At 43.2% G+C, this 72,089-nt stretch overlaps 1 protein-coding gene across 4 annotated transcripts; it reads left to right on the top strand.

Moving 5' to 3' along the window:
* Window positions 1–19,482: 19,482 nt before the first annotated feature.
* LOC147439226 (histone acetyltransferase TAP1-like) lies at window positions 19,483–65,705 on the top strand. Of its 4 annotated transcripts, none has more exons than XR_015184560.1 (9): window positions 19,483–19,643; window positions 20,750–20,853; window positions 20,964–21,041; window positions 51,704–51,761; window positions 52,059–52,245; window positions 52,491–52,590; window positions 54,220–54,307; window positions 54,450–54,543; window positions 65,414–65,705. XR_015184560.1 is itself a non-coding variant. In XM_086485093.1 (9 exons), exons 1-8 carry the CDS (start codon window positions 19,597–19,599, stop codon window positions 54,533–54,535), a joined length of 774 nt encoding a protein of 257 aa, XP_086341219.1. In that variant the 5' UTR covers window positions 19,484–19,596; the 3' UTR covers window positions 54,536–54,543; window positions 65,414–65,705. The 4 variants fall into 4 exon arrangements, 3 of the variants coding, with proteins under 3 accessions (XP_086341219.1, XP_086341218.1, XP_086341217.1); XM_086485093.1 differs by having other exon boundaries at window positions 19,484–19,643; window positions 54,220–54,333; XM_086485092.1 differs by having other exon boundaries at window positions 19,487–19,643; window positions 20,768–20,853; window positions 54,220–54,329.
* The last annotated feature ends 6,384 nt before the right edge of the window (window positions 65,706–72,089 follow it).

Genomic DNA, 72,089 nt, shown 5'->3' with positions numbered 1-72,089 from the left:
GATCGTTGATCTACTTCTGTAACATAAGTCTTTAGTAGATCGAGTATTGTAAGATTGGCTATCTCACTTTGGCCATCCGTTTGTGGGTGATAGGCCGAAGAGAAATTCAATCTTGTACCTAGATTTTCAAAGAGACCTTTCCAAAAATTACTGGTCATTCTAGGATCTCTATTTGACACAATGGATGTTGGTAATCCATGGTGTTTGAAAATCTAAGATATGAAGATGGTTGCCATTTGGTGTGCCTTAAATCGTCTTTTTGACAGGAATAAAGTGTGCTTGCTTGCTAAACCTGTTGACTATTGTCCATATTCCCGTATTCCCATGGATAGACATGGGTAATCCAAAGATAAAATCCATGGATATACTCTCCCACAGTGAATTCGGGATTGGCAATGGGGTTGGAGTAATCCAAGTTTCTTCCCTCTATCATACTTAGTCTTTTGGCATACCACACATTTTGAAACATACTCTTGTATGTCCACTTTCATGGTAGGCCAATAGAAGTACGTTTCTACTCCTTGAAGAGTAGGTTGAATGCCTCCATGCCCCACATAGGAAGAGCATGGGATCCATACATGACTTTCTCACGAAGGGAGTGGGTAACACATAGCCTATTGCCATGGAGAAGATAACCATCCTGCAAGGTGAATGGTTCCTCTTTCTTCCCCAAAGCAAGGGCCGACATTACATCTTTAAAGTCAGTGTCAGTAGCATACTCATCTATCATAGAAGATAGATCATTGTGAGTTGCTATAGACACCGCATTGAAATTTGGCATCGTGAAAGTGTATCAACCACTTGATTGTGCTTACCAACAATGTGAGCAATATGAATATAAAATTGCGAAAGAAAATTTGCCCACCTCATTTGTTTGTCGGAAAGCTTGGTTTGCGTCATGAAGTACTTGAGACTTTGGTGGTCTGTTTGTAAAATGAATGGAGTCCCCACCAATAAATAGTGCTTCCATGTGTCTAGGACATGTAGAATAGCTAAAAGCTCTTTCTCATAAATGCCAAAGACCCGTTCATCCGTATTGAGCCTTCGGCTCTCATATGCTATGGCATGCCCTTCTTGAAACAAGACTGCTCCAAGGCAATCACCACAAGCATCACATTGGACCTCAAATGGCTTTGAGAGATCCGGAAGGATGAGGATTGGTTGTGAGGTATGTTGGGGTATAAAGCTCAATGTGGTCGCCCAGGTAAGTGGGCGGGCCGCCAGGTATGTACACATATTCTTTTGTAAAAACCTAATAAGAACTCACTATGCTCTACACATTACAGTAGAGCGAGTTCACCATATCGTCGTGCTTTTCTTCTCGCACTCTCTCTCACGTCGCACTTCCGCTCATACTCCTTCAACTGGTATTAGAGCTCAGATCGAGGCTTGGGGCAGCATTTGCAGGTAGCCAGAGTCACCTGCTCAGATTGGAGTGAGATTCGACAGGCGAAGACACAGCCCCAAATCCTGTGGGAAAGGTCGAAGGGCCTGGTGTTCTCAGAATTTCATTCTGAGGTCATCTCGGCCACCGTTCGGCTTCGACAAAGTTCTGTGCAGGCCATTTTGACTACGTGGTCTTGGCGGGTGCAGATCCGACTCTGCAAATTTGGGGTTTTGGCTTACGATTGCAGGTGCTGAGGAAATCGGCACTCCCAGAGTGCTGATTTGTGGGTGTCTACAAATCGAAGAACGGCTCACAGTTCTTGGAGGTGTGTCACATACGACACGGGCGCATCTACACACAGACTGTAGGCGACATCCACTAGTTCATCAGGTAGCTTGTGTTTGCTGCTCGATATTCCAGATTTCATCCTGACATTGCAGGTACTTCCACATGGGATGTATTGTCAGAGATGATGTATGTCTGTTGAGGGTTTGCTGGCTGTGAGTCACGTAGCAAACAACCACCGCAGCAGTTACAACATATAGTGGGAAATTTGTGGATGTATTGTCAGATTTACTACAGCCTTTTTTGAGGGTCGAGTGAGGTTTTATTGAGCTGGGGGATTCTCGAATGTTGAGATCCTTTCGGTGATACAGGTCTTGGAGCGATCCCTCGAGCACCCTTAGATAGGCAGCTAGGATGTATTGACTGTGAGTTAGACAGTTGGGATTGCATCTTTGCTTTACTGCCGTTGAGGCATTGTCGCAGTCTATGCTTTCAGGACAGTGAGAGACAGTACAGGTGGAGGACAGGTTTACCCACAGCTTACAGTGTTAGAGAGACAGTGGTTTTTTGAGCTGTTTTTGGTCTGTTTTTTAGTACACCAGAGCCATTTTACAAAGGAGACTCTGCCGAAATTTATGCAGAATCTAAAGCTTTCTTGGTTCATTTGACAGGTTGATATTGGTTCAGAGGTCAGTTTACAGGGGAAACTCTGCTAAATTTTTCCCAGGAAAGTAAACTACTGTGAAGCGTAGCTATGGCTGGATCACAGGACACTGCTCTTTACAATATCAAGAAGCTGGATGGAACCAATTTCCCATTGTGGAAGAAGCAGATTTGGCACGTGTTGGTACAAAAGAAGCAGATAAAACCTATAAAGCTCAAGGGGATAAAACCAGAAGATATGGACGAAGATGAATGGAGCGAAATGGATGAATTGGCACTTTCTACCATTATGTTGACTTTGGCAGAAAGCGTTCACTTCAATGTAGCAGACGAGATGTCGGCTTATGAAGCATGGACAAAGCTGAGTGATCTTTATGAGAAGCAGAGTGCAGCTTCACAGGTATATTGGCTTAAGAAGCTTGTTGACTTGAAGATGAAAGAAGGGACACCTATGTCCAATCATCTGAATGAATTCAACACCATCTACAGTCAATTGTCAGCTCAAGGTGTCAAGTTTGATGAACCTGTTAGAGCTATGTTCCTGTTGATCACATTGCCGGAAAGTTGGGACACTTTTCGCACAGCTTTGAGTAATTTTGCACCTCCATATGGTTTGACCATAGCAGGTGTAGAGGCAATCTGCTTACTGAAGAAACCAACAGAAAGACAATGGACAAAGGCAAAGGAACATCCTTAGTTGTCAGGGGAAGGACCAAAGAAAAGTACAAAGGTGGAAAGAGGAATCAGTCTCGTAGCAAGTCCCGCAGTGCTAAAGGCAAGAGTGACATAGAATGCTACCATTGTGGCAAGAAGGGTCACATGAAAAGAGACTGCAGAGAATGGAAAGCAGAAAAAGGCAAAGAGAAAACTGATGACCATGGTGAGAAGAACAAGTCCTCAGTGAAGATTCAAGAAATAAATGTGACAAACACTGTTGCAGAGGATGACAGTCTAGTGTCAGGAGACATCTACTTCTTGAAGAATACAATGGACTCAGCTCTTCTTACATCATATGATGGAAATGCACTGAGTGACTGGATTATAGACTCAAGGGCATCACTTCATGTGTCTCCAAACAAGGAGTGGTTTACCTCTTATGTGACCACTAAAGATCATGTTCGGCTAGGCAATGGGCAGACATGTGAGATCTTAGGTGTTGGAGATGTTCAATTGAAGTTTCAGAATGGCTCTTCTTTCACACTGAAAAATGTGAGATATGTTCCCGCTATTACAAAGATCTTGATCAGCACAGGTTTACTTGATGATGCTGGCTACGTCACCACTTTTGGACAGAACATGTGGAAGATATCCAAGGGTTCTATGACAGTAGCACATGGAGTAAAGTCTGGAGGACTTTATATGATTTATGTATCAAATGTCTCTAAAAATGTAATCAATGTAACCGAGCAGCCAAACGTTTCTTTGTGGCATAGCCAGTTAGGACATATGTCCAAGAAGGGAATGGAAATCTTGTCTCGTTCTGGTTATTTTCCTGGCTTGTCATTTAATGATTTTGAATTCTGTGAACATTGTCTGTATGGTAAGCAAACACAACAGCCACATAAGCATAGAAGAAGTAGAAGAGATACACATTTGGCACTTGTTCATAGTGATTTGTGTGGACCTATGCCTAACCTATCTCTAGGGGGAGCTTCTTACTTTATGACATTTATAGATGATTACTCGAGGAAAGTATGGGTTTACTTTCTCAAGCATAAGGATGAAGCGTTTAGTGTTTTCAAAACGTTTGTGACACTTGTGGAGAATCAGAGTGGCAAGAAGCTTAAATGCTTTCGCACTGACAATGGTGGAGAGTATGTTTCAAAGGCCTTTTAGGACTTTTGTGAGTCAAAAGGTATAAAACGTGAACTTACTGCTCCTTACAATCCTCCTCAAAATGGTGTTGCTGAGAGGATGAATAGGACCATACAAGAGAAGGTCAGAAGTATGTTGTCTAATGCACAGCTGCCAAATGGGTTTTGGGTTGAAGCTGTATCAACAGATGGTCATCTTATAAATAGATCTCCTAGCAAGGTTTTGCAGAAGGATTCAGTGGCAGAGATGGTATGGTCAGGCAAAATGCCCTCATACAAGCATCTCAGAGTCTTTGGTTGTGAGGCATATACTCATGTTCCAAAGGAATCTGGGAACAAACTTGAGCCAAAGAGTAGAAAGTGCATCTTTCTAGGCTATGGCAATTCTGGTGAGATGGAGTACAGACTTTGGGATCCCGAATCCAGAAAGGTTATCCGCAGTAATGATGTTCACTTTAATGAAGCCAAATATCATTCTAAACTAGAGAGGGTTGAGGAGATTAGAAGAGTTGTCTTCCAAGAAGATGGACCTGCATGTGCAAGACAAAATGTCAGGGCTCAAGAGGAGCAAGGACAAGATAGAGTGGAACCACAGGTTGTGGTTGAGCCTGAGCCACCTATTTTGCGTAGATCTGGACGTATCGCGTGACCTCCTAATAGGTTTGTTCCATCTATGAACTATGTCATGTTGACTGATTGCAATGAGCCTTCATGTTACAAGGAAGTAATGAAAATGAAGGACTCCGGGAATTGGCAATTGGCCATGCAGTCAGAGATGACAGCTCTGCATAAAAACCAGACATGGAAGCTAGTTAAATTACCGCAGGGCAAAAAGGCTCTACCTTGTAAATGGGTTTACAGGTATAAGATCACTGCTCATGATAGTCAGCCAAAGTACAAAGCAAGGCTTGTTGCCAAGGGCTTTAAGCAAGAACAAGGCATTGACTTTGATGAAGTCTTCTCTCCGGTGGTCAAAATGACTACATTGAGATGCTTTCTTGCATTGGTTGCCATATTAGATTTGGTGTTGCACCAAATGGATGTCAAGACAGCGTTCTTGCATGGTGATTTAGATGTGGAAATTTACATGCAGCAGCCAGAAGGGTTTGTTGAAAAAGGCAAGGAAGATTTGGTATGCAAGTTGTTAAAGAGTCTTTATGGATTAAAACAATCACCGAGGGCATGGTACCATAAATTCCACAAGTTTATGCTTTCTCAAGGCTACAAACGTAGTGAGTTTGATCACTGTCTATATACAAAGAAGGCTAAGGATGGCAGTTGGCTGATCATTATTTTGTATGTGGATGACATGTTGATTGCTGGCAAGCACCTGGAAGAAATTTCAACTTTGAAGTCAAAGATGGCAAAATCGTTTGACATGAAAGACATGGGTGAGGCAAGTCATATACTTGGTATGCGCATTGAGAGAGACAGATCAAAGAAGTTGATTTGGTTATCTCAAATAGAGTATATTGACAAGGTTTTGCAACGTTTCAATATGGAGAAGGGAAAGGCATTGAGTGTTCCATTGCCACCATATGTGAAACTTAGCAAACAAGATTGTCCTATGTCTGAGGAAGAACGGGCTGAAATGGATAAGATTCCATATGCGTCTGCAGTGGGTAGTGTGATGTATGCAATGATTGCTACTCGCCCAGACATTGCATTTGCAGTGGGAGTAGTAAGTCGATACATGTCAAACCCAGGCAAGAAACATTGGGAGGCAGTGCTATGGGAGTCAAGAGCTAAGTGTAAAGGGTTTTACAGACTCAGATTATGCAGGTGAGTTAGACAACCGAAGGTCTACGTCAGGGTATGTCTTTACATTGGTTGGTGGAACAGTATCATGGTGTTCTAGATTACAAGATTGTGTTACTCAGTCTACTACAGAGGCTGAATATGTTGCAACATCAGAGGCATACAAAGGATCAATTTGGCTTAATCGACTAGTAACAGATTTGGGAATCAAAGAAGAGATGCCTGTGTTATATTGTGATAGTCAAAGTGCTATACAATTGACTCGCAATCCAGTTTATCACTCAAAGACAAAGCATGTGGATGTGAAGTATCATTTCATCAGGGAAATGCTCGAGGATAAGCAACTTCAACTTGTCAAAGTTCACACCACAGAAAATCCTACTGATCTACTCACAAAAGGACTTCCCTCAGAGAGCTTTGCGCATTTTCGCAAGCAGTTAGGCGTAGGATAGTACATCACTTCTCTACATCTCTTGTATTTTAGATTGTATAGTAGCTTCTCTCACACTCAAAGTACCACATTGGACTTTAAGTGGGAGGTTGTTGGGGTATAAAGCCCAATGTGGTCACCCAGGTAAGTGGGCGGGCCGCCAGGTATGTACACATATTCTTTTGTAAAAACCTAATAAGAACTCACTATGCTCTACACATTATAGTAGAGCGAGTTCACCATATCGTCGTGCTCTTCTTCTCGCACTCTCTCTCGCGTCGCACTTCCGCTCGTACTCCTTCAAGGTAAGCTTATCTTTGAGCTTTTCAAAAACATTTTGCTCCTTAGCAGTCCATGAATACTTAACGTTCTTCTTTGTTAAGTCATGTAATGGTCCTGCTATTTGAGAAAATTTTGCTATGAAGCGTCTATAGTATGCACACATACCAATAAATCTTCTTAGCTCATGTAGATTCCTTGGATTAGGCCATGCTTTTATTACCTCTAACTTCGATGGATCCATATGGATACCATCTTGAGAGATAATATGACCAAAGTATTGAATCTCTTGAAGGAAAAGTTCGCTTTTCTTTTGGTTGAGAAAAAGCTTGCTCTCCCTCAATGCTTGAAAAATCACTTGGAGTAGATAATGATATCATCAAAGAACACTCCAATGAACTTGCAGTAGAGTCTAAATATTCTCTCCATCAAACAATTGAATGTGGCTGGTGCATTGTTCAAGCCAAAATGCATGACTAGTTATTCATAAAGACCAAACGTTGTACAAACGCGGTCTTTAGGATATCTTCATCCACTATCCTTATTTGATGATAGCCACTTTTAAGGTCAATCTTACTGTAAGTAAGTAGAGCCTTGTAGCTTATCAAACAGATCTTCTACCCGAGGCACGAGAAATCTATTTTTGATAGTGATATGGTTTAGTGCTCGATAATCCACACACATACGGTATGTACCATCTTTCTTTTGCACTAAAAGGGCTAGAGAACAAAAGGGAGAGGAGCTAAGCCTCACCATCCCTTTGTCTACCAATTCTTGTACTTGCCTCATGATCTCCTCTTGTTGAGCTTGGGAAACTCGATAAGGAGGCTTGTTAGGCGGTGAGCTTCCTGGTAGGAGCTCAATTTGATGGTCATCATCCCCTCATTTTGGAGGTAAGTCCATAGGGATATCATCAATGAAAACATCTTGGAATCCATTTAGACAAGTAGACAAGTCTAGCTCTTCTTGATTCCTACCATTTTCATTTGATAAATCATTAGCGTCATTAATGGATTCTTTGACAAAAATCATGTATGCAAAAATCGAGTTTTTCATCGACTTACCAAAAGCTGGTGAATTTACAAGTGGTATAGTACGACCAGACTCATTAGCATCTATATACATGTTCTTTCCCTTGTAAGGTGAAGTAGATTCATCGTTCAAGGAACTTCATGTTGGCAGCCATGCGATCAAACCATGGCACCTCTAGGATAGCATCCTCATGTTGGAGAGGAGAGATGAAAAAGTCTTCTTTGTCGACATAGCTTTGGACATGAAGCCTCAACTTCCCAATCAAGGGAGTAACGGAGGCTTGTTGTCCCTAGAAAGTTGTGTCGGCTGTTACAATATCTCCCATCTCAAAAGCTTGAATGCCCAACTTGGTGGCCAACTCCGTTGATATGAAGTTGTGAGTAGAGCCATGGTCAAACAAGATGAAGGCACCATTCTCCCTTACCTTTCCCCAAGCATAGGAGAGAGATGATCCTTTGCAATGAGCATCCTCTTTTGGAGCTTCAATGACGGAAGCCCTAGGAGTCTCACTGCGATCATTTTTCTTGGGGCAAGAACAATAGCCATGTCTTTGCTCCCCACACTTAAAACACTTATGGTCCTTGCGAAAAGCTTCAAGCGCTTCATGAGAGAGTTTGTTTTTACCTTTGTAAACTTCCTTCTCCTTGGACCTATTCTTGTTGTCGTAGGAAGTGCCTTGGGAAGAATTTTGGGCATTGGTTTTCCCCTTTGCATCATTCTTGTCTTTGTTTTCTATGGGTTTGACATTCCCTCTAGCCCCTTTGTTGAAAATTGATGCGGAAAGCAACCATGGTGTGGTGGATACTTCGATGATAGAACCAAGCCATTGGGAGTTGACATACTCGGCCATTTCTTCAGGTAATCTCGCACAAATTTTTTGCTTTTTCTCGGCAAAGTCTATCTTTTCGAAGATAGTAACCTTGAGGTGTAAATCCTAAAACTTGTCCACATATTTGTGAATAGACTCATGTGAGAGAAGCTTCAAACTGCGTCATTCGGTAAGTACTTTGTCCTTTGCATCGCTTGCAAGGAATTGCTTCATGATGGAAACTCATAGAGTTTTCCACTGTTGCCACGAAGGCTAGCCCACGATTGACAAGCCGATTTTTGGAAGTGCATAGCTACATGGCGTAGCTTGGAGGACTTCGTGAAGCCCTCGTCTCCAAAGGCCGCATCAAATTACTGGATGAAGGCCAATACTTTGTCGGTGGCACCAAAGGTGCCATCATAGGTGAGAAAAGAGATACTCTTTCCTCCCTATTTGAACTTCTTGAGATTTTGTGATCTTCGCCATGCCTTGCAGGGTATGATTTGTGATGTCCTCCCCTCTTGTATTCTCTAGGAGAATAGCCAAAGCTTTTGTTGGGAGAGGAGGAAGGTAAAGAAGAAGGAGAAGAGGGTGACCTCTTTCTTGACCTTTTCTTCCTTTGTTTCCTCACTTCCCTTTCGGAGTGATGAGGAGAAGGACTGTGTGTTGACCGTTTCCTCATGGGAGGAGTTGGCGATCGTCTAGAACGCCGTCTTCGTGGAGCCACATCTTCAGAGGAACATAGGGACTCATTACTTTCTTGTTGTTTGGATTCCTCTTCTTGTATGGGAGAGAGTCTTATTTTGGGGGTCTCCTCAAGAGGCCTCCAAAGCTCTCTCTCCTCTTGTAGAAGAAGGAAAATCCCATAAGCACGAAGTTGTTGAGTAACTTTGGCTTGCAAAGTAGGGTTGTCCATAGCTTGATGCAACCTAGTAACAAGATAATTGATAAACATGGGGCATCATCATTAGCACCTTCATGTGCAAAATCAAAGCTATCAATGTTCATTCTACTCTCTTGGTTATTGTCAACCATGCTAATTATACTTATGTTTACTTAGTGTATTCTTTGGCAATTCAAAACCTTAGTTGCTACTCCTCTTAGCCTTTGAAAATAAGCACTTAAGTATCTACACCCACGGCTCAAATTGGTTAAATATAGAGAGCAATAGGGTGGGTCTAACATAGCAGAATTGCCGAGGGATAGCTCCTTTCGGACTTCTTATGGCTCAATAATGGTAAAGCCGTAGGAAAGTCTAAAAAGACCCCATTATTAAGACCAAAGCTCCCGAGGTGTGCACCATATTCCACATAGTGGACTCAACAAAACCGTTAATAGATCTTTGTCCCACTTACCCTAAAATAATTAACAAAATCAACCATTGATAGGCTACTTAAGGACCTCTCTTCTTAAGCAAGAAAAGAGAAACCAAATGCTCTGATACCAATGTAATGTAAATGGCCTATGAACTTTTAGAATAGCGGAATTAAGAGAATTAGAGTGAGCATTTTTGTGGGATTACTTTGCGAACATAGAGCGTGAAGTTAATTGATGGTAGCAACAGAAAAATATTACTTAATTAACTTGGCATGAACAATACTTTTGCAAGAGAGAGAGAGTATTAGAGAACATGACAATAGTTGAGGACCGGATTTACTTAGTGTGGTCCCCCTCCAATAGGCTTTGTATTATAGATTCTCCCATCAAGAGAGACTTGCTAACATACAATCTTTGTGTTCCTTGTGAACTTGGTGATGCTATGAAGATGGAAAGATTCATGCATCACGATCATAACGTAAACTTTGTAAAAAGCGTGAACTATTCTAAGCTTCGGTCCCAAGGCCTCAAACACCTTCGAAGGCGGAGAGAAGTGGGGAATAATGGTAGGGAAGAGGAAGAAGAATCATCCCTAGGAGAAAGAAATAATTTATCACTTATCATCACTCTTCTTGCTTAGTATAGCATATTAGAATAGTAATGAAGATGAAGAAGATGGCAAGCTTAAGCGTTGATGCATGGATCTCGGTTGGATTTGCATTACATAGCCAAGAGTGTTGGTGTAGGCTCTCCACTTCTCAACAAGCTTGAGAAGGAGATGAAGCTCTTGCACTTTGCACTCGACACAATGAGAGAATGTGTGTGTGTGTGTGGGGGGGGAGAGTATACGACCCCTCTCATGCTTGGTCCGCACCTCTCTCTCTCTCTATCTCTCTCTCTCTCCTAGTAATATTTAATTATATCATTTGGGACATGTATCCTCTTTTTCCTCTTAGAGAGAAAGAACCTAATTATTTATTTTTATGCATCTAAATTCTCATTGGACCCCTTTAAAGCCTATCCAGTAGAATTCAAGCACATCATGAGGGCCACATGTGGAGAAATTTTCCATGTGTATTTTATGCTTCTTAAGTCATTTGGTTTGAAGTGAACACTTCAAGCACTTAATCAATCAAGCATGGAAACAATTTATGCCTCTTGAGAGTTTATCTTTGAATTGAATACTTCAAGAACCTTAGTCATTTTAAGCATAAAAATCACCTCAAGATTTGGGCAAGGTTCCCACAAACACTTTAAGCACTTTAGTTAGCAAGCCGACAAGCACCTCATGCTTGGGTAAGGTTCCCACCTCAAGGTCAGCCCTAGCTTGCCTAAGGTCAAAGGACTTTTTAACACTAACTTTTGGAGGTCTTTAATGAAGCTAATCCGAAGATCTTTAAGCTCCATTAGGTAGCATTGTTCTTTAAGAGACCATCTCTCATTTGGACCCATTTAACCTTGGCCCCGTGTTGAGACGGATCCATAAGTACATGTCTATATTTTAAACCTTGTTCCTGTTTATTCTCCCATATTAAATGGTCGGTTTAATATGAGAAAATCATTTGGGTTGGTTAGATATTAAATTTTATGACATTAACAAGGTTTGGACACTATGAGTTTTTGGTTATTTCCTTGGGTTGACCAATGCGCTCGCAACTTTCATGATACTTATGGAGAGTGTCTTGAAACCGTATTTGGGAAAGTTTGTTCTTAGGGGTAAAAATCACATGAGTTCAAATGAATTGGTTTTTAATTGCCAAAACCTTAAACTTTTAACAAAAGGGATTTTTAAATTGATTTTAGAGTAAAACCTGTAAGTTTTCGAAGAAAAAGGGATCATTTATTACCTTATCATGTAAGTAAAGGGGTGGGTTTTTTAAATACCCTTTGAATGCACGTTATATGAATAGTTTCTTAAAGGTGCACCCCCCGAGAGTTTGTTAGTCTTTTTCTTGATAATATTCTAGTATATGGTGCCTCTAAGAAAGAGCATTTACAATATCTAAAGCAGGTGTTTAAATTGTTACAAGAAAATAAGTTATCTGCCAAAGAATCCATGTATGATTTTCTCAAGGAGGAAATTCACTACTTAGGACATGCTATTTCAGATGATGGACTACATATGAATAAATCCGAAGTGGACTCCATTAGGAGGTGGCCTTCTCCAAGAAATTTGGAAGAGTTACAGATATTCTTGGGATTTGCAGGTTTTTATCGAAGGTTTGTTAAAAACTATGCTCATATTTCTATTCCAATGACGAACCAACTGAAATCCAAGGGGGAAAACCTTTCAGTGGGGAGAAGCTCAACATCAAAGTTTTGATGCTCTCAAGGATGCATTATCCATAACTCCTATTTTGACTATTGTGGATCCTTTGAAAACCGTTTGTTTTAGAAACGGATGCTAGTAACCATGCTATTGGGGTAGTCCTTCTTTAGGAGGGAAGGCCAATTGCATTTGAAAGCAAGAAGCTTGATTAATCACAATAGAAGTAATCTGCTTACAAAAGAGAACCATATGAAATAGTGTTTGCTTTGAAAACGTTGCGACATTATTTGTATAGAGCTCAATTTGAGATTGTGTTTGACCATGAAAGTATTAAATGGTTTACACTGCAACTAAATTTAAAGGGTCAAAAGGCTAGGTGGGCTGAAATTCTTTAGGAGTATGATGCAAAGCTCCAATATCATAAAGGACGATACAATATTATAGCTGATGCTCTTACTCGTATGCCTAGGATAGACTCTCTTCTTTTCATTGAACTGCGAAGTGAGTTTTTGGAATCTCTTAATGGCAAAATATGCATACTTGAAAGTGTGGAGCGATAAGTTTTCTTTATGCATGGGCACCCTGCACTAGGATTGTTATGACGTTCATAAAGAATTTAGCACCGAATGTCTGCGTCTGTTGGTACACAAACTCTCCCCTTATAGAGTAGGTACCCATAATCTATGGAAAAATTCTTCCATCTTTGCAGCTCGTCACTCAAAAGAGGAAAACTTGGTGTGGAGGTTAGAGACACACTACCAGCATTGGGGTGAGAAGGATCCCTCATTTTCACATGTTCGTACGACAACAATTTTATTGGCCAAGTTTACACGACTATGTTCAAAATTATTTATTGCTGCATTGCCAAAAATGTCAAGTAAGTAAAGCAAAGCACCTGAAAGCAGGAGGTCTCTTGCATCCATTGGAGATTCCTAATGGTAAATGGAAAAGTATCTCTATGGGCGGTCATAGACCAATTGAGTTTGCAAGTTTATTCCAACCAAGTCCACAGTCTAGAGTTACCTAAGTTATTTTTTTACAATCTGTACAGGTTGTATGGGTTGCCAACTAACATTGTGAGTGATTGAGATCCCAAGTTTAACAATCAATTTTGGAAGGGTTGTGTTTAAACGATTGGGTACACAACTCAATATCAATACTGCAAATCATCTTGAAACAGATGGTCAAGACTAAACTTGTCAACCAAGTGCTAAACAATATGCTATGAGCATACGTTATCAAGAAGCAGTCGGATTGGGAAGATTATCTTCCCATTCTTGAGTTTTCTTACAATAGTGCTAAGGATGTGACGATTGGTTTTAGTCCTTTCATGCTTATGTATGGTTTTCAACCTAGGTCACCAGTCATGGTGGGGTTGGCAACTGAAAAGCTTCAATAGGTCAAGGCTTTTCTCCAAGACCGCATACAAATGTTGAGACTGGCTCATCAAAATGTTCGATAAGCACAAAACCAGTATAAAAAATATGCTGATGAGAAACGTCGGCAAGTTACTTCATGAAAGGAAAAGAGGTATTTTTGTGTGTGCTAGACCATTCATAAAGTCTAAAGAATGGGCTGACTGTCAAAGTCGACGATGCGGAAGTGCAGAGACCAAGGAGAGAGAGAGAGAGAGAGAGAGAGAGAGAGAGAGAGAGAGAGAGAGAGAGAGAGAGAGAGAGAGAGTCTCTTGAACCAATCAACCTTGGCAATGAATAACTAAATGTGTGTAATACAATGGAAGCAAGGGGTTGCATGTATACCAACCTCAATAAATTGCCCTACGAGACTTTGACAAATAAGTAAAGTAAATACCTAGAAGTCAAAATAAATAATGGGATCACTTTGGGTAGTTCACTTGAGATGCCAAAACTCTAACACTCTCTGTGCAGCTTATAGTGGACATAAATAGTGAGACCAAGTCGATGAAGAAGCTGCCATGGACACTCCAGCAACAACTCCTTGCTAGATACACCTCAGATTTGCTACTGTCAACTTTGTACCTTAGAAGAATGCCATCTTGAGCATCGATTGCCTTTTAGAAAATGGACATGTAGACAACACTATGTCTAAGAATCTTCATTCATGAATTGTGAACACATCACGTCCAAAATACTTCCAAGAAAATGAATTGTGGAACACATCCTATCCGTTATCCGACCAACAATAGATTAGTGCACTCATCCATAGTGTTTTAGATACGTCTAGTCGGTTCCCTGCCAGATGCATGTGTCTTGAACTCCAACCCACGGGTTCAAACACCGATAACTTGAACTTCAACACAAGGGTCCAAATTAGTTATACAGAGCACTTCTTGCCCGTCTCTGCCACTCACAAGCCTCTCTCTAGGTGAAGCTGGTGGCGGCACTGGTCTCCATGTGACTAGAGGAAGTGTCCTTGCCAGTGTAGACTCCACTACACCAACAACCGCTTTGCTATCCTTCCGTGAGTCACTATCATTGCTTTCCTCTTAATGCTTGCTTTTACCTTTGTCCTTTGTAGAATCTCTGTCTTTGCCTTTGGATATGCAATCTTTAGCCAAATGACCACGCTTTCCACAATTGTAACAACGGTTCTTGGTCCTCTTTCAAGAATCCAAAGCAGCAAGTGCTTCCCCACCTTTCTCAAAAATTTGAATTTTTCCTTGAGTTATCAACTCGGCTTCCTCCTCAATGAGAAAGAGTTGAGATTATCAAATTCTAGATTTTCCTTCGTGATCAGTAGCCAAAATGTCCTAGACACTGTTTCGTACGCCTCATAAAACTTCATGAGAACCAAAGTAGCTAACTGAGTACTCGACAATGCACTTTTCATGGCCGATAGTTGATCATGAATAACTTTAGCCTTCATAAGAAATGATTGCATGGAACTTCCTCCTGGAAATTGATTGGCAAATAATTGTCCAAGAAGGGTGACTCCTCGCATTGTAGAATCCCCATCAAACATTTCAATGAGCTTGAACCACATATCGTTGGCATTCTTCAAAGTGTGAATGGCTAGAGAAATGTCCTTTGTAAGAGATTCCGCAATGGCCGACATTGCCTTTGCATTAGCAGCATCCCAATTGACACATGATTTGAAATACTCGTCATCTTGAAGGCGGGTGTACCTGTTGTTGAGATCCCTTGTAGGACGGGGCTTTAAGTCATTGACAATGTCCCATAAGCTTTTCTGTGAGAACCAAAGTTGCATAATTAAATTCCAATTGGTGTAGTTATTGCCGTTCAATTTGTCGTCGGCGCTTGAGCAAGGGAGGGCCATGTTGTAGTTGCAAGATCTGGAAGTTAATGCCTTTTCGCACTCCAAAAGCTGCAAAATAATCCTACAAGCCATTCCTCAAAATCTGGAAGGGGGGTGATAGCATCGAAACTTGACACTCCAAAAAGGCCTCATACGGTTTCAAGCTTTTCACCAAAGCGTTCCAAATGCTGCTTACCACGAGCCTCAAGAACCGCTCTTCCCAAGTCACTCCTTAAAGCACTACACGACTTTAAAAACTTTGGCTTGCAATTAATTTATCTCCAAGTCTCCAAGGTGGCCAACTTTAACCCTCTCAACAGACAAAAGCCACCCAACACTTGCTGGCTATCAGCGTTTTAAAACTCTAGGTCAATGTGTGTGGTGGGGCGGGTTTGTTGTTGCCAAAGAACACCATTGGTTGGGCGTTTTAGAATGCAGGCGGGGAGAGGTTTGCAAACGCTTAGTCATTGCCTTGGTGGCGTTTTGAAACGTAGACAGCGGGAGGTTTTTTTATCTTTGTCAAAGGGTAGCCAAAGGGCAACTCTTTAAGACACTACCGACAGAGAGAGGGGGGACACTTGGGCGCGCCGACACCTGGCGTTTCAAAACGCACTACACAAAGGTCAAATGCCGCCGGCAACATAGATGGAGGGCTTTGACGAGAATGCCAAGGGCACCAAACTAGAGTGTTTCAGAACGCCGATTGTAGAGGGTGGGGGATTATGCATCAACGATGAGGGATTCAAGTGTCTTCATGGGTCTTCTCGGTTTTGGCTCCTCCTCCAAATCTCTTCAAGCACAAAGCTCCACCAAGGGCTCTTATACCATGTCAAGTCGACGATGCAAAAGTGTAGCGACCAAGGAGACTGAGCACGAGAGAGAGAGAGAGAGAGAGAGAGAGAGAGAGAGAGAGAGAGAGAGAGAGAGAGAGAGAGAGAGAGAGAGAGAGAGAGAGAGAGAGAGAGAGTCTCGTGAACCAATCAACCTTGGAAATGAATAACTAAATGTGTGTAAAACAATGGAGGCAAGGGTATACCAACCTCAGTAAATTTCCCTACCCATACTTTGACAAATAAGTACAATAAATACCTAAAAGACAAAATAAATAATGGGATCACTTTGGATAGCTCACTTGATATGCCAAAACTCCAACACCAACACCAACACCAACACCAACACCAACACCAACACCTAAATTATCTCCGAGGTATTGTGGGACTTTTTAGATACTCAAGTGAGTTGGTGATATGGCCTACAAACTCTCCTTACTTGCGCACTCTTGCATTCATCCGATATTCCATGTAAGTCATTTATGCAAACACTTACATAAGGACGACAATGTTATTGACCAACGTATTTTGATTGATTTCATTGAGCCTCCAACTTAGCCACATGAGCCTGAGCGTATTCTCAACTATCATGATCTACATACGCGTCATCATGTACGTCGACAATCATTAGCCAACTAGAAAGACATACCTGAGGAAGGTGCCACTTGGGAAAACATTAGTGTTCTTAAGAAGAAATTTCCCACTTTTGTTTTCAAGGACAAAAATGCTTCTCCAAGGGGGGAGTAAGGTCAATCCAAGGGCCAGAGGCCACGGGCCGGTCTGAATGCAGCTTAGGGGTGCCTATATAGGGCAACAGCTAGGTGGAGAGTGAACATTCAGACTCCTAGTGGGCTCAGACTAAGGATGTAGGTGCCATGGGACTGGAGGTGCTAGAGGCCTTAAATGTTCTTTCGTAGCCATGGGATAGTCAAAAGACAACAAAAAACGTGTGAACCTCATATTTGACTTCCCCTCAAACTTGCCAGTTGTGAAGGGTGTTATTCCAAATAGGTGCCCTTCTGCAAAACAAGCTTGGGGATAACTTGCATGATGGCACATTTGAGTTTGTAGACCTCTCATAAACCTATGCTTAAGTGATAGGGGATTCTGTGTATGCTTGTACCAGACAATGGAGGAGGATATCCTAACTAAAGATCATCACCAAGATTCAAATCTAGTAGTTGATCATAATGTATTCAAAAAGAGTTGTGGGACATTGAGCATACAAAATTAGACTTCATCAACCATGCCGCCTATTCAAGATAAAACCGCCTCTTCAATACTTGTGTTTCCCAATTCTGAAACGAGACAGCAAGCGTATCATACCTTTGTCACAAATTATTTAAGCCATTTATTATTTAAGTATGGAGAGTTTTGTTGGAGTCACTCGATGACCCCCTTCCAATGTATCATGTTATTACATTCTTAAGCTTTGTGCATCATCTTTGTGCGTCCTGTGCTTTTTTCAATGCAGATGGACTAAGAGCAAAGGGCTATCAAAAGTGTTTTAAGTGTGAAGGACTTCATAGTTGGATTAAGCACCCTTATATGTTTCGGGGTATGCTACTTAACACAATGCCTTGCTGATATGGATCTCCATGAAAATTTTAGAAGAGACATACTTACGTCATAGACAAGTTGAGGTAGCAATGAATAATGTCCTCACTGTTCAAAGACCCATTATCAAGGTTTCTCCTCTTCTCCCTCTCCTATTTGTTGGTTAACATGCCTTATGCAAGATTGAATTGATAAAGGATTTGATGGAGGCATCCACTTACATATAAGTGGTTAGTAGCTTTGCCTATAGACTTTTTCACACGATTGCATTGATCTTCTACAAATTGACAATACCTCAATTAATCAATAATGGGAATGGCTACAAATCTTTTACCTATAAGCACAAACTATACTATGACAAGAGTATTACCAAATCCCTTCCCAATTCTTGATTGGACGGAGACACAAGGTAGCCCAAAAGTAGGCTCGAGTTAGGCACTTTGGCTGGTGGAGATCTCGTGGGCTATGATGTTACTCTCCCATTGTTAACATTTTAAGAAACATTCTTACGATCTACAAATAATTTTGAAGAAGTCTTCCTTTTTCACAAACTGTTGTAAAGTTGGGAATGAGAAGTATGTCTTGGACCCAAAGAGAAAAGAGGGGGGCTAGGTGTAATGTTAGGGAAGACAAACAAAGGCCTTAAAATGGATTCTATTATCTATTGCTAAGCCTGATTTGAATTCTGCTTCCTTGCTTCACACATATCTACCCCCTTTTTGCCTTGGAGATGGTTTCATATTGAATTCAACTTCCTCTTCCTATCATTTTTTCAAAGTTAACATAATTAACAAGCCAAATACCCACATCTAGTTTACAACACATGGCACCACTTAGGACTCGATCGATTTTGACTCTAGGTATATGGTGGTCAATCCTAGACATTGCTTCTATTGCTAACAACAATGGTACGCTGACCTTGACACTTCACAAAAGAAATGTCAAATCATTTAAGACGGCCTGCCTTTGAGAAACAAACAAAAGGAGGAAACAAAAATACTTAATTATATGTCCGAGTGTGTGTGTGTGTGTGTGTGTGTGTGTGTGTGTGTGTGTGAGAGAGAGAGAGAGAGAGAGAGAGAGAGAGAGAGAGAGATCAATGAGGAGCTTTGGTCCGAGTGTGTATGTGTGTGTGTGTGTGTGTGAGAGAGAGAGAGAGAGAGAGAGAGAGAGAGAGAGAGAGAGAGAGATCTTAATTATATTTAAGACATACTTAATTATATGTCCGAGTGTGTATGTGTGTGTGTGTGTGTGAGAGAGAGAGAGAGAGAGAGAGAGAAGAGAGAGAGAGATCAATGAGGAGCTTTGGTTTACTCAAGTTCAAATCTTCAAAAGTTTGACAACAAAGAAAAGAAAATCATCAAAAAGTTCACCATTTAAAAAGCCACCATTGTGCTATCTCCAAAGCTAAATAAACACAACCAAACACCAAGGCCTTTGCCATAGGCAAACAAAACAAGCGATAAAATCAAGAGGCCTACCTTTATTTGTAATAGTGCAAAGAAAAGGAATGGACAAATTAATCTAAGATAGCATGTAATTCGTCCATGCGAACCCTCCCACTAAGAAAACATTATTATAGTGATAAATGTAAATGTTTCTTTCAACGCCCAGGTTAATGCAATCGTGCCATTTCTTGATCTCCATTCATTTATATTTCAAGGCACACTTATGCATTGTAATCATCACTTGTACACTTTGTTCATGCAACCAATCACAAATTTTTAATATAGAATTAAAATAGAATCGAATTTTTTAATTTTGGCTAAGGCAAAAACCACAGGCAATGGGCATCAGTGAGGCCTAGTCCTTTGGGCAGGCCTAAAAATAAAAAGGAAAAATGTGCCAGGCTCAAGTATCTTCGTACCTGATCAATGCAGTGGTTGTCATTGGTGTATAAGCGAGTGCTCTGTGTTGCAAGTCGCGAGAGATGGCCACTGCTCTAACGTCTGGCGCCCACCTTCCGCAAACTTCTCTGTAAGTAGAAAATGCGTGCATTGGTTGGATGGAGAGAGAGAGAGAGAGAGAGAGAGAGAGAGAGAGAGCCGACCTTTGTACCACAGAATGAGAATTCTTTTTAGTATCTAATGATAAATAGCTTCGTAAAATATGCTGGATAGTGTAGCATATTACAATCATGAGATAGAGGTAATGGGACCAGCATATTCCATCCAGTTTTCCTTGGTCTATTGGACTTATATGGGAGTGAGCTCTTGTGTGGGAGTGAGCTCAGGGTGAAGCTATGTGTTTATATGGGAGCGTCTACGGAGTCTCTACTAGCACATAGAAGGGCAATTGAAAAGAAGTGAAGCCCTTGGTTTTATAAGAAAAACTCTTGGTTTTATAAGAAAAACTGCAGAGATTTCCATTGTTTTTCATCACTTTTTTTCTTTGATTTTCTTGATCCCTTGTCAAGTGAGACATGAGTTAGGTGTGTTATGTGCTATAGAACTCATGCCTTGCTTGAAACTGGATAGGAAGAAGGTGAAAAAGGGAGAGATAGACACCACCACCCAAAACCTACATAACTGAGATATCTGGCTGAGCTTCCTCATAACATACGATTTTTTTATACACAAGTAGCACCTCAACTATGGGCACATAGAGTAAGCACTAGCTGGCTCTACACAATCGCCTTACTATAGGATTGCGCAGTATCTAACTTTTGTTTTGGTTCCGGTTTGATTTGTTCTCTTAGCAATTTAGTTTTGCATCTAGTAAAACCATTTCTTATCATTGTATTGTCAGCGTCTACCAAACATTGCCTGCGAACTTTCCCTTCGTGAGGACATTCTATGTTCGATAGCCTTTCATGTAAGCCTTGCCATCCTTTATTTGTGGTTTGGATGGAGTTGAGACTATAGTATATCTTTGCTCTGTGGATACAGTCCTGATGATTATTTTGATGCAATCGTGCAATTGTTTGGCTAGTTTAGCCATCCCTGAGTCTTAGAATTGTGAAGAGAACATGCTAGAAAAAGTACAATGAAGCTGTGTTTGAGGAGCTCTTTAATGTAATTATTGATCTCACCAACTGATTCTGATTTATGATATTTCTCAACGTATTCTAATGATGGCCACAGAATTATTTGTACTTGCAGGTTGCAGTCTGGTTTACATCTTTATCAAAGTGCTATCTTGGTCCATTCTTCGAATCTTTGGGCTGACCGCTTGTCTCAAGTGTCAGGTTCTTGTTGTGCATTTATTGATGCGCATTGAGATTGGATATCACAATATAAAGTTGAAGAGCAGTTCAAGTGGTCCCAAATGTTTAAATTGTTACATGGCTCATGGCAGAGATTCATCTAACTGTAGATATGAGAAAGCCTGGAGATCACGCTATTTTGAAAGCTACTTTTGGTTCGGAAAAGAATGGTAAGCTTTGTAACTGGTTTTGCAACAAAGTGCTGATTGGATTTCATTGTTGGAAAGGTTCAAATGTCTACAAAGGAGATGCTCTTGCTTGTAATACCTAACTAAAAGACTTAAGTTTTCAAGACTTTCTGTGTTGATGTAATCTGTTGTGGTGATATTGTCTCTTGCTTGCAATATCCAACTAAGCGGCTTAAGTCCACAAGACTTTCTGTTCGTGAGGTAATCTGAATGCAAAAAATCCATTGTGGTGATATTGTTTTTGGAGTTGGTCTTTGTGGTTGGCAAAGTGGGGATTGATTGCATCTGTGATAGTCCAACACATAAAATGTGGCTTTGAAAGGATTGCATTAGAAACCTTATTTCCACTCTTGTGTGAGAATGACGATTGCATCTGTGATTGTGTAACACAGGGAAACATTGCATTAGAAACCTTTTCTTCGCTCGTGTGGGAAGAATGAAATAGTGATCAAAAAATACTGTCAGTTCTATGCAACACTTGAATCTTCTTTTAATTCTGCATCATTAGGATTGAGGTGTTCACCTATTATGTCAAAATAGGTTAACCTTGAGCTATACTAAGGAATTTTTAATGAGTGATTGCATGGCTTTAGGCAGTTTTTCAGAGGTTTAGAGAGAGATCCCTGTTGTGTCAATTTAAGATTTTCTGGAAGCCAAGTACCTTTCAACCTGGAGGCTGCAATGACAGCAAAACTTTGTATGCAAAGGAGGTTAAGAGACAAACGAGCATGTTTTTGTTGGGGAAAACACACTACATACACCTAGGAACAGAGCAATGGGACAAGTTTGTGTTCAGGAAGGGTTACACCACCTCGGAGCATATACTCACTTTGAGAGCTTTGACTGAGGAGGATCGTGCATGACTCATGAGGAAGGAGAATATATTATTGCTTTGCTGACTTAAGCAAAGCATTTGACACGGTGCCCCGAATGAGACTCATGAAGAGATTGAAGGACATTTGGTGTGCTTGAGGAGATGCATGGAGTAGGGATATACTCTCTTTGAGTCAGTGTAGCAAGAGTATGGCTTCAAGGGGTCTTTTAGATGTAGTGAGGAGTTCTCTTAGCCTTTAGGATATAGCCTTGGTGCCCGCCTAGGCGGAGTGATGATACCATTCCTATTACATGCAGATTTGATACGTATAGCCCAGCTGGAATGCTGATACCAATCCTATTATATGCAGATTGGTATCAGCACTCCGGCTAGGCTCGCCCCTGTCCACATATTGGAGATCCCATTGCCGCCTTTTGACTACAGCATTGATTGCCCTTTCCTTCATCTTCGTCGCACAGATCTGAATTTGGTAATTCGGATGGATATTATGAAATAAGTCAAGGGAGGAGATCACAACCAGTGGGCACAAAAATGGGGCATTATCATTTACTTTCTCTACACCCCTCTCCGGATGGGTGTATTATACACCCTACATGGACTCACACCTCTCATGTGGTATCAGAGGTGTCATTTGACAGTTTTCCACCTCCTTAAAAACTTTAAGATTGGGAACAAGTAGATATGATGGTGTCATGGATACGAGTTCTAGAAAGCTCTAGAAACTTGAAGAAGAATCTAGAAGGTTCTAAAACATTCTAGAAACATCTAGAATCTAGAAGGTTCTAGAAACATCTAGACGAGTCTAGAGGGATCCCGAAGGTTTTAGAAGCACCTAGAAGGATCTGGTTCTAGAAGATTCTAGGAGTGTGAAGAAGAATTTAGAAGGTCCCAAAAGTATCTTGAAGAGTCTGGAGGGTTCTACAAGAACCAGAAGACTCTAAAAGAACTAGAAGGCTTTATAAGGAAGAACCTCAAGTCCTTAACCTCCTTAGAATCTTAGTATAAATAGAGCTCTTGGGCTACAAGCCCCTCCAACACGAGTTGTGAGGCTCCTGCGAGGTAAGTCTTCTAGTTTTTGTCTTGTGTTCAAGTCTTGTTCTTGTAATCAAGTCTTGCCTTGTACTTGTAACCCAAGTCTTGTATCAAGTTCTCTTAATCATTTACTAAGTCTATAATCGAGATTAAGTGTCGTAATCAAATTCCAAGCTCTTGTATATTGTGAGGGTCTTTTGTCGCTCTTCTCCAGCTCAAGACGCGCTCATAACAATTTTTCAAGACTCCACTTCTTAATCTTGCCTAGACATGGAGTTTGTATGGGAAGGTGTAATTTTCACCTTGCAAAACTTGCAATAGCAAATTCAAGAGCTACATGAGAGCAATGCATGAGTACAACCGGAGCAACCGCACTTCTTAAGTCTGGTGATGCAAGAACTTCAACGCCAAATTCCAAGAGTTACGCGAAGCTAACCATGGCCATAATCAAACCATACCTTTGGCCAATCTACTACAAAATAGAAATGAGCCTAAGGTCAACCTATTTAAAAAGTCTAATGGGGCGAGATCAAAGCTTAGAGCTTCCTCCAATGAGCGAAGTTATTCATACGCATGTAGCTTGAGCGCTACCCTGATGGGGCTCCTCAAACTGGTCTCATTGGCACACACCTCTCAAGTACATCATAGCCGCGAAACGTTTCAAGGCCGAAACGTTTCACCTTGAAATGTTTCGGTCTAAAATTAGAGCACAGTGAAACGTGAGACCGAAACGTGCGTTTAGCGACTTTGAAACTAAAACTACGGTAGCTTGTTGTGAAACGTTTCACCTGTCCTGACCTGTCGAAACGCGTTTCATGGTGATGCTGCTCAAGTACAACCCTCTCTTGGTTTGCACCCCTACATGATAGGGACTCTCCTCTACTCTATGACTTCGAGGCCTTTGTAAGAGAGTTTTCAGCAACCTTTGGGGAAGTAGATAGGGCAAGAGTTACCAAAACCAAGCTTCGCAAGCTACGATAGGGCCCTTGCCTTGCATCAATATGTGCATCAGCTCACATGTGATATCTTATCAGTCAATTCTGGTGGGATTTAAGAGATAATGTAAAAGATCTCTTGCTTACTATGCCAAAGTTTTATACCCTAAGTGAATTCATGTCTCAAGCCATAGTGTGATAATAGACTCTTTGAAAGATGGCAAGAGAAGGTAGGAGACATGTCACATGCACATCTAACCCTATGTGCATGTGGACAAGCTGCTTCAGATTGAGGGTTCAGGTCAGCTTATGAAGTGTTCTGGCACCTTTGTGAGCCTGTGCGCAGGCCGTGCATGTCCAGGCACTTAGAGTAGTTGCATATCCTCTGGTTGCACACAACATGATGATCAAAATTACAGTCAGTAGCCATGATGAGCATTTTACAGTGCAAAGAACCCATTTTTCCTATTTTAGCCATTTTTCATTTATTATTAATAAGTGACTTTTTTGGGAAAATGAGTAGGGCAAATTTGCTAGTCTCTTTAAAAGAAACCTAGTGCTAGCACTTTTTGGCAGAAGAGGCAATAGAAGTCCACCAACCCATAGTGCACCTTCTCAGCAAGACCGGCAGGCGGCCTAGCGTTTCCAGCCAACAACAGAACAAGACCAGCGTTTTGGCTCAGTTTCAGCCTGGCGTTTTGTAGATTGCAGATCAGCCCTGGCGTTAGTACTTCACAGCAGCAAGCGTAGCATTTTTGCAAGGACAAGGTCAGCCTTGTGTTTTTGCAAGTTGCAGATCTCTCTAGCGTTTTGCAGATTCTCGGCGACAAAATCAGCCCTAGCATGAGCGTTTTTGATTTTCAGCAGTAGACACCGCAAATCAAGTCCCAAACCTCACAGATCTCACCTTCCCACAACAGATCCTTGCCGCGTGGTCAGATCAGCCAGTGTTTTCAGTTTCAGCCCGCTATTCGCAGATTTCAGCATGTGCGTTTTCAGCGCATCATCGTTGGTCGTCATCATCGCCGTCCTCGTCGACAAAGTGTTAGAATTCAGCAGATACGAGATTTGCAGATTTCAGCCCCTAGCGTTTTCAGATTTCAGCCCGTCTCGTGGTCGTCATCATTGTTGTCGACATCGTTGGCAAGTCCATTGCATCTAGACCATTGTACCAGATTTGTGCAATCAATAGCATAGACCTCTCTCGCCATAGAGAGTGGGGCCCTTGGAGGAGGGTTTGACAACATTCTAGTGTCGTATTCTCTCCCCTCTCTCTCTCTCTCTCTCTCTCTCTCTCTCTCTCTCTCTCTCTCTCTCAGTCTCAGCACCTTCATTCACATTGTCATTCACTTTGTTTGTGATCATTTGCACTCTCATTAAAAGAACGGAAGGCTCTCCCTTCCGTAAGTAAAAGGAACCCTTGAGCGCAATTCGGAGCACTCATCTCGAGCAAAGTTCAACATTCACTTCCGTTGCGCCTTACATTGGTATCAGAGCTTTGGCAGTGTTCTGTATCACTTAAGGAAAGAACCACAAGATTTTTTTTTTGCTTGTTGCGGTCGCACGTAACCCAAGTTCACTTGGGCGTGTCGATTTCTAATAGTGTTTTTGAAGTGGCAGGTAACCCAAGAAAGAAGGGCTTGTCCGGCCTCCCCTTGTTCCTCTTTTCACACATTGAGAGCGGACCGTGCACTTAGCGGCTGACCAATCTAAGTGAGGTGGGAAAAAGCAACCTTGGTGTGAGCGCAAGGCCGCCAAGGGGTGCGCCTGCAAGGAAGAATAGAGCTCGGGTAAGAGAAAAGCCTTCTCTAACACAGATTGCAAGCTAAAGAAAGACCTCAAGAACTCAAGAACCCAAGAACCCAACAACCTTAAGAACCCAAGTTCCTCGTGGACTTAAGTACCAAGAACTTAGTGTATGGTCATCACCCGAAGCGGAATGGATACTTTGCGTGAAGGTGATGAGCATTGAGTTTGTGAAGAAGAATTTTCCCCACTAGGGGGTTTTTTTGACCCTCCCCCTTCCCCATCTACGCCACGGTTTGCACCAAATCCTATGGAGGCTTTGGTCAAGACGATGATGGACATGATGCTACGACAAGAAGTGCAACCATTGCCTTGGATCGCGAGCGCGAAGAAAAATGGTTAGCCTTGGAGCATGAGCGTACTTGGCGGCCGAAGACAAAAGGGTAGCCTTGGAGCATGAGCGTGACCAAGCGCGCTTGGCGACCGAAGACAGACGATCGGCCTTGGAGCTAGAGCGTGAGGCGCAGAGAGATCAATACATGCAAGAGTTGGTTTTACATGTACTTACCTCGAAGCCTGAGCCGGTCAAAGATGTTGGTAGTTCATCAAGTAGCTCAAGCACAGATTCGGACTCCAACAACCCCGTCACAAAGAAGATCACATTCAATAACTATGACGGTAAGATGGATGGTAGTGTTATTCATTCTTGTTTGCATCAATTTAATGCTTATTTTGTGACAACTAAGAAGACAGGAAATAGCAAGGTTTTGATGGTAGCCATGTATCTTATCGGTGATGCCATTAATTGTTACCACGCATGGTAAGAGGCACAGCTGACCGCGCACCTAGAGGAAGCCGAAGAAGGCGTGCCCCTTTCTTTCAATTGGGCCGACTTCCAACTTCCAAGACAAGCTCAAGGCACGGTTTATGCCACCCCAGTACCTAGCACGGTTAAAGGACGATTTGCGCAGTCTCAAGGAAAATGGTATGCCAGTTATGTCTTTCTCTACTCGTGTTTTGCAGCTCGGCACCCTATTATGCAAATCGGATGATGAGCGCAAGGAGGCATTCCTTTACGGATTGGACGAGTATATCAAGTATGATGTCGAGGTACGCGATCCAATCGATCTCAACAAGGCGGTAGCGATTGCTCTCTCATAGGAGATGAAGCACAGTAAGGGAAAGCCTAAGGAGAACAAGTCTTCTCAAAGTATCTCTCAGACTTCTTAGAACCCTAAGAACGGTAAGAAAGGTAACTCTTCTAACCAATCTTCCTCTAGTCTTTCGGAAAAGAACACTCAAAATAAATCTAAGGGTAAAGCTAACACACTTGCTAAACCTAAGCTCACCCCATATGAAAAAGTTGCACAAGGAATTATAGGAGGATATATCACGGCAGAAGAACAAGTCATTTATTCTAAGGAAGGTCGATTTTTATCACTGTCACGTCAAGGGTCATATAAAGAAAACATGTCCTAAGATTGAATCTAAAGAATCCACAGAACCTATATCCTCTGTTAATGCCATAACTGAGAACATTCATGTGTCCTAAGTTTCTCATGATTCTATCATTGATAAGTCTCTTATGAAGAGTTACGGTCATGTGAATGGTCAACACATGGTGGTCTTGTTTGATTCTGGTAGTATGCACGATCTGATTGGTGACACTTGTCGAAAGAGTCCGCTTGGAGGTTAGCAAGACATCTCTGCTCGACGGTATGGACTCTCTCATTACAGGAGAGTGCCTTGATGTGCTATTCACAGTTCAATAAGCGTCCTTCAGCAGAAAATTTGTAGTTTCTCCTCTTTCAGGATGTGGTATGATTCTAAGGATTCGATGGTTCCGTGAGCATAACCCTCTCATTGATTGGGCGGACAATACTTTCACTTTCAATGCCAAAACTGACTCTCCCATTGTCATTCATGGGGAGAAAGTTATTCATTTTTCACTCTCATTTCTAATGTTCAGGCGAAGCTAGAAAAAGGAGGAGACTCTCTCAGTCTTTTCTTCTCCAAAGCACGATATACATGTTTTGCATGATACAGATGTGATTATTCACAAGGATGATGATTTGCATGATAAAGATGTGATTGTTCACAAGGATGATGGTTTGGTTGATGATTTTTCTCGTGAAGCTAACACTACAAGAGGTTATGTGCACTTGTGACGCTTTTAGCGATGGAAATACATTGGGTTTTTTTACTCTCCGGCTTCGCTACCACCGTCGCTAAAAGCGTCGGACGATTGTAGTCCTTTTGTAGCGAAGCTTATAGCGATGTTGCAGAACCTTATATAGAGATGTTTATAGCGACGCTCGATAATAAATTTTTTTGGTTGAATGCCCTGCCACTCATCAATCATATTGAATGTTTCCAGAATAAAGTATACCTAAATGAATCCAAGATAAGCACAGATTCACCTAGAAAGTGCAAGGTATAGACCCAAAGTAGTCATCCACAAGACAATATAACCATTAACTCCATCATGCATAATATTGTTTGCAGAATAAAGATACAAAACTGACAAAAGTAATTGGACGAAAGTGAATTGACGAAAGTAAATGAATGACAAAATTATACATATCATAGGCAAAATCACTTGATTGTTAAGCTTTGTAAATGTAATAGTTTCAACACAATTGTCATTATTGAAAAAATATATCGTTTTTCAATAGTTATAAAAAGACGTATACATGTCATCTCATTATATAAGCTATGACAAAAGAAAACTAGTGCTATTTGGCTACGGCTAGACTGACGTCGCTTAATCAGACGTCTCATCGCGTCCAAGCGGCGTATCTGTCGGATTCTGCAGAAAAAAACAATAAGACTTTTTGTAAGTAAAAACATATAATTACAAAACAATCTATTTTCTTAGCTTATCATTAAAATACAACAAATGTAAAAGAGTAAAGTGAAATACTAACCATGCTGCTGATGGATCAAAAGACGCCGTGCGCACGCTCACACACCCAGATAACTCGACACCACACAAGGAATTCACTTGAATTCCAACCCACACTCACCATCACTCAAGAGCTCAATAAAAATACTACCCACAAGTTCGATTCAAACTCCAAATGCCTCGACCTACAAGCCCTTGCCGGTCCGTAGACACTACAAGGTGAGTCAGTTGATCAACACTTGAAATCACGTGTGATGGTAACCAAAATATACAAGAAAAACCATCAAAAACTCAAAAACTCAAAAAATCAAGCCACAAAAGGCCTCTCTCAGACCATTGCAAAAGCTTCACCAAACTCAACTCTGTTGGACTCTTTGGAGTAGCGCCAACCCTAATGGCACCGATACAGGGTCACACAGTCTTGCAGAAAGCCGCATCTTCTTCCCTCAATTCCTCGCACACACCCATTCATGGAAACCTCAGAGCTCTCATTCACTCCTCCACACACTCGAAAACAGGACGCGAACGTGATGGGACTGCACTAGACCACCTGTAGGAACCCTGCTTCCTCCCACACATAGAGGGGTGAAAGTGCCAAAACTTGGCTTCAAAAATACTCCCTCAGCTGGTACACTCACGGAACCGTGACTGATGTGGAAAATTGAAGCCTTTTCACAGCATTTTTTGGTCATTTTTTGACCTTTTTTGACCTAGTTTTGGCCAATTTTGACCCTCGACGGGCATTTTTCGCGGGAAAAACCCCAAACGGACTTCAAAATTGACCAAATTTTGTACGCTTGATCCTCGATACCCAAAGCACTTTGCCACAGCCCCACATTCCATTTTTGACCACTTCTAGGGCGGTGCACGCATCACCGCAGATCAGGCATCGTAAATAGACAGTTACTGCATGTCCCAAACTTCTCGAGTGGGATGAGAGTGCCCACACTTCCCACTTGCACTATTTACATTCTAGAAAGCTCAAAAACATTCTCTAGAGCCAAGAGATGCCCCCAAGAACCATATCCAAGGCCGCGATACCCTATCCAGGCATGTACATGTGCCCAACTGGCATGCGAACCCGACTATTCACAATGTGCACACACTGCATCATTTCTAAAACATGAAACCACTTTTCAAAGCTCCCAAATGCATGTATTTACATCCTTTTGTACATATGACCATGTATATACGCACTAGTTTGTACATACCAAAAGTGGTTTATCATCATTGCCCAACCCCAAGTTGAGCATTTTATGCTCATCAAAGAGTGACATAAAACTGCAAAAGTGACCCCAAAATTCCTCCAAGGTCATATTTAGAAGCTCTGAACGTGCTCAATGGTGACGAGATTCTGTCCACAAAGGATGGCAGTATGTGTGGGGATATGGCGCAAGTAGGGAATTCTTTTGATGATAGAGATGATGATATGGCTTTTTTTGACAGTCTCTCATCAGAAGAGGGTGATTATGAGCCTACATCTTCTCCCTTTGACGCTGATATGTTTGAAGACATTACTTGTGAGTATCTAGATAGTTTGCTTGATGAAGACGTGCCCCTTGAAGTGGTCACAGGTGTTCCGAGGGAGTTTTCGCCTTGTGCTGATGCCTCTAATGTCTTCAAGGGCTTAGTATACCTCTTTGCAGGAAAGTATGCTTTTCAATGTCTCTGGAAGGTTGCTGCTTTTGATCATGATGGTGTGACGAGTGTTTCCCACGCTTTGGAGATTGATGCAGATGATGATTGGGGTTTTGACGACCTGGATGTTCCGATAGACTCCTCCCAGGCTGTGTACGTCAACAAGGCTCTATACAGGATCAAAGCTGTGAGAGCCCTACACAGTGTTCAAGAGTTCGAAGAGCTAGAGATGTAGCCACTAGTGCTCGAAAACATAGCCCAGGGCACTCATGAGGTCTAAGTCAAAGAAATCATTCAAGGAGATGCCTTTCTCACACAGGGCATCTGCTCTTATGTCGGTGGCAATTTTGAATGGTCTTATGGTGGTGTGGCAGCTACAAGTCCCAAGCTTCAGGTAGATAGTATGGCCTGTATGCACAGCTTGTGTTCTTGTGCTGAGGCTGTGTGTGCAAGATTCAAGCCTCAAGAGGATGTGCAGTTTCATTGGGATCCAGGTGGAAGCCAATTCTCAAGTAGGGAGGCTGAGAGCTTCTCCTTTGATCCGGGAGGATGTTGCTCTTCAGGTTGGAGGGCACGAAGCTTTCCCTTTGATCGAGGGAGAGTTTCTTTTTCAAGTATCTAGCAGGTGGAAGCAGCAGAGGGAGTGATATCAGAGCTGCTAACAATGTAAATATGGTTTTTTCAAGTTTTTGGAGTTTTCAGCATGCTATACAGGGTTTCTTGCCGATAGGTGTACATAGTTTTCTAGAAAAGCTTGGGTTGAGCATGAATGCTCAACGAAGGGGTTGGGCAAAGATGATGGATTCCAAACTTTTCTTAGTTAGTGCATCTGAAAGCTGGTCAACCCAATAATCGGCCATTTTCGTAATGCCTATACAGGTGCTTAAGCGTATTCGAGGGCAATCTTCCACCAGTCTTAGAGAGGGCCTCCCATTTGATGTGTCAGGGTGGGTTCATTGTCTTATCTATGCAGTCAATGCCTTGGAATATGCACGGCTTATCATGATGATTGATTTCTTATGAAAGCTCTCAATGGGGAACATCGATGTCAAGGTACCTGTCTATTGTCTATATATGTGCTCCTTGTAGAGATGATTGAGAGTGTGGGGTTCCTTGAGGTTATGATGAGCGGAAACTACATTGATGTGCTCGATGGGCATTGGCATTGCATGACATGGAGCCAATAAACTACGCTTGATGAGTTTGTCAGAGTTAAGTGCCAGCGATGGTTAGGTCAAAGCTTAGCGGCTACGGCATACAAGAAGCTCAAGAGGCATTGGATCGGATAATAGCAATGTTTTGGTGGGAGTCCACCTTTGGTCGGGTTTTTTTAATATAATAAAAAGGCTAAAAAATAATTTTTTACACAGTGTGTAGGGAGATGGGTTTGCACGTGGGCTGCCGTCGCCAAAAAAAGGAGGCGGTGGGTGTGTGTACGAGAGGGAGGGCGGCGCCAAGCAGAGCATGAAGGCCACGCCAAGAACGCTCTACAGGCTCCCACTTGCAAGAGGCTATAAAAGAGGGCGCAGGAGTTGCAGAGCCGAGGGAACCAGAGAGAGAGAGAGAGAGGAGAGACCGGTTGTAAGGAGGCCGCCATGCTAAGCAAGCCTGAAGCAACCAGCTAGGAAGGGGAGGCTCAAGCTCAGATCAGAGCTGCAGGTAGAGCACTATGAGGATGCCGTTCAGAGCTGGGGCCGCTCAGACAAGAGAGTAGCGTCAGAGAGGGTGGACGAGCTACAAAGAGGGCGCTCTATAGGAGCACAGGCCGAGGTGCCATTCAAGAGGGGGACGCCACCCAGAGAACGAGCGGGGGCCGAGGGAAGACGCTCTCTGGCCAAAGCTGAGAGGGAGCTGTGTTCGAGAGCTTGAGGGCTAGCCAGGAGCAGAGCAAGATAAAAAAGAGGGCAGCGCAGGAGCCGGGAAGGGTCTATGCCCGCACCTTGCCCGTAGGTTGGAGGTCCGAGCTAGAGAAGGTAACCGGCTTGCAGGGGCGCCATCTGGTGGCGCATGGGCTGCATATTATAAGTCAAGGGGAGCCATCAAGAGAGCACGGCCGGGAGATGCAGACTAGGAAGGGAATGGCTGCAGAGAGCGCCATGAGCAGAAGGTGGGGGGGGGGGGGGGGGGTGTCTGAGGTCCTAGAGCGTTGCAGGAGAGAGCTCGCCATTCAAGCAGAGAGCCGTGCAAGGGCAGCCAATTAATTCAAAGGGGGCCCAAAGCATGAGCTGTTGAAGTCGAGGGGCCGGGGGCTGCCATGTTCAAGTTGGGCATCGAGAGGCCGTAGTCAATGAATGAAAGGAAGTTCATCATAGGCCGCCAGGCATCATAGCTTTGGAGCTTGCCATCAATAAAGACTCTCTCAGTGCATGAGACAATGCAAGCTTGCCATATTATGAGAAGGGCACTTTGATTTCCCGTTGTCTATGTAAAGAAGTTCCTTTTCAGGATGATCCTTTTAAAAGTAGGCCTTTGAGGTGTTTTTGAAGTAACCTGGCTGAGGACTGAACAAGCCAAGGCTGATGACTCAAGCATGAGAGAGAGAGAGAGAGAGAGAGAGAGAGAGAGAGAGAGAGAGAGAGAGAGAGAGAGAGAGAGAGAGAGAGTGAGAGAGAGAGAGAGGGGTTTTCTTCTATAAGAGTTGCCTAGTGTGTGCGCTTAGGCTACGGGAAAGAGTGTGCGTGTTGTGTTTGGGTGTTGGTTTCCCGATTCCCATCACCACCGCGAGAACTGAGAATGTCCATCAAGGCGTTTAAGCACTTTCTGCCCGCGTACTCGCGCCGTACGGTGTGGGGTCATGTCCTATCATCGCCACTGTTCAAAACATACAAAGAATACATTATGTTAGAATTTAAAAGTACAAATAGACGTAACTACTAAACCTAAAGGGCAATACAAAAACACTTACAAAATCGGCCTCAAATGATGCCCACCCGTCGCTCCTGCTCCCCAAGTGGTGTGAGCCCCCTGCCTTTACTCGCGCTTTGGCTGCTTCCTTTTGTTGCTTCCACTTGTCAAAATTCTCGCGCGTTGCTCGCTTCGCATTCTTCCAATCTTCTTTGGCCAGCCAATCTGGTCTGTTCCACCTATGCTTTATTGCTTTTTGTACTTCAGAACGCTTGTGCTTGCAGTATTCACGCATGCAAACCTTCTCCAAGTCTTCATTGAAGCGCTCATTCCGACTTGACAAGGGAAACTCGTCATGCACCATGCTGATGACTCTGTCTTTTAATTCATTTGGCACTTCACTCCAGGTGTTTAGTATGTAGTGTCCAAACACCTGAGAGCAAAGATCGCGCATGCGCGAGATCACCTTCTTGCTTTCGGCATCCAAGATGATATCGCTGCTGATGTTGACTGAGTATGGTAAGTCCTCTCGCCTGTGACACGTGAACCTGGGTGTCTCGGCAGGGGTCTCGAGTGGTGTCTCTAGTGGCGTCTCGATGGGGGTATGGACGCCAAGTGTCTCCACTGGAGTCTGGGCCCCGAAGCGAGGAGTGTCGACTGGGTGACTCTCGGAGGAGTAGCTAGTGGTGTGTAGCCGGTAACAGCCGATAGCCGCGCAAAACTTGGCGTAGATGGTGATGCCGTGGTTGGTGCGGGGGCGGGCACAGAAGGGGAAGGTAAGGAGCCTCGTCGAACACGAGGCGGTGTCGAGGCATCTGCGGTGGCATCCCCACAGCAATCGCCGTCGCCGCCACTAGAGCGTCGGTGCCTAGAAGAGTGTGAAGATCGTCTTGTCGATATCGAAGTCTCGGAGCGCGCTGAATGCTCCGAAACAGAGGGAGACGTTGAAGTAGTGGAACGACGTGCTGGTGCTCCAGAGCGATGACGCTCCTCGTACGACCTCCTCTGCTGAGGTGACAAAGAAGAAAGAAACTCATCATCATCCATATCTGCATTAAACACTCAAACATTTAATTTTAATATTGAATGGAGAAGAAAATATAGACAAGTTATAATCTATACTATAGATAATAGGGAGAGGGATTCGTGTGTGTGTGTGTGTGTGTGTGTCTGTGTATATATATATATATATATATATATATATATATATAGTGAGCGCGCGCGCGCGCGCGAGAGAGAGAGAGAGAGAGAGAGAGAGAGAGAGAGAGAGAGAGAGAGAGAGAGAGAGAGAGAGAGACTCATAAAGGAGGGATTCTTGCGACGAGGAGTTTAAGCCGGCTTCAAATTAAACCTTAGCGAGTAGCGATGCACACTTCTTGCTTCTTTGCTATAAGAGCAAGATCTACTTGCCCTTTGAGGACTCCTTTGGCTTGGAATGGAAGCGATGACGATTAAACACAATTTAAATTTCTCAAGTATAGCATATAGACAAGAATGGACAAAAAGCCACGTGAATACAATATATATTATAAAACGACAGTGTTTATGGCTTTAAGAGGTCTCTCTCTCATCCTCGCATAGCTCAGCATAACTCTCTATGTCTATATAGAGCTCTCCGTTTAGGCAGATGTCCTCCGTTTCATTTTGTAGATCCTCTGCATGCATCCCATAGAGAGTAGCAGCTTGATGCTCGTCTGACACCACCTCAACGGCTTCTGACTGAGCATCCTCTCCGATCTCCTCCACTGATGCCGTTGTGATTGGCACATGGTAGCCCTCATACGTCTGTGCACTACGAGAGGCTACCTCTATGACGTACCACTAGTTTGATGCAGACTTTGTAGGATGAAATATCACCTGCCAGAGCCACAAAACTTACATGAGTGCTTCGAGTCACATAACTTTTAAGATTGGATGTTAAATATTTACAGACTTACTTGTTCACAATGCTCAGGTAGTACGAAAGTGTCTCTTAGGTCGGTCCATTTTTTAGTTGAATTCATCTCAAGGAAACCAGACTCTCCTCTGTGCACAGTAGCGTTGCGACCCTCCATGTTTATCTTGAACCATTGCACGTCGAACAAGTCCACAAAAAATCCTCTATAATCGATCCTCAAAATCTCTTGTAGCGTACCGAAGTAAGTGAGTTCTGCCGCCACAAGATCTGCATGAGAGTCCACATGTGACACATGCTCTGTATCTGCTTGTTTGAAGCCCTGCATGTATACACATGACAATAGATAAGCTTGAGAAAAACGAAGATTTATAGTGTTTGAGTTTGAGTATAAATCACCTGAGCATTCTGTTAGTCTAGGATAGTCATGCATGGTCCACATTAGAATGCCTCTGATCAAAGCATTCCGTCGACTTGTGTGTCGGCTCATATCCACCACTTCTATACCAATTCACAATTGTTGTAGCTCTTCCAATAGTGGACGAAGATACACATCCATATTCTTCACTTTATACCGCCCCGGCACAATCAAGCTTAGAAACAAGTGTCCCTTCTTAGTAGTCAACCACGGGGGAATGTTGTAGTTGACGATGATAACGGGCCATACACTGTAAGATGTTTACCTCTGACCAAATGGATTTTTACGCCATCCATAGCCAGGCCTATGCGCAAATTTGGAGTTTCCCTGGCAAAATCCGGCCATGTGTCGTCTATATGTTTCCAGGTTGCACAATCTGCAGGAATCTATAGCACACCATCCGAAGATCTATTCTCCTCGTGCCATGATGCTAGGGCGGCCATGGACTTACATTCGAAGAAATGCTTGATGCGAGGAAGCAGAGGAAAGTGTCGCAAAACCTTTTGTGGAATTTTTTGTCCGTGGAGATCTACTCGATCTCTCGGAATCACATTTTGGACACTTCTCCATGTCTATGTATTCTCTCTGAAAAGAATGCAGTCGTTAGGACAAGCGTGAATCGAATTGTAATCCATCCCCAAGTTTCGCAAGATCTTTCTTGCTTCTTCTCTGGATTCTGGCATCACATTATCAGCTGGCAGTATGTGCTCTTTGAGCAATCTACACAACGAAAAAAATGCGGTACACTTGTGTAAGTGATCTATCAGATCATTATACATCTAGAGTTTTTAATTGAAATAAGCACATTGTAATAGATCACTTGAAAAGCGCTGTGATGCTAGTGTCACTCCATCTAAACTTTGCCTGCATGTTGAGAAGAACCAGGAGCGCCTTCAATCTAGATATACGTGCTCCATCATACAATGGCGTATCGGCTCACTTTTCATATCATCATAGATAAGTCTTTCTAAATCCATGATCATCTCGATCATTTCATCAATCTTGGGCTCAAACATAGCCTCGTTGGGAATGTGGTCCGTATGATCATCCTTCGAGCTGTCAGAGGCTACATCTTGTGGCCTCACGTATGCTGCTTGACAAAAGCGCCTGCGAATACGCCTATTGGGTTGCAAGATTGCTGCCTGCTGGCAAGCGTTAGAGTGTGACGAGTTATAATTGGCAACAACTCGATCTATAATAGATGGATCAAACTCGCCAAATTTGCGAATGTGCTGCAAAGAAACACGTCTTGTCCGTCGCACAGCATGTTTGCATTGATTACAAGGACATAAGATCCTTGTTGAGAGATAGATGTTTCGGTTGGACGGCTCCACATCGTCGTCACTACTCATAATGAATGTAAAAACCTTATAACCTGGACATAAATTTAATCTTCTATTGGCATCCTCCGTCTTTTATCTCTCTCTCTCTCTCTCTCTCTCTCTCTCTCTCTCTCTCTCTTTGATCACACTGTAAACTACCTCACATTCTCTAGTCATCTCCGATCCCCGCACACCCCGGTCTAGAGGTGCACGGAGATCAGAACCACCGGGTTATAATCTCGTCTTTATTGGTCAATGCCTATTTTGTGGGTACGAGAAATCTACACATCCACGTCTAAATGACAATGCATGTAGTGGACAAAACCCCTTTACCTCTTCTTTAGCTGTAGCAATTCACAGCATCTTAACATCTCTTCACAACAGATATTTGTTTGAGGGATTACTGTGCACATTACATGTTGGCCTCCAATCTGAGTATTATGCCGTTGAAAGCTTTTCAACTTAAGGTCGCATCCGTAGAGAGGAAGAGAGGGATCACCGTTGGCCTAACTCTAATTTTTTTCCGTAATTCCGAAGGTAGACTTTAACATATGGTGATTTTAAGCTAATTGAACATGGTTAGTGGGTGAGTTAATAGGTGCTAGATTGTGATGGGAATATACATATTGTTGTGTACCTAGTGTTTACTCTTTGGGCAAAGTCATGAGCTTAGCTAGAACTCCCCCTTCATTGACATGCCCTAAAATCTAACCTAAATTTAAATATAATCTAACCTTAAATTTAACCTAGCTAATCTAAAATCTTGTCCTAATTTTAAATTTAACATAAATCTAAATCTTTTGTGGTGCGTATGCCCTATCAACTACCTCATTTGTGCTAATTTTTCCCATTTCATGCTTCTTTTAGTGCTAAGCTTCATTATGGATGAGTCTGCCCTTGATCTCCGGAGTCATGACAGAAACTCAGTACGCTGAACTTTGTGTTGATGTATACTCATGTGTGTGCGTTTGGTGTGTGTTGTGTTGGGGAGCATATGCTAGTACCTAGTTCTACACCCACTATTGGGCACTGACGACATTAGTGGGGATGTCGTGGTATTTAGTCAATACTATGCATGATGGAGCTGATGGTTATATCGTCTTGTGGGTGACGACCATGGGTCTATACCTTGCACTTTCCTTCAAGGGTGAATATGGGCTTATCTTGGATTCATCTAGGTATATTTTTTAGTCGTATAGCGGACATGCAGACTTCACATTGTGAAGTTCTTGTCCGAGTTACGACTAGTTGATATTGTGCTAATTATTTCTATCTTTTGTGGTGCGTATGTCCTATCAACTACCTCATTTGTGCTAATTTTTCCCATTTCATGCTTCTTTTAGTGCTAAGCTTCATTATGGCTGAGTCTGCCCTTGAGCTCCGGAGTCATGACAGAACCTCAGTACGTTGATGATGTATGCTCAAGTGTGTGTGCTTCTGTTGTGTGTTGTGTTGGGGAGCATATGTTAGTACCTAGTTCTACACCCACTATTGGGCACTGACGACGTTAGTGGGGATGTCGTGGTATTTAGTCAATACTATGCATGATGGAGCTGATGGTTATATTGTCTTGTGGGTGACTACCATGGGTCTATACCTTGCACTTTCCTTCAAGGGTGAATCTGGGCTTATCCTGGATTCATTTAGGTATATATAAATCTAATCTAATCTTAAACTCAACATAAACCTAATTCCAACCTAAACGTAAATGTAATCTAACTTAATTTTAAGTCTAATTAAATCTTAACCTAATCTTAAGTCTAATCTAATTTTAAATTTAGCATATATTTTAAATATAAGTTAAATGTAATCTAACTTAATTTTAGATCTTAATCTAACTTAATCTTAAATGTGATTTTAAATCTAACTTAACCCTAAATCTTAATATAACATTTCATTTCATATTTTCTCTATTTTTTTAATCTCTCTCTCTCTCTCTCTCTCTCTCTCTCTCTCTCTCTCTCTTTGTTTTCTCCCCTAACCTCTCTCTTTTCGTCTTCTCTCCCTCTCTTTGTTTTTTCTCTCTCTCTCTCTCTCTCTCTCTCTCTCTCTCTCTCTCTCTCTCTCTCTCTTTGTTTTCTCCTCTTATCTCTCTCTCTCTCTCTTTACTCTCTCTCTCTCTCTCTCTCTCTCTCTCTCCCTCTCTCAATGTGTGTGTATGCATTCTTTGTTTATGCATGTGTGTGTAATTTTTTGTACATTCAATATATGTGTATGTGTTTCTTGTTTATGCATGTGTACATTCTCCTCTCTCTCTCTCTCTCTCTCTCTCTGTCAAAGACACAATGTGTGCGTTGAGAGGGAGAGAGAGAGAGGGGAAGGGAACATGAGAGGGAAGGAGCATATCTGACTCTCCTTCCTCTCCTCGTGTGTGTGTTTGTGTGGTGGGGAGAGAGAGAGAGAGAGAGAGAGAGAGAGAGAGAGAGAGAGGCGTGGGTTTACTTGTTTCGCTAGAGCGCCGAAACTCAGATACGAGATCAGAGTTTTTGACGCTCAGTTTATTTTTTACCCCTGTCGGTGTTGCTATGCTCGTCGCTATACTATTTGCTGTATAGCAACGCTTATAGCGACGAGCATAGCAACACTGTGGATTTTAACATTTGAGCGTCGCACTGCTAGCGTCGAATCTCTTGTAGTGTAACCTCATTGCAGATACGATTAATCACGCAAAACGATCTTGGCTCTCGAGTCGAGGTCCAAAGAACCCACTCAGGAAGTATTGTGTGTTCGCATGATTTGTCAGTACGCATTATTCGAGTGTTTCATTCGTGACAGTTTCTTGTATTTTTGTCACCGTCTTTACGTGTTCCCTTTTCATAGGCATGCCGTATTGTACGATGCACATGGCTCACTCACGGATGAGCACGGATGTATGCGGATTTCTCTTGAAAAGAAAAAAGTTTGCATTCAAGGAATTCACATTCCATGTCTCTTCCTTGGCATGTGAAACCGGCCTGTTCAATCCAAAAGGGCGGTAGACTTTAGACTTAAACCTTATTTACTTTCACCCATTTAATTTGACGCCCACTTTACCTGTACTTTCAAGACACAATAAAGGGGAAAGGGATACAGGCTGCTAGGTTGCACCTGTATGAGAAGACCGACACCAGACTGGCCCCTAACTTAGGCGCCCCTTTCGGTATTTCTTTATTGTTTAGAAGAGGGAATAAACGTTGTGGTTCCTTACAAGCTGCCCTGCACAACCTTGGCTGAATTTCAACTGTTCTGGCCCGATTTCGGCAGCATAACTGTACTAGAACCCTTCACGGTCAGTATTCCCACGCATTGAATGACTTTCCCGACGTATACGGGCACTTTGCAAGACCTGGCGAGAATCTGCAGCACGCTGAATTCTCTGTTTTCAGCCCCGAAAATGCGCCAGATCACCTGTACAGCGGTCCCCTCGCATCCCCGAACCTCTTGGGGGTATTAGGGTCCGTTTAGGGTCAAAACCCTAAACCTGCAAAAATACACAGCAGGCTGTAATTTATTGTTTCGGGCTCTGTTTCGCGTGCCGGTCGCATCCATAGCAAGTCCTCGAGCTCCCGCAGATGTAGGGCTACTTGCCCTTTGAATCGGACGAGATTTTTGGCGTGAAACTTCTTCGAATTCACCAGTACGTGCGGGGGATTAGCGGCTAGCTAGTCCAGTACTTGTGCAAGAGGCTCTTGCCTCGGCAATCGCGCATGAACCCACACAACTGTACATTGGTCAATTGAAAAGCCCACTAGTGGGGCATAACATACTGCCATAGGGGAGAGAGAGGGCAGTGCGTAGCGTGCAGGGCATCACTCCTGGCACCGCACTGTATATAGGAGGGAAAGGAAGCACTCCATAGCTCTTAACCTGTGACAGGAAACTTGAAAATGAGCTCACAGCTGAAAATCACGTTTTTGTCTTCTCTATAAGTAGTAAACTGGCCTCAGAGTGCCAAGTGTCACTCATTTGTGCATTTTCCCGCTTTAGACCCTCGGGTCTAAAAATATCTCATCTGCAGCCTCTGTTGACTTGGCCACAGAGTAATAAAATGATCCCCATGTCAAACTGCACGTAATGACGCGAAGACATTTTCAGGTCCCAAAATAGCAGTTTCCTAAATTTTAGGAGATGCTGCCATTGTATCTTTCTAGGTCATCCGACCCTCTTTGTACACTGCAGCCACACCCAGAACTGAAATGTAGCCTCTGTAACAAAGGATTCCAGTTTGGCTAGTCAATGACCCCACTTGGCTAACCATAGTCCTTGTCCAACCTTAGTGCTCTCTTGCCCTAAGACCTGGACTCCCTCTGAATAGCTCCACACTAGCTATGCAATGTAGGGCAGTTAGATTTCCCGAGGGGCGTTTTCCAAAATAGGAAAGAAATCAACAAAAAGGATAGATAGTAGTAACACGTTGGTGACATACCCCCCTCTTGAAATCTCAAACGTCCTCGTTTGCATCTATGTCGTACATGCTCACAGTCAACATTGATGTATTCAACACCTGTCAACACATGTACGACACATACATGCTCATTGTCAACCCTGGTGTATTCAATACCTCGTCGACACTATTGCCTGCGTGTGAACCTTGTTCCAATGACATAGTGGTAGCTTCGCACTCTGCCATTGCTTTGAGTCACTAACTTTCCAATGACAAAATGGTAGCCACACATTTTGCCACTGTCTTTTAGTACACGTTGGATCCCGTAACACTTTCGAGCATACCTAAACCGACAGTTTAAGAATGCAGTTACATATGTACCCTTTAATAGAAGCAATTACTGTATCCTTGACAAATTGACAAGAAATACTCACTTCTATAGCACTAAGCACACTTTTGGACATTCCATAAGAGCAATTGCCAAACTGACAATCTGTACAGCTCTAACATTCATGTAACAGGTATTTCATTTGAGCTCACTTTAAATACCATGTACATCATTTGTTTCAGAAGCCATTGTCACACTGACAATCCATGTAGCTTTGAAACTCAAGGGGTCAAGGCAGGTTGCAAATCGAAGGCTTCAAGGTAAAGTGATAACACAATTGGTGACTTTGCAAGTTCACCTTCTTCCATCCACTTAGCATCCATTGGTGGATAGTTTCTGAACTTCACTAAGTAACGCCTAGCAACCTTGCCTTTCATTTTTCTTTCTTTATGTGCCAAAATCTGTTCCGGGACCAAGATCTCGTCAAGTTCCTCGACTTCCGGCTGATCTTCAACTGGCATATCTTCTGGCACATCACCCACATAGGGTCTGAGAAGACTCACATGAAACGCATTGTGAATCTTCCAATTGTCAGGCAATTTCAGCCTATATGCAACATCACTGATTATGTCGCACACTTGAAAAGGCCCATAGTAACGCATGCTGAGCTTTGGAAACAATCTTTCCTTGCCCTTCATCTTCTTTAACCTTGCCTTTTCAAAGCGTAGAAGCACCCAATCACCAAGTGAAAATACCACTTCACGACGGTGATGATCAACTGCTTTCTTTTGCTTTGCCTGAGTCTTTTCCAAGGCCACTTTGACCTTCTTGTACATTTCATCCATGTCCTTAACATACTTATCTGCTTCAAATATCTTGTTCTTTGTATACAGTATGGGAGGAACTTTCTTGCCACCTTCAACTATCTCGAAAGGTGCCTTGCCAGTTGATGAATGCACTGTATTATTGTATGTATACTCCACCAATGGCAAATATTGCTCCCACTTTCCTTTATGCTTTGACACATAACACTTCAGCAGATCTAGGACAGTAGAATTTGCCTCTTCTGACTGCCCATCTATTTGAGGATGAAATGACGAAGAGAATTTGAGCGTTGTGCCCATATTCTCAAACAAGCCTCTCCAGAACAAACTTGTCATGCGTGGATCACAGTCGCTAACAATCGACTGTGGCATGCCATGATACTTGAAAATATTGCTCATAAACAAGCGTGCCATCTGATCTGGCTTTATCTTCTTCCTGACAGGAATAAAATGAGTCTGCTTGCTGAATCTGCAAATGATGGTCCAAATACCATCGTTTCCTGTCTGCGTTCTCGGAAGATCAAAGATAAAATCCATAGCAATACTTTCCCATGGTTTATCTGGAATAGGTAGTGGTTGCAATAACCCTGGTGCCTTTTGCCTGTCAAACTTGACTTTCTGGCATATTAGGCATTCTCACACAAAGGCATCCACATCTCTTCTCAATGTAGGCCAATAGAAGAATGTCTCAACCGCTTTAACTGTAGCATCGATGCCACGATGCCCTGCATACGGTGGGACATGACTCTCTTCCATAACTTTGCGTCGCAATGGCTTTGTGACACACAATATGCCATGCATCATCATGAACCCATCTTTGAGAAGATAGTGTTCATGACGTTGTCCATCCATTAGCTGCTTGAAGACCCTTGCAAAATCTTCATCATTTGCATACGGTTCCCTCATATCATCAAGTTCATGATGATAAGGAATTGACACAGCTGAAATTTGTGGCTTCCTTGACAAGGCATCAGCCACAACGTTCTTCTTGCCTTCCACATGCACAATCTGAAAATGGAACATGGACAAGATATTTGCCCATCGCATATGCTTCTCAGATAACTTTGTCTGTGTCAAGAAGTATCGCAAGGTCTGATGGTCCGTTTGGACAACGAAATCTGCACCTAGCAGGTAGTGCTTCCAACTTAAGAGCGCATGAATCACAGCCAGTAACTCTTTCTCATAGACCTGCATGGTCATCTCTGGCCCTCGCAAAATTCTGCTCTCATAGGCTGCTACCCTGCCATCTTGCATTAGCACTGCACCAATGCTACTACCACAGGCGTCACACTGGACCACAAATGACTTCCTAAGATCTGGCAACACAATGACTGGATTTGAAGATCTTTTCCTTTAAGAGATTAAAAGCTGAAATCTCTTTCTGTGTCCATTTAAAGGTGACTGCCTTCTTTTGAAGAGCATGTAAAGGTGAAGCAATCTTAGTGAAATTTCGGATAAACCTTCTGTAATATGAGCATAGTCCCAAGAAGCTTCGGACATCGTGCACCGTCTTCAAATTTGGCCATGACTTGATCGCTTCAACTTTTGCAGGATCCATTCTGACACCATCCTTTGAGACAATGTGTCCCAGAAAGTGAATCTCTTCTAGAAAAAATTCACTTTTCTTTGCATTGACGAGCAACCTATGACTGCGTAACTCTTTGAATACAATGGCCAAATGATGCCTATGCTCCTCTTCATTCTTTGAGTAGACTATCATGTCATCAAAGAATGTACCAACAAACTGTTGGTGTGGACGGAAAATTTTGTCCATCATCCTATTGAACGTAGCAGGAGCATTTGTGAGACCAAAGGGCATCACTAAAAATTCGTAAAGGCCAAACGTTGTTCTAAAAGCAATCTTGTGTACATCCTCTGATCTAATGCGGATCTGATGGTACCTACTCTTTAGATCTATCCTGCTAAACATAGCTGCTCCTTCTAATTTGTCCAGAATATCATCAATTCTAGGTATAGGGAACCTATTCTTGATGGTATTCTTGTTCAGTGCACGGTAGTCGATGCACATACGCCATGAGCCATCCTTTTTCTGCACCAACAACACTGTAGAACAGAATGGAGATGAACTGGGCTGAATCAGCCCCTTGTCTAACAGCTCCTGTACTTGGCTCATTATCTCGTTCTGCTGAGCCGCACTAACCCTGTACGGAGGCTTATTTGGTGGGGTACTGCCTGGTACCAAATCTATCGCATGGTCCTCGGGTCTTCTGGCGGTAATTGAGACGGTAATGAATTGGAAAAACAGTCACTATACTGTTGTAAAAACATTGACCTTTCTTTATCTAGCACAAATAAATTTGATTCATCACAATCTGACACTTCACGTGCAAAAACCAAGTACGTAGAAAGATGCTTTTTCATTACAGAAGTAATAGCAGAAGCTGATACAGTGGGAATAGACTCCCCTTTAAGCTTTACATCCAGAATGTGAGTCTTTCCCCTGCTCTGTACAGTGATCTTTTTGTTGTAGGCATCCATGATTCCTTGTACACGAAACAACCAAGGAATACCTAGCAACACATCACATCCGTCCAGTGGCATGATGTAAAATTCTTCAGCATCTACATAGGACTGGATATGTAGGCGCAACTTTCCGACGATGGGTGTCACAGCCTCTGTATGGCCAGGACATGCCAAACCTGCCTCTGTTGTATACCCCATCTCTTCAGGTCTGATTCCCAACTTTGAAGCCAATTCTGGGGAAATGAAATTGGCTTTGGTACCTGGATCAAAGAAGATAAGCACTGTTTGATCCCTGACCTTTCCCCATGCTCTGCAAAGCTCACTTGCATTTGAATTTGGCTTGTCGTCCACCATATCTGGCACTAGACCAGCCATGGGCTTCTTTCCTTTCTTGTCCTCCTTGTCTTTAGAATCAGCTGGCCTTTTCTTTGTAGGACAATTGTAAGCAATGTGGCCAGGCTGCTCACAAATGAAGCATTTGTTCTCTGACCTCAGGACCTTCTTTTGCTCTTCCGACTTGCGAGGAAAACGTCTTTTCCATTTCTTCGCTGGTCCCTTTTCTGATTCACCCGTAGCTTTGTTTTTCCCTGCGTTGGCCGGCTCCTGAGTCACTTTCGGAGCATCCTTGGGAACATACTTCTTCGCTGAATTTTTCTTGGCTGATCCTTCCTTGACGCCAGTATTGAATTCACAATCTTCTCCCTTGAGCAAACCATTGCGAGTGTTTGCTACCTCGATGAGCTGCGTCAAAGTAGTGACTTTGGTCTTCGTGCAATATTTTCTCAATCCTTTGGGTAGGCCACAACAGTATTTTTCAATCTGTTCTGTCAATGGCACAAACCTATAGGAAGTTACTGGAAGTAGAACTTTCCAAAACTTCCGATTGTAGTCATCGAGATTCTTGCAAGTGGCAGCATTAAGCTGGTGCCATTCTGTCATGACATCTGCTTCAAAGTCATCAGATAACCATGCTGCTACAAAAATCTGCTTGAAGTAAATCCATGTGGACGGAGCTTGCCCTTGAAGCAATAAAGTTGTCCACCATTGTCTCTCATTCCCTGTCAAGAAAGTGGCTGCCTTGCAGACCTGTGAAGCCTCTGTAAAGTTTCCCCCTGCATAGGCCTTGTCAAACTACTGGAGGAATGAGAGAGCCTTCTTCCTGTCATCAAACCCTGTAAAGGTCGTGAAAGTCACACCTTTGCCACCTTCTTTGTACGGTGTTGGCCTCTCCAACGGCGTTAAGTTGTCATAGGGAAGTGACTGAAACATGGGAACACTGTTAGGGTTCATCTGTGTTACCTGACCGCAATTAAGTTGACCTGGAAATGCCATATTTGGCTGCTGATTTGTAATTCCAGCCATACCAAAATTTGCCTGTGGCATCCCAAATTGGCCCTGAGTGCTATGAAACCCTGGTAGCATGCCCGTGACACCATACATGGGGCTAGGCATCATCGTTTGAGCACCCCCAAACACTGTTCGTGGCGTGTAAAACTGATTTCCAGGTGCATGACCAGCCATGCTCTGGAATACCGATCCACCTCCAAAATAGCCAGGGTGTACTGAAGGTGGTGGGAAGACTTGTTGCATAGCTTGTAGATTGCCTCCCTGTCCATTAGAAGCAGCTATAGGTTGCTGAAAAGTGGTTGGCTGAATTGGTACAGCTTGAAAGACTAGCATCTCAGCCACGTGTTCTTGCACCTTAGGCACAGGTTGTGGAGACCGCATATTCTCCGTTAAGTGCATAGGTGTTTCCATTGACTCTGCAGTATGAATCACCTGTGCTTGAGCCTTAACAGGCTTTTGAATATGATCCAGTGACCCAACTTGCTGAGACGGAAGAGGAGGTTGCATAAAGGCTAAAAACCTCGGGTTCTGCATTACTTGTGTGAACATAGCCACAGCAGTAGCCAACTGGGTCCTGAATATATCATCATCCGTCTGTGGTGGTCTTGAAGACTCACCCACTTCATGTGTCTGTTGACTGTGTGAAGAGGAAACCTCTTCAGTCACATCATCTTGTCTATCAGCCATAATTGCAATTCCTTGTGTCTGGTCTATGATCCCCTGTGTCTTCAAGCCCAAACTGACCAAGGCTCACTTCTATGGGAAAAAGTGATTTAATCCCGTCGATGGAACCATGAAACCGGCCTGTTCAATCCAAAAGGGCGGTAGACTTTAGACTTAAACCTTATTTGCTTTCACCCATTTAATTTGTCGCCCACTTTACCTGTACTTTCAAGACACAACAAAGGGGAAAGGGATACAGGCTGCTAGGTTGCACCTGTATGAGAAGACCGACACCAGACTGGCCCCTAACTTAGGCGCCCCTTTCGATATTTCTTTATTGTTTAAAAGAGGGAATAAACGCTGTGGTTCCTTACAAGCTGCCCCGGACAACCTTGGCTGAATTTCAATTGTTTTGGCCCGATTTCGGCAGCATAACTGTACTAGAACCCTTCACGGTCAGTATTCCCACGCATTGAATGACTTTCCCGACGCATACGGGCACTTTGCAAGTCTTGGCGAGAATCTGCAGCACGCTGAATTCTCTGTTTTCAGCCCCGAAAATGCGTCAGATCACCTGTACAGCGGTCCCCTCGCGTCCCCGAACCTCTTGGGGTTTTAGGTCCGTTTAGGGCCAAAAACCTAAACCTGCAAAAATACACAGCAGGCTGTAATTTACTGTTTCGGGCTCTGTTTCGCGTGCCGGTTGCATCTGTAGCAAGTCCTCGAGCTCCCGCACGTGTAGGGCTACTTGCCCTTTGAATCGAACGAGATTTCTGGCGTGAAACCTCTCCGAATTCACCTGTACCGGCGGGGGATTAGCCGCTAGCTAATCCAGTACCTGTGCAAGAGGCTCTTGCCTCGGCAATCGCGCATGAACCCACACAACTGTACATTAGTCAATTGAAAAGCCCACTAGTGGGGCATAACATACTGCCATAGGGGAGAGAGAGGGCAGTGCGTAGCGTGCAGGGCATCACTCCTAGCACCGCACTGTACATAGGAGGGAAAGGAAGCACTCCATAGCTCTTAACCTGTGACAGGAAACTTGAAAATGAGCTCACAGCTGAAAATCACGTTTTTGTCTTCTCTATAAGTAATAAACTGGCCTCAGAGTGCCAAGTGTCACTTATTTGTGCATTTTCCAGCTTTAGATCCTCGGATCTAAAAATATCTCACCTGCAGCCTATGTTGACTTGGCACAGAGTAACAAAACGATCCCCATGTCAAACTGCACGTAATGACGCGAAGACATTTTCAAGTCCCAAAATAACAGTTCCCTAAATTTTAGGAGATGCTGCCATTGTATCTTTCTAGGTCATCCGACCCTCTTTGTACACTGCAGCCACACCCAGAACTGAAATGTAGCCTCTGTAACAAAGGATTCCAGTTTAGCTAGTCAATGACCCCACTTGGCTAACCATAGTCCTTGTCCAACCTTAGTGCTCTCTTGCCCTCAGGCCTAGACTCCCTCTGAATAGTTCCACACTAGCTATGCAATGCAGGGCAGTTAGATTTCCCGAGGGGCGTTTTCCAAAAAGTGGAAATAAATAAATAATAGGAAAGAAATCAACAAAAAGGATAGATAGTAGTCACACGCTGGTGACAGCATGACACAATCTCGTAAAGAGCACAAGAAAGATTGACTATTAAGCATCGGTATTTCTGTGTGATTTGCCACAATTGATAGATTTAGATCAGAAAGTCAAGTTTCGATCCCATTTTTTGGGTGTGTTTGGTGAACGGCTTGGCGCTCCAGCCTTCGTCACTTTGTTGATCTATATTGCATGTACAGTCTTTTAGGAAGACTAGTATTTTTCCAGTCACTCTACATGGAATGGGTATGTTCATGATTTTGTGTTAGAAATGGTTTCATGAATTTTGTTCCTCGGAGATTCCTGAAGAAGGTGGACCTACGTCCATAGCCGAAGTTGGAGCATTGAAGCAGCCACAGATCACTTTGTGTCGCTTTCGGCGCGGCCCATTGAAGCGAGCATTGCAGACCTTCATGAAGTTCACGTATCGCACGACCCACGCATCAGAGTGGGCCGGCGAAGAGTCCTTCCTAAGATTCCAGATGTTGTTGGCGATCTCCCTCAACGCCATACAGTTCGGTACCAATACTCACTTTGTGTCACGTGCACATCTAACCCTATGTGCATGTGGACAAGCTACTTTAGGTCTAGGGTTCAGATCAGCTTATGAAGTGTTCTGGCACCTTTGTGAGCTTGTGCGCAAGCCGTGCATGTCGAGGCACTTAGAGTAGTTGCATATCCTTTGGTTGCACACAACATGATCATCAAAATTACAGTCAGTAGCCATCATGAGCATTTTACAGTGCATAGAACCCATTTTTCCTATTTTAGCCATTTTTCACGTATTATTAATAAGTGACGTTGGAAAAGTCAGCCGGGCAAATTTGCTAGTCTCTTTAAAAGAAACCTAGCGCTAGCACTTTCTGGTAGAAGAGGCAACAAGAGTCCACCAACTCACAGTGCACCTTCTCAGCAAGACCGGCAGGAGGCCTAGTGTCTCTAGCCAACAAACAGAACAAGACCAGCGTTTTGGCTCTCCCAAGGCCGCATACGCTGTGGTCAGTCTAGTCTCTGCTGCTCTCTTCAAAGAAAACTTTGGCCCACTGAAGACTACCCCAAGATAAGTGTATGCATCTGTGTACTCCACAATCTCTTGACCATAAGTGAATGTAGGTGCTGATTTCCTGATCCACTGCGGTGTGGTGTTAAACACACACACACACACACACACACACACAGAGAGAGAGAGAGAGAGAGAGAGAGAGAGAGAGAGAGAGAGAGAGAGAGAGAGAGAGAGAGAGAGAGAGAGAGAGAGATTCTATCCTTGCTTGACAATTTCCCCCTTTGTTGCCTTGTAGAGAGAGAGAGAGAGAGAGAGAGAGAGAGAGAGAGAGAGAGAGAGAGAGAGAGAGAATTCTATCCTTGCTTGACAATTTCCCCCTTTGTTGCCTTGTTGTGTGTGAATGATGTATTGTACTTGAAATCCTCTACTCATTGTGGGAACAATCCCCTTGCTGGATGCACTTTGGAAAATGGTGGGACAATGCCCTTGGTAGGGACAGCTCCAAAACTGGTGGTGAGATGGGCCTCTATGAATAAGAGGCACTGGTTCTCAGGTTTAGGGCTCAACCGTGGGAATAGCAATTTAAGGACCTGAATTTTGTTTTTAAGGGCCATTTGGATAGGATTTGGTGTCGAGTTGGGAGAAGAAAACTTTTTCGATGGGAACACAAGCTGCTGGACCAAACCCACAGATATAGCTAGAACTCACAGGGCTTTAGATCCGCACACGAGCCCCCAATGAGGCCATACTTCCATGCTCTTAAAAAAGTGTGTGAGGGTGTTTGAACCTTCCTCCACACTAAGAATAGAGTGTTTGCCTAACCAAGACGCCTCTTCTGGCCGCTTGTGAGAGGAACCCCAAAATGAAGCTTTTTGACCTTGACTAAGCAGGGGCTCACACACACACACACACACACACACACACACACACACACACACACACACGCACACACATCTAATAATATTGAGAATTAGGGAGCTTGATTAGCAAACCCAATGGGATCCGAATGGGGTGATTAGGGGCTCTCCTTGAAGCTCTTGAGGAGTGCTACTCACACAAATAATCAATGCAACAATTTGGGATTTTTGGAATTGATAATACCAAATGAAGGGGAAATGTGATCAAAATTCACACAAATGGCTAATGCAAGCTAATCTAATGGTGACCACATTGAGAAATCCAAATTATCCTTCAACCAATTGGTCATTGGGGAATCAAATTGATAAATCAAATGGTTTGCTGAATGAAAGCAACACACACTACTAATGTCCAAATACTCTAGCACACACTTAATGCTCTGCTAATCAATCCCAATCATCCAATGAAGGGTAGTGGTTCATAGCTCTTGCAAAAAGCCCAAGTCATGGTAATTAGAGATAAGTTAGGAGAGTGATTAACCTAGTATGCTTGATAACTAAGAGGCCATAACTTTTTCAAGCTTTGATATCACTTGAAGGCCATGGTGGATTGAGCAAAGAGGCATTCGTTGCTCTACTAATTGCACACTTTATCAAAGCAGTACCAGAAGAGAATAGACACAAATGTAAATTTGATTATTGAATCAACAAGGTGAGTACATGATTGCACCTTAAAAAGGGTTAGAGTAGGTAGTAAAAGGGTGTAGTACAAGTGCATGTGAGTCCAAAGCCTCCTTGAAATCAGCCTCAAGAATCATGGTTCGACCCTAGAAGTGTGAGGGCTGAAATAGGCTCCAAGTGCAAGTCATCGTTATATACCTAGGCCTAGATACGCGATTGTCATATCACTCCCTGCCAAGTAGGCTCCATGTAGACAAGTTGGGATACACACCCAAAAACTTAAACTATAGGCCAGTGCCCACATAACCTGACACTTAGTTGGTTTGCTAGTAGGATTGTCTTGGGTGGCTTACTATGTGAAAATTTACACTATCATGTGCATCCAATGCCCATTGTAAAATCCCCCATCTATGATTTTTTTCATGGTTATGATGTATTTCTTTTAGTTCAATTTTGTAGTTTGTCTCTAAAATCTACCACAGTATTTACTTCATAAATAATAAAGTCTTCAGTCTTGAAGTTGGGTGTTATCCATAGGGAATTTTTTGCTGGTTTTAAGTTTAGTAGGTGCTTTCTTCATCGATTTCTTCAGTTGCATAGTCACTTTTCAAAGAATAACGTCTTGCCTATTATGAAAAGTTTCTTTACACCAAGTAAATTCAATAAAAAAGGTGCTATGAGTTATTGGCTTGCTTGTGTGCTTTAATTATCCAGTATGTCGTCCACGACAGTAATGCATAGATAGCTCTGCAATATTCTATTATTTTTTATGCCTCATGCTCCATTTGAAAGTTGAATTTCATTTTTGATGCTTACCAATCAGGGATATCTTCACTATTGACTCGCTCTTGTTAGGAAAATGTATGTGAATGTTAAAGTGGGGCCTCTCTTTGGCTGTTGACTAACAAATGGTGGAATTGTCCTATTGACTAGGTTTGCACAGACGAGGTTCTAAGCTGGTGGTACACTTTTGGGACACTGTAAGATCAGGGTCAGTTAGTTGAACTTCATTTATTTTCTCGTCTTATTATGTGATGAGAGGGTCTATCTTCACTCTTCTTAACCCCTGTTATGCACTTCATAAATCATGTGAATGAATAGATATGATTTGCTTCTTTCTTTCAAGTTCAAGTATCAAACATGTTATTGCCTCTGCCTTGTCTATTCGTAACCTAGTTCTCTACCCTATTATCCAGACATAAGTGGTTTATTTAATTTTGGAAGTCGTTATGACACTTTAAATAGCATGCATAGTATAACAGATATGCTGCTGTAAAGATTTGTGCAGCTTCATCAAGCAACCCTCAACATCAGTTACAGGACCAAGGGATGCAGAGCTAAGTGAGGATGTGCCATTCAATGATGCAGATGTTGTAATCATTGAGAAAATGCACCCCGATGGCACTAGAGAGAAGATTACGTTTTCATCAAATGTAGCAGTGAATGTACAAGAATTGGAGCAGCTCTGCCTAAAGGTAAGAAGGGTGAATGTTTAAACAGACAATCTGAGGAAGATCTGAAGAGAGGTTCAAGGTATTTTGGGAGCACCACAAGAGTTTTATGCTACAAGAGTAAAATGATTTATGGAGAAGTTTGCCCCCCCAAGACTGCCTTTCAGTAGATCGCATGCCATCAAGGGAGTATCCATCCTGATGATGCGACTTCTTAATAACCAGCTATTTTTTCTTTTCCCATACATGATGCAGTTATTATGTTGCAGGTAGGTTGGCCGAAGAGGGCTCAATCAAAAGTGGAAGCAGCTATAAAAAATAGTTTCATGGTGGCATCTTTATCTCTAGTAAGAGAGTCATCACAGCCAGGTTAGAGTATCATCTTCATTAAAAGAGGGTAGTTTACCATTTTACGGAAGAACGAGTTTACATTTCTTCAATTCAAAACATGTCTGAACTGCTTTCATGTACATTTGGCTTGTTTTCTGATCCCTATCTTGTTTTGAGTAATAGTTTGTAGCAGAGGTACTTGATATGTTTGCCAGTTTGTTTTCTGTGAGCAATGTCTGTGAAATTTCACTCAAACGGAATGAAAACACTGTAGACAATGAACGACAGAGCAACAAGCGACTCAACAGTAGAATCTGAACAACATGGGACTCGACTAACTCTAATGAACCTGTACAGACTCTGGCTGGCAGCACACTCAGCTCCAATCCCACAACTCGGGTACAATGCGGGTGTTAAGGCTTAAGATGTGCAGAGAGAGTGCAGATGTATGGTGAAGACTCGACACGTTGCTAGACTTCATAAAACCATTCAGAACCGTGTAGCCTGGCTAAAGCAAATATGAGCATATATACAACCAAAAAGGGCAGCCAACGGATAACTCAAATATCTCTGACTGTCCAGCTGCACCTATCTACAAACTGTGGCGGGGAAGAACTGGCCACGGTGTCCTCTAAATCACCACTCCTGCCACATGCCAAGCCCGGGCATAAGTCCACATAGTGTGAACCCACGACCAACTGTAACTGCCTTTCCGTGCCAAGTGACATTGTAGCTCAGCTACAGGTTGCCCATATGTGTCATGCAGTAACCAGAAGTGCACCCAAGCTTTGGGCAGGAAGACTTTTAACTTATTTAACACTGGCCCAGACTCCACTAGACCTGGGCGAGTGACTAGACCACTTGGCTAGACCTGGATGAGAGACGACTAGACCAGGTGGCATTTGAAACAGCTATGTCCACAAGGAGAAAAAATAGCGCAAGGGACGACACACACAGAAACCTTTCGAACAAACTAGCATCAACCTTCACACATGAGGATCTTGTAAAGGAGAATTTACCACAAGAGTTGATATTCCATACCACCACCCACACCTATGCCGGTGTGTGGGTAGAGTTTCCAAGGACCTAGAGTGCAAGGGTGGAAATCACACTAGAGTGCACATAGATGAGCACTTGAGTCCGCAGTTGACTTATGTGTTGGGTAGTTCGTATTGGCCACCTATTGCTGTAGACACCTTACTTGATGTCGAGAATGTAACACCTTGTATTTTTTGAGCCAATGGCCATTCTCATGGCATTGTGGGCCCTGTAGCCTGTAGGACAGGGGACTTAATTTTCTACATTGATCTGGACAAACTAGTAAGATTCAAGCGAAAGATCATTGCTTTTGAACTTAGTTGTATTCTTATGTATCATCAGAGGACCGATATCTACAAGATGCAAGTCTACGTGTATGTTTATTTTATATTTAATCTTCTAGGATGTTTAAAAAAGGTTACCATCAATTCAAGTATTTAGAAAACAGGTGCAAACTATAAGAAAACGGGCAGTAATTGATCCTGAAAACCGTTCGGCCTTTTATTCTTTTTTTTTTGGTTGCTTTTTGTTTTGATTTCTAGCAGCTTGTCAATAACTCAGGCCCAATTCTGTAGGCTTACTTCTCTGCCTGTATGTGAGTTGCTTGACAATCTTCTGAATGCTGGACAGACGGGAGACCAAATGAGGTGAAGCGAGAGCTCATTGGCATGGCCCGTGCAACATCTGATCATGTGTTCAATGCAACAATTTGGGATGTGTTAGTGGATCCATGCTACCAAGTTTGTATTGATGCTTTCCTTCTTGCTATGTGCTGATGAAACATAGTTCTTGTTATGGTCTTTTTGGCAGTCCTCTGACCTTTTCGAAGTGCATTGATATAAATAGTGTTGTTTGAACAGGGTCAAGGTCTTGGGAAGGCACTTGTAGAGCAGATGGTCCGGGCTCTTTTGAGAAGGAACATTGGAAACATCACGCTTTTTGCTGATTCTCAAGGTCTCTGTGAATGTTCTTTCTTGCTTTTATTAAAATGTAAGTTCTAATGATGTCATGAATCAAGAAGCTAAACTTAGGAGTCTTCAAGGAACACAGGACTTGCTGCTGTGCCCTCCTCTCCCTTCTCTCTCCAGCTCGCTCACATGAAACCCCTCCCCCTCGCCGCGTGCTGCTCTACCAAGTCACCGCCTGTATTCATTCATTGCCATGCTTGTCCTTCCTTGTGCACCCTCCTCAGCTTTGGCTCACCTCGCATGCTACCTCGGCGCCCCACAGATGGACTCCGTTGCAACCCCCTTGCCTACCCCCGTGAAGACATCCATCCGAATTTTTCTATCTCTGGAAGAGAAATCCAGCCTTGAGATGGAGGTCAATTGGCTCTAGATGACGTCCCGTCATTTGCAGGATTGTTGGCACCCACCCCAGTCGTGAGAGGTTTGAGATTTGGAGGCCGGCAAGCTTAGCAATGTACAGGTTCTTGGTCGAGGTAACTACCAAATAGAATTCGAGGTGCCAGATATGCTGGCTATGGAACTTCGGATGAGTCAAGTGACTTTGGGAGCTTCGAGCGCGTACTTCAAACGCAGGCGTGTTGCCCCCATCTCGACTTGAGGATCATACCATTGATCTGATACCTGGAAGTTCACCATCGAACCGGCCACCTTACCGTGTTAGCCGAGCCCAGAATGAAGAGATTATGAACCAAGTGAAAGACCTTCTGGAAAAGGGTCTTATCTAGCCGAGTACTTCACCCTACTGCTCTCCAATGTTGTTGGTTTTAAAGAAAGACGGATCTTGGAGAATGTGCATTGATCATAGAGCTCTCAATAAAAGCACCATCAAGAACAGATTTCCGATTCCAAGGATCGATGATATTCTTGACCGACTACTACAGGGATCCTCTTGTTTCAGCAGGATTGATTTGAAAAGCGGACATCATCAGAACCGAATTGCGGCGGGAGATGTCTACAAGACAGCCTTTCGGACGAGCTTCAGTTTGTATGAATTTTTGGTGATGCCTTTTGGCCTTACCAATGCTCCAATGACTTTCAACCGAATGATGGATAGGATTTTCAGAGAGTATAGATCATTTGTTGGCACTTTTCTTGATGACATTATAGTCTTCTTTACGGATGAAGCAGAACATAGACACCATCTGCTATAGGTCTTTTCAGGTTATCAATGCCAAAAAGAGTGATTTTTTCTTGTCGGAGATACACTTTTTTGGACACATCGTCTCAGCAGAGCAGGAGTATAGATGGACCCGGCCAAGATTGAGACTATACATGATTGGCCCGATTTGAAGAATGTTCATGAAGTTAGAAGCTTCTTGGGCTTGTGTTCTTACTACTGGCGGTTCATTCGAAAGTTTGCAGAAGTAGCTTCCCCTTTACACATTTTGACACAGAAAGGAGTCTCTTTCTCGTGGGGATCCACAAAGGTGACTCCCTTTTAGACATTGAAAGAGAATTTGACTACTGGTAATTGGACCCGTATTGACTTTGCCGGGTTTGCAAAAGTCTTTTGAAGTATATTGTGATGTTGGTCGTAGTCTGGGAGCGGTCTTAATGCAAGAAGGCCATGTGATTGTCCATGAAAGCCGATTGTTTTCAACGCCAGAATTGACAACACAGATTTATGAGAAAGAGCTTTTGGCAGTGATCCATGCTCTTACTTAGGGGTGACATTTTCTACTCGGAGCCAATTTCACGGTCTTCACTGATCATCAGAGTTTACGCTACTTCTTGTCACAGAAGCAGCTTTCAGAAAAGCAAACGCAGCGGGCTAACATCTTGTCACAGTTTTAGCTCTAGATTGTCCATGTTTAGAGACATAAGAACTTGGTGGGCAGATGCTTTGTCTCGGAAGCCGTTAGTCTTGGCTATTTCCACGATTCATCATAGAAGCTTCCAGAACATGGTTGATGAGTACGCCACAGATCCGGATTTTTCGGATGTATTCACTCGAATACAGAATGGGGAGGTAGTAGCGGGATATTCCATACGGCATGGCTACAATGCTACTTGATGAAGAAAACGATGTTGTGCGTGACACATCTGTTGAGGGAAAAGGTTTTGATTGAGTGCCATTGTCCACCTTTTACGGGTCACCGCGGCATTGACACCACCTTGAAAGGTGTGGAGCGTTACTTCTTTTGGTCGAGACTCAAGAAGGATGTGGACAACTTTGTACGCAGTTGCTTGGTATGCCAAAAGGTCAAGTTTGACAGGCATAAAGCCGAGGGATTGTTACAACCTTTACCCATTCCCACCCACCCCTGGGAAAGTATTGCTATGGATTTTATTTTTGATCTCCTGAAGACACAGAATGGACATGATGGCATTTGGACTGTCACGACAGATTTAGCAAGCAAGCTCACTTCATTCCAGTGAAGAAAACAGTCAAGCTGGATCATTTAGCGAGACTGTTCATTGCACAGATTTTCAGATTACATGGCATGTCTGAGACAATAATGTCCGACGGAGATCCCCGATTCACGAGTTTGTTTTGGAAGGCTAGTTGGGAGAACATTGGCACACGGTTGCATCTTGTCATCATTCCACCTGCAGACAGATGGGCAATCTGAGATTGCAAATTCAGTCGTACTGGATTTATTGAAGTCTTATATTTTTGATCAAGAGACTCAATGGGAATTTTTTTTACCCTTGGTGGAATTTTCCTACAATAACACGATCCACTCTTCGATGGGGAAGGCGCCATTTGAGATCATTGAAGGTGCTCCGAAGGTTTCGCCTTCCTTAGCACGAAAGATAAGATTTTTCAACCCGACCAGTACATGAAGGACTTGGACACTGGATTTGCCAAGGTCCGGAAGGCTTTAGGGAAATCTCAGGAACGACACAAGAAGTAGTAGATCGACACCGTCGCGATTTGAAATTAAAGGAAGACAATTGGGTGCTCTTACGTTTTGAGAAGGTACGCCTAAAAGAAAAAGGAAAAGGAGCGGCTTTTTCCAAAGCTTATCATGAGGTATTATGGCCCTTTCCAAATTAAAGAAAAGATTATAATGTCTCCTTTAGACTGAAGCTGTCCGATACTTGGAAGATTCACAATGCATTTTATGTGAGTCTATTGAAGCTTTTTAAAGGCGATGTGCCTGATGATGAAGAGCCAGATGAGCAACCCGAAGTGGAGGAAAGTGAGGAGATACTCGTTCCAGAACAGATTTTGGCACACAAGGATCAAAAGATAAAAGGTAAAGTGATTAGGCGGTTCTTGGTTAAGTTCAAGAACTATCCTGCATTGGATGCGAAATGGATGGAGGAGGAGGACCTAGTAGATACTCCTCAGATTTTGGAACTTTACCTTGAAGCATTCGGTTTAGCATAGTCTACTCCGATAGAACCCCGATTTTAGCACGGGTGAATCTAGTGCAGTGGGTTTGCACAAGAGGGGAGTCACTCTGCTCCTTTGTCAACGGATTACCCTGATTTTGAATAGAGTCACTGATCCCCCTTTGGGTTTAAGGGGTACTGATGGGTTGACAATATTCTGTTGTATGACTTTATGAACTGGAATTCCCGAAAATGAAAATGATTGATTTGTACTTGACTTGTTTTAGTGCAGGAATTGAAAGACTAAATGATTGCATCATTTTGGTCTCATAAATCTCTATAGACATGATTGCAATAAGGATTAGTTAATCGGGGATTAGTTAATCATGCATCCGTGAGGTCCCGACTGGATCTAGATGCGATTACTAAATACGTTGCCGATTAATCATGGTTTGAGATTTGTATCTGATTTGTCATGTGATGGCAAGTGATGTTCTGTGATGTCCCGTGATGTGGCTATCGATTTGTACAAGTGCTAGATGTGTTGTGTCTAGTGCGTTGGTACTAACAGTTAGTGTCTACTAAGACAATTTATGGCCTCTATCCGTTTTGTAGGCGTAATCGAGGGTGATTACAATTCTTTCAAGAGGGGGGCATGTCACAAACTGGTGACGTGGTTGGCCCCTGGACACACACACCCTACTAGCTCAATCCCGAAAAACGCGCCGGAAATTACAGATAGGCTGACACGTCGCAAATGTACGGGTGTCACATTTTTTGCTGATTGCTGACGTGGCAGGTTCTCCGCAAAACGCACTGGGCTATTGACGTGACAAAATGTACGGAATTCAGTAATTTGTGCTGGCTGCTTTTGGCTGGCAGATTTTTGAGTAAAAGCTTTTGGGCATAATGCTTTTGATTTAAAAGATTTTGGGGCTCTGCTTTTGGGCAACCCTGTAACAATAAATAGGTCTTTTTGGGCCTCATTACTCAGAGCATCTGTACGCAAAGTCTGAGTGTGAGCTCCCAGGGACTCTCTTGTTCTTTGCACATAGGTTAATATAAAAAGAAATATCGAAAGGGACTACGCCGGGCCGTGTCGTCTTTTGTGAACTGTTTTAAAGTGAATTTCTACTGTGTCGCGATAGAATATAGACTTGGGGTGTCCAAGTTTGTTACAGTGTCACTAAGAACTTGGCCAATGGCCACAGAGTCTGAACCAAGTTTGTAACCCCTAGGTCTCCCATGTGGTGAGAGAACTTGAGGGCCTGTGCCTGCAGCCACTCCAACACTGAGTCCAAAGTCCACTCAGGCTGGTCCATGCCACATAGGGAAAAAGAGAACCCAACCGTTGAGTTTAGGGCCTCTATCCCTCTAGCTGCAAGGAACAACATGAACTCTAAAGCAAGCTGCCTCAAAGTCTGGTGAAGGGTCGCCGAGAAAATGTGTGAAGTCGTAGGCAAAGAAGTCCCACTGACGACAAATGTTGAAGCTCGCCACGAGGAACTGTTGCAAAGGGAGACGTCTGCACCAAAAGGGAGGTTTGCAAGAAAGGTTATCCCTCTCTCGCCAAGCGACTCGTGGCAAAAGCGTTTCCAAGAGATTTCCTAGCAGCCGAGGATGGTCTTGCCCCCTGGGTTGGCTGCGGGGTAGGAGCGGGAGGAGACGTGGAAGCAAGGGAGCCGGCAGGAGGAGGAGGAGGAGGAGGAGGAGGAGTGGGGGGGTGGGGAGCGGCGGAGGGAGAATTGCGAGGTGGGGAGGAGGAGGAGGGAGGGGTGGGGGTTTGAGGTTGAGGTGGAGGGTGGAGCTCGGACCTTGTCCTGCTGAAGAGTGTCGAAACGGTTGCTTGTGGGAACCCATTGTTGCTAGCCTGAAGCCTGGGGACCACTCTGAGTGCCAGGTTGACGGAGTGGCCCCTATTGACATCGACTACGAACCTGCTGTCAACCCTCCTCCGCCTGAGCCTCAAGCTTGGAGGGTGCCTGTGCCTGCGTACGTTGTGACTTTGTCTGTTGTTGCTAGCCAGCCCTTGGAGGCTGGGGTTGAGCCTGAGGTGAAGGTGGGGGTCTCCTTCGTGAACAAGCCTTTGCAAGATGGCCCATCTGACGACAAATAAAACACTGATTCGGGACGCCCGAATACTCCACGCTTTGACGGAACCAACTGCCACTCACCCGAGGTAGTAGGATGACCTTCGGGAGAGTGTGGGTATCCCGAACCAGAACACGTACTGTGGGAATGCCGGCCGCCTTGGGAGCTATAGAGGCTGCCGTGGGAGGTGTATCCAGGACAGTCCCAATCTCTGAGCCTATCCTAGAAAGGAGCAGAAGGTACTCCCTCCCCAGGCCGGGGAAGCAGACTGAGAAGGGCATGTCTGCCTCATTAACAAGAACGTCGGTAACTGGGTCGAAACCATGGCACCACTGTCGAAAGTGTGCCCGAACTGCTTGGATGGCCAGGGGGCTCATTGCAATGACCTTGGACGCCAGCTCGGGAGTCTCAAACTGTCACAAACAGGAGCGCATAGCAATATAGAATATACTTGGATAAATAGAATTTATCTCTTAATACTGAAGCCAAAGGATATAGAGAGAAATAGATAGAGGGAGAGAGAGAGATAGAGTGAGAAGATCGACACAGTATTGGGAACCAGAAGATGGGTTGGTTCCCCCCGATAATAGTATCTTTATTATTGAGGAGAAGTCTATACAAGCACTTGACCGAACGTATTACCACGTTCTAGAATAAGACTCGATGGTTCTTAGAAGCTCCGCTTCCTATTCCTAGGGCAAAACCCTATTCCAAGGAACTTCCGTTCCTTATTCCAAATCCTCGAGAATCAAGGTTCTCGCCTTTGGATCTCACCTTCGAGACTCAGGGCATGGCATCTCTTTAACTCTTTTCCGACTCTGTTTCCAGAGTCCTCTTCCTGCAGAATAACTCCGCTTTCCTGGACATGAAGTCCTTCCCTTGGGAATTTCAACTTCCGGATCACATCTCGAGAGTCTACCTCTCTTCGATCCGTGGATCTGCTTCCTAAACTTGGGTACGAAACCCTTGGGCTGATCTGGCTCTAGTTTCTCAGAGCGCTTTCTCCTGTAGACGCTCCATACCTTCCTCTGCTCCTACTCCCTCGTGAAGAGGAAGTACGCCTGCAATCAAATATTCAGAGATCATAACATGAAAAACGTCACCTTCAAAGTCTCGACGCTCGAAACGCAACTCGGTTCTCGAAAAGCAAATCCCCGGAAGAGATCTCTACATAGAAACAATCCTACACACAAAAGAGGTGTGTTCTCAGGTTCCTTCTCGTAAATAAGCCTCGTCTACGATGTCTATGGGCTGAAAACAAAACAGCAGCTTGTCGCGATGGAAACACGCTCCGTAGGCACTTCTTCGCGAGGGAACTTGCGCATTGGGTCCTGACGACATCGGGTACACTTGGGGCAGCCATGGGCATCACCAACAAACGTCTTCTTTGCGGCTGAAATCTGTAGCAGCATCTCCTCCTTGTGAAAACTGATCTCCTACTGTGAGTGAGGGCATGTGATGCTTTTATAGCTCCTGGCCACGGGCACGAATAGCTGAGTGCAGGCTGCTCGTGTAGAGATCGCTGCCGTTTTTTTTTTCCCGCTGTTTTGCCAGAAAAAGAGAGAAAGATCGCTGGCTATCTGTTGCCTTATTTATCAGATGGCTGAAGTGGGCGGCCGGCGTATTTTAAAAATAGTCTGAATTTGCTCAAAAACTCAATAAAACCTTATAAGTTAAAAACAATGCTTTCACAGTACTTCCCAGGCGTCTCTGGAATCACATGCACAGTTGCAATGCAGACATAGACTTCCTCGCGGGAAAGCATTCGCTTTCCCGAAAAGCAATCCCGCTTTCTCAAAAAGCATCCATTTTTCCTCAAAATTTCCTATGAACCCATCTTCATTCAAGTGCTTGCTTTTCCTTATGTACAATTCTAACACAATTCGGAATTTCCTCTCGACTATGGATATCCCCTTTTCGATGCACCTGTCACCCACCTTGTGACGCATCAGGAATACCCATCACCTAGTCCTTTCTTACCGAACTTTCGGTACAATCTCCTTCACGATGCTCTATGTCACCTATCCTATGACGCATCAGAGATGTCCGTTCCCGGATGGTCGGATACGTCTTTCCGATGCCCCCTGTCACCCATTCGATGTGACGCATCAGAAGTACTCGTTCCTGGTGGCCTTACAGATATTCCCATTGTCACTGCCCCCGTTATTATCTGAATGATGCGCTAGAACACTCTATACTCGGATGATGTCAGTGAGAAAAACCCTCTCACTTAAAATTCTAGTAATTCATGTAGAATTATTTTTCCTTGATGTTCCAAGCGACAAAACCCTCTCACTTATAAATCCAATAATTTATTTAGAATTATTTTTATGTCAGATTAAGCCAATTTATAAACAGTTGTTCTCAACTGTTTGAGGTCCAACTGAAGTGCCCGGGGAAGAAAAAAATTCAAAATCAAAAAAAGGGAGAAAGTGGAGCTCTCAAGAAGAAACTTAGAAATAAAAAACAATAATTTCAATACTTACCTTACCTGTGCATGTCCTTCCTCTAGTGCCTCGAGGATATCCTTCACCAATCATTAAACTTACGAGCCATGTAAGAACTCGTCATTCGCGTCTTTCCAACAGATCGGAAGTTTCCTCATCCGAGAATCTGTTAACTCACTTTCGCCTTTTCAACTCGAGAAGAATAATCCTCCTAGAAATCAATCTAGGTATCTGTCCTTGCGCATAATCCTGCGCTGTTAGTATTGAGGGTATCAAACCTCTTGTGTCCTCCGACATAGAGAATGCCCAAGTCATAGAGCATTAATCTTGATGTATTTCTTTCACAAACAGAGTCGGTTCTTGTTCTGGGCCGTCGCTCAACGTAGGCAGACGATTCCAATCCGAAGATTCGATTTAACTTTGATCAAAGACCTGCCCTCTTACTTAAAGTTCGAGGGTCTTTTGTTCAAAATCTCAGGAGATGCCCTTACTCCAAATTCCAATACGTTCTTCAGATAGCCACATATTCGTTTGAGGAGGGATAAAAAAAATTTGATGTTTCTGTGTTCAATGGTTCCCGTCCCACTGTGGGGATTAGATTCTATGTACACTAAGGTGTACACTTTCAACTTGTATTGCTGACTCCACCATCCGCTGCAAAGTATCTTGCAGGTGCGTCTACAAATTTTGGGCAAAAGTCCTTCGTTGAATTTCTTCATCTTTCTTTCCTCAGAGAGGATCAAGAGTGGAGCTACCTTGGTAAGAGTGAACCACTATTTGCTTTGACTCACTCGTTCCTATTGGGTAAACCGATCCCAATCTTCTTGGATGCCTTCCTCAAAGCGTAGAGAAAAAAAATTTGTCGGAAAATTCAGCCTTGAATTGAATCCAAGTCTTGTTGTAAGTTCCTTGTAGAGCTTTGGTATACCACCAAGTACTTGCAATCCCCCTTGAGATGTTTAGTCACATGCCTCACCTTCGACGCTTCTGAGAAATTGCCATTTGCTAAGGCAACTTCAAACTGTCGAATTAAAGCGGTAGCTTTCGGAACATCTTCTCTTCCGTCACAAGTATCAAACTTGACCGGAGTGTTCCTAGGTCTAGAGACCCTCTTCATATCCTTCCCGAAATGACGGGATTTCTTGGCTATGGTTCTGGATTGATGTTCATGGATATCTTCTGGGTTCTGAAGGATCTTGAGCATTCCGCTCCTTGGATTCTCTAGGATCTTGATCATCATGCTCTTGTCGCCTTCTCAGAGAATCCCAAGTCTGTGTTGACTTCTTGCAGAGAGAATTTTTTTTTTCCAACTCTGCGATCTTCTCCTGCAGGGCTTAGGGTTCCGTCTGCTTACTTCTCTCTTGGCTTGTCATGGCTTCTTCCCTCCTCCTTTACAGAGAAAGAGAGGAGACCATGCTGTGATACCACTGTCACAAACGGGAGCACATAGCAATATAGAATATACTTGGATAAATTTATCTCTTAATACTGAAGCCAGAGGATATAGAGAGAAGTAGATAGAGGGAGAGAGAGAGATAAGAGTGAGAAGATCGACACAGTACTGGGGACGAGAAGATGGGCTGGTCCCCCCCCATAATAGTATCTTTATTACTGAGGAGAAGTCTATACAAGCACTTGAACCGAACGTATTACCACGTTCGTTCTAGAATAAGACTTGATGGTTCCCGGAAGCCTCGGCTTCCTATTCCTAGGGCAAAACCCTATTCCAAGGAACTTCTGTTCCTTATTTCAAATCCTCGAGAATCAAGGTTCTCGCCTCTGGATCTCACCTTCCAGACTCAGGGCATGGCACAAAATCTCGTAGTAGCCACGCCCGAGAAACTAAACATCGAGAATCTTGCCGACCTTTGCTAAGAGGCGGGCCTGGAGGAGATCACGCACCTCTCTTCGGCTAGGTTGGATGCCGATGATCTTGGAGATGATGGAGGTCCCTTGGAGGCGCTCCACCTCTGCGGCTAGGCTCGCTCGCTCTGTCGGCGAGAGAGCAAGTCGGATGGTGGGCTTTGCAAGGTTGGGCGAGGGGGCTTCTGGAGAGTTCCATTGGGGTGAGCATGAGCCTTCATCTGTGTCTACTGCTGTGAGTGCGGGGGATGACAAGGACCAGACGACTTCCGAGGAGCTCCGATGGTGAAGGACAAGCCCTCAAGGTTGAGGCGCAAGGAGAAACCGACGGCACAGGGGGCCAGGGTTGCGTGAGGGAGAAGCGGGAGGGGGGAGCTGGAGGCAGCGAGCGGGGGGCAAGGGGGCTGGCGCGTGAGGGCAGAGGAGCAAATGGGGGAAGAGGGCTGCGTACGAGGGCGGGCGCACCAGCGTGCAGGGCAGAGGGCAGCGTGAGGGCGAAAAGGGGGGGTGTTCAGGGATGGTGGTGGGGGGGGGGCAGCGTACAGAAGCAGCGAGCAGCACGTTCACGAACGGAGCGAGAGAGAGATACCGATGCTGAACTACCTGCCTACCCCTTGATTGGTTGTTCTTCTGAGACCCTTTGTGGCCGCCATGACTGCTTTGCTTGCTTGTCTGGCCTTGGTCCCTCAACCCAACATCCATAAACACACAAGAAAGTTTGTCACACAAACGGGGCCATGGCCACAGACAACCACCCTCACAGCAGCTCAAATCAAAGACAGAGGCCAAAGCAAGCACACGCTTGCACATGCACCTGCATGTATGTGAAAAGATGCACACTAGCACACGAAGAGGGAAGGGGAAAGGGGGGGTGGGGGTGGTCGTTTGTCTTCTTACTATCGCCTCCATGCATACAAGGCTTTTTTGGGCCTTGATAGATACTTGTATGCTTTCACTTTTATCTGTGTATATTTCTGTTGTCTTTGTTAAAAGGAAACAAAATATTACATGGCATGCTGTGTGTCGATAAAGCATGTATAACTGTCTCTTAATTTGATGGTATAATCGTGCGGACATACTTTGAGATGTGCTCTATTGTGGCGAAGTGCTAGCACATTTCTTGACAGTGAATTATGTTCTCATTAAAGACATTGACCTTTGAACTGTTGACAGTTGTAGATTTTTATAAGAACCTGGGTTTCGAGGCAGATCCCGAAGGCATCAAAGGCATGTTTTGGTATCCAAGGTTCTAGCATGATGTTAGATGTAGCGATTGGAGATAATGACATGTAGATAGGACTTGTAGTTTGCTCGAAAATGTACGGTATTTTGCCAGCATGATGTGCAAATTGTCTGTACAAAACATTCTATTGTAAAATGTTGTGCTGGCTTGTACAGAATCATCGAAGTTCTTGTGCCTTAATAGCATGTATGTAGTGATTGATGTAAAGATCTTTTTGTACCATGTTTAGAGTCACTGTTTCCTATTTAGGCACTGCAAAGACGAGGATTAATTCAGAAAGCTATTTAATGATATGCATTGAGAGTTCTTGGCTTTCGGCGTGATTGGCAAATTTTCAAGAAAGCGACGCTTCGAACTGTGCTATTAAGTTACATCTTCCCATGGAAGGTGGCAGTGGACAGCTTACTCTTTCTACTGAGAATGTATGCTAGCAACAAACAAAATGCATTGTCAGATCGATAATCAAGTACTTTCCACACTTGGAGGAGAAGAAACAAAAACTGAAATCTCTCTCAAAACGGTGCTGAATGCCTGTATCTTGTTTATTTGCCTGCTGCTACTTTACGAACATTGATGGTGTTGTTGGGAGGGCACTCGAATCACACAGATAATAGGTGCCGGGAGCTGGCGTGCCTGAACTATCTGAGACCATGAAAAATTGACTTTGTCCCAACTTATGAATATGTTATTGGCATTTATGATTCTCTCACAAGGTATGTATCATATCCTACCTCTGTACCATACTCTCGGAATTAGTGGCACCGCCAAACATTGATTGTTTCACTCATTAAGGGGGTTCTTCTTAAACAGTTTTGAGTCAACATTGCAAGAAGATGAAGAGACATTTTGGAAGGTGTCAAGACCCTTGAATCTTTATTTGTTGGTGGGATGGCATGTGCTTCAAAAAAGTTTCAGTTTTCAGTATGTAATATGTCATGCTTTTGCATTGAATGCCTTGTGGATTAAATAGCAATAAGCCTACAATCGGGACTATTCTTTGTAAAATGCACCTTTCCTCTGCAAAACCCCCCTCCCTTACGCTCAAGTGTTACCATGCAATAATCCATAGTTTTGTAATAATCCTTAGTTTTGTTGGTTCAAGGATTCTTCTGTCCACTAGGAGCCGTAGGCAACTTAGCTTGCTCATCTCATATAGGAAGACAATGGTATAGAGTTCCAGAGTTCCATGTTCATGGAACTCTTTACATCCTAGTGACTATTCTTCTCAAGTAGGATTATGGAAATTACTTGGTAGAATCTAGCTTCTCCTAAAGAGTTTTAATGAACTAATGTATTCAGGAATTAAAAGTGTGGGCGTTGATGTGAAAAGTGTGCGCGCCCGCGCGTGTATGTGTGTTTGAGAGAGAGAGAGAGAGAGAGAGAGAGAGAGAGAGAGAGAGAGTAATAAGCTCCTTGTCTAGCAACGCAAGCATCTGCTATTGAGGTTTTGGGAGGCATTTGGTCACCTTTTGAATACCCTCTCTTGAATATATAAAGCTATATGAAAGAAGGGGGTCATTCAGACATAGTCACCCCCTTCTACAAGCATGGTCTTGTTCATGCGAGAACCCAAAATATCATATGTAATTTTACACACGGTTTGTGGTCGGATGCATTAGTATTGTAAACCTTCTTCAACTGAACGAAAGTCAAGTCGCAATCACTCGTAGCTATGATCGATGAGTGATTGAAAGTGATATGAAAGCATTGCAAGACCAAAGCATCAAAATGATAATTTAGATAGATTGGATGTTTTGTTCTCATAAGCATCACCCATGATTTTGAGGTGAAAGTCCATTTGCTAAGAAAAGGCTTAAGTTCCTCTTTGGAGAGAGGAATCCAAGAGCATTGCGCGTGGTTCCTAAGTTTGCAAGATGTTTGATGGCGTGCATGATCTGTATGATGGTGTTGCGCAATCTGGACTATAAAAGAATTCATTATTACTTGAGTTATTGGCTAGGATATAATGTTAAAAGCCTTCAAAGTTCCTCTGTGAAGGACAATCTTGAAGTCCTCATCCAAGGTTTCTTAGATCTGTCAATTCTGAAGGAAAATCTTGTACTCCTTTGTAGGGGTTTCATAGAAATACCAATGGATGCACCCAAGTCAAAAACCGAAACCCGGGTCATGAGGTGGTGGGTTCAAATCCGGCGGGCGAGGCTTTTGATTAGCCCTAATTTTTGTTTTGTTGCCTTTGCCTTGATTTTTACATTGCCTCGGTTTAGTCCGCCTTGAGATGCCGCCTTGGACTTCCGGGCCATTGATCCCCTCACCCCTCCATTGAATGCATTGTGTTACTTAATCTTGTGGATGTCCAAGTTTAATCACTTGTGTTTGAAATCAATGACCCTAAGGTGACATAAAGACTTGGGGTGGAAGAGGCATGTAAAGCGGTATCATTGAACACAATAAAGTATTTTGTGAATAATGGAAAACATAAAATTGCTTATTGAACATTTGGATGAACAAGCTAATTTACATTTTCAATTGAATAGAAATATTGAGCATTACACTAAGAATATGTTGCAACTTGTAGATGAAAGCTTGACTGGATACTTGTCACGAATAGTTGTATGAATTTTGAGCACACCTTTTCCATAGTGGATTCTAGTGATGATTTTAACTAAGAGTGATTTTTAGGAGTCCATTTGGGTAGTAGTTAAAATAGCATTGTCATGATAGCCAAAATTTATGCAATACGAGGTCACAACGTGAATAAATCACATATATTTTGAGTAAGGTGATATGGGTGTTCTTTTGAACCACTTTTAGATAGGTTACTAAAGAACCTAATTTTAAATTCTACAAAGAAGGATATGAACTTGCACTCTTTGAGGTATAAAAAAAGGCACAGATGGTTGAAGATCTTGCAAAACACACTAGTAACAAAGTCCCCATACCCACTTTGATTGGATGTGGTTCCTAGTAGACTCATCACACCCATCTATGAGGAAAAAGATGAGAGTGCTACTCACTCTTTAAGGGCGGAATTTTTTTGGATGATATGATACATCATGTCCATTGCAATGAGCTAAGATCTTAGAAGAAAGAGTAATGAGACATCTCATAAAGCAAAAAAGATAGGATATTGGCTACTATATAAATAACAAGATTATTGCATTGAAAAGAAGAAAAGTCGTCCAATTTAGTAGCAATAGAACTCAAACTAGGGGAAAGAAGAATATCCTTGTGGTTGTAGATATACATGCAAAGGGACTTTGCAAGTGTAAGCTTGTAGAGGAGAGAGGTTATCAAATTCAGTAGCAATAGAACTCAACTAGGGGCGGGGGGGGAGAGAATATCCTTTGTGATGGTAGATTCACATGCAAAGTGACTTAGCAAGAGCAAGCTTGTAGAGGGAAAACAATGAAGGCAAAAGAAAGGAGGAAAAAATTCAAGAAGAAGAGAACAAGTTGAAGAACGTGGCACGAGGAAGCACCTTATGTTTCATAGATATGGTAGAGAAAGAAACCCAATAGTACTTCCTGCCATCTGGGAATTTGTCCTAGATGCAAGAGAGAAGTGGAGATTGTACATCATCTTTTTTTCTACTGCCAATCAAATTTTTTTTCTTAGACTACTTGGCCCAATGTTGCAAATTACTTCAGCATAACAATTTCTCATGGCAAGAAGTACCACTGGGTGAATGCAAGGGGCTTGGCATTCCCTTGTGGAATATATAGAGAGGGATGTATTAATGGTATGATAGATGTGTAAGAATTTCCTTTCTCTTGTAGAACCCCCAATCTCACCCTTTGTTCCTCTTCTCTTTTGACTGAGAGAGAGCCACTATGTACCAATTGTCTTTAGTCAAGGAGGTCTAAAAGCTTCCACTATTTGTCATCTTCAAAACTGTTGCTAGAGTATCTACTAAGGTGTACCATATGGTGTCACTTGAGTGTATAATAGAGGGGTACAAAAAAAAGAAGGAAAAAGGTAGATTTTACAAAAGAGGGTTTTGATGCACGCTGATGACATCTCCCTAGTACTAATTGTGAATCCCCTTGGAGTTCGTTAGATGGCAGCAATGGCTAAATATATTGTGTGGGTACTACGAGCTCTAATGTGTGAAGGATGCATTTCCTTTTAATGACTCCTCCTTACCCCCTCCCCTTCATATTGTCCTCGTTTCCTTATAGGACCCGGATCTACAAAAAAACGCAGGTGGAGAGGGGTCCTTCGCGATAAAAAACTCAGCATCATGTTGCTTGCTTGGCTAATGCAAAAAACAATGGCAGATTTGATCTTGGGAGAGAAACTTGATGTAGAGATGTGCCTTGGACATGAAGAGCCTGAAGCTTTGATACCATGTGAGAGTGTGCGTCCCTTTGGGGAGCAATGTAATATCTTCCCTTCTTTAATTTAATTTAGTGAATGAAAGTCACCAAGTGCAAATGATTACCAAAAGAAGGAGTGTGCATCAAGCAGCAAACATCAATATAAAAAGTGGGTGTACTAAATCTACTCATTTTCCATACTGATCTTAGGTTGCAGCAGGTTAGGAAGGTAATGTTTCACATTGAAGTTTGGCTAGAATGTGAGACCAAGGAATGCAGCTGTTGACCAGGTCTTGAGTTCAAAACTCAATGGGTCCATATAAAAGCCTCTCTCTCTCTCTCTCTCTCTCTCTCTCTCTCTCTCTGGAAAGAGAGGGGGCCCTCAGTTTGATGATTGATGAATGCGCTTGCTTGGGATGAGGATGATGATCATGGTGATTGACCTTGGGAGTGTGTAGGGAGTACAGCGCACGTACACTTTTGGTGCTGTCCGAAAGTGGCAGACTCGCAGCTTATCTCAATTTGACGTTGGATTAAAGATTTGAAGGGGTTCTAGCAGGTCATGCATGACGTGTGGGTTGGTGGGATGCATGACGTGTGTGTGTTTTTTTTTTGGGGGGGGGGGGGGGGGAGAGAGAGGGAGGCGAACGTGTGTGTGTGTGTGTGTGTGAGAGAGAGAGACAGAGAGAGAGAGAGCTGCCGGTGCAGCGCCCACCACTTCCAAGCGTGCAGCTTTGTTGAAGATGCTCCCTCTCTCGTTCAACCACGTCGTGAAAGCTCTCTCTCTCTCTCTCTCTCTCACTCACTCACTCACACACACACGTCGTGAGCGCTCTCTCTCTCTCTCTCTCTCTCACACACACACACACACACACACACACACACGTCGTGAGAGCGATCTCTCTCTCTCTCTCTTTCTCTCTCTCTCTCACACACACACACACACACACACACACACACACACACACGGGGACGCAAGAGAGAGGAGAGAATGATGAAGGTTGGGGACTGCCTGCTTTGAAGTGGCAGTGCTTTCAAAGATGGCCAACCTAACGTTTTGGTTATTTGGGGGGGTTTTGGGGCGGGGGGGGGGTGTTCCTGTTTAGACGGCAGAAAGGAGGCCTGTTGGATCTTCCCTATTGCTTACCTCTTACCCGCGTCACGCACTCCAATATTGGGTAGGACCACCCCGCCCACAAAAAAAAAAACATGTACACCCCTCCATGTGATGTGTCCCATATCACTACAAAAAAATGCCATGCCTACGCCTACTCTTCATATGATTATAGTGGAGATTGCCACATGTATCGTCAGCAAGGTGTATCAAGTGTACTCTCTATGTGTTGTGTGTGTGTGTGGCCAACCCACAAATAACAAGAGAGAAAGGTGCATCAATCATGTGTATGACGTGTGTGTGTGTATGAGAGAGAGAGAGAGAGAGAGAGAGAGAGAGAGGTGGTGTTATGTATTTGCATGTGCACACCATAGTTTTTTTCGTAATTGTATGATAAACTCACCACACTTTCATACTCATATGATATTTGGCGCATGATATGATCGACCATACTTGCTCTGCATCATATATATATGGTGTATTTAAAAATTATCTAATTTTTACCAAAATCAATATGCAATGAATGCCATGTGCAAGGTTTTAAAGGAGTGGCATGCCTCCAACAGCTATCTCTGTCATAAGGAACATGTTTTTTGGGGCCTCCGCATACGATGTATGGAATTTTTTGGACATCTCAACCATACTTTTTCCATACTTTCATATTTGTATGTGTTTGCCATATGAAAAAGTTATTTTGTGCACACACATGCATGTACACACATATGTGTGGTGTGTGTGTGTGTGTGTGTGTGTGTGTGAGAGAGAGAGAGAGAGAGAGAGAGAGAGAGAGAGGTTTGTGTTGACATTTTTTTGTGTGTGCACTAAAAGTGCAAGGGGATAGCAAGGGCCCAAGGATGATAAAATTGTGATGCTAGCAAAGGTACCCCTTTTGTAAAGAGTGGCATGTGCAACTCCAATGACGTGGTGATACATGACTTCCCCTCAAAAAGCAAAAGGAAAAGAGGGGGAGAGAGTCAACCACCCATCCCATTACACACAAACATAAGAGTACCTCCCCCCACACCCACATTTTTAATGGTAGGTTCCAAGCTTTTATCTCACGCTTTCAAAAGAGAATTGCAATTTCAATAAAGTAGTAGAATTTTGGAGTATCTAGGTATTAATTAGATTTGGAGAAGTCAAAGTGTAACACTAGAAAGCTTCAAAGAGCATACACACATATCCATATCCTTCCATATTTTTGTTTGCTCACTC

Source organism: Adiantum capillus-veneris, chromosome 16 (genome assembly GCF_014529385.1).
Source record: "Adiantum capillus-veneris isolate H3 chromosome 16, ASM1452938v2, whole genome shotgun sequence".
Taxonomy (NCBI): domain Eukaryota; kingdom Viridiplantae; phylum Streptophyta; class Polypodiopsida; order Polypodiales; family Pteridaceae; genus Adiantum; species Adiantum capillus-veneris.
Note: the sequence above shows the minus strand (reverse complement) of the source record. Positions and strands in the feature narration are given on the sequence as shown.

What these genes read in the sequence shown, in the direction of transcription:
- LOC147439226 (XM_086485091.1), top strand. Translation starts at nt 19,597, where the DNA reads ATGGCCACTGCTCTAACGTCTGGCGCCCACCTTCCGCAAACTTCTCT. An exon ending in CACCTTCCGCAAACTTCTCT is followed by an intron (nt 19,644 to 20,749) that starts GTAAGTAGAAAA and finishes TGATGGCCACAG; the next exon opens with AATTATTTGTACTTGCAGGT. An exon ending in CCGCTTGTCTCAAGTGTCAG is followed by an intron (nt 20,854 to 20,963) that starts GTTCTTGTTGTG and finishes GGCTCATGGCAG; the next exon opens with AGATTCATCTAACTGTAGAT.